The sequence below is a fragment of the Martes martes genome, assembly GCF_963455335.1.
Source record: "Martes martes genome assembly, chromosome: 5".
Classification (NCBI taxonomy): Eukaryota; Metazoa; Chordata; class Mammalia; order Carnivora; family Mustelidae; genus Martes; species Martes martes.
In genome coordinates, this window is record NC_137892.1 from 67,852,948 (window position 1) to 67,925,036 (window position 72,089).

Sequence of the window (72,089 nt, forward strand, 5' to 3'; positions counted from 1 at the left end):
AGGATGTCGGCTGCTTTGAGGATCCTTATCGCTATACTCCTATTTTCAGTGTCTCTGTGAGGGTCTTATAATTTCTTCCATTCTCATCTCCTCTGAAATCCTCATGAGGCCCCAGCATAAAATCAACTTACATCAATGAACATAGAAGTTTCTCATTAATTCAGAGGGTAGGAACTTGTGAAAACAATTGCTCTAAGTGATTTTTTTAATAGGATTTGTGGAGACTAATTTTTAGATGGTGTGTCTATGATGATAGATTAGCAAACACTGAGTTGAACACAGACAGTTGTGATTTCAACCAAGCACTTGATAGTTTCTGGTGAGAAGCAACGATTGAAAACAAACAAACAAACAAAAACTCCAGCTAAGCTTTGACTCCCAGCTCTATTAATAGCTGTATGAACTTGGAAAAGATACCTAAACTTTTTGAGCCTCATTTTCCTTATCTATAAAGTAAGTCATAATCAAGATGAAAAGAGCTAATAAACATGTGAACATAAATACCTTATGTACACATTTTAGCTTTAACGTACTCTACCGATACAAGGGAGTTTGGGACAGTGGAAAGAACTCTGGGTCCAGAACTAAGGGTGCACTTACTAGCTGTGTAATTTTGGCTCAATTAGTTAATATCTCTGAGCCTCAGTTTTCTTATCTGTAAAAAGGGGAAATAATAGTATCGCCTTGCAGGGCTGTTGTGAAAATTACAGGAAGTAATGTATATGAAGACTCTAAGCCAGTAGCTGGTACTCCCAAAATGATAAATATTAGTATTCTTGTGGTTGTTACTGCTATTCCTACAAGAAGGTTCTATCCACTATTGTAAACCAACACTGGCTATACCGAATGTGTTTTTCCAACTCACCTGACCCCTAAGGACTTAGGCTTTTATATCTTGGCCATAGCCACTGTAGTGAAGGACTCTCTGTGGGTCCTTGCATTTCTTTAACCCTAGACGAATGCCTAAGATCTCTGGTCCTTCTTACCTTTCCAGATTTGTAGTTTCCCTAGTGGTTGCTGAAGGGGCCACTAGCTGGGTGTTTAGGGAAATAGCCTCCTCATGGAACAAACTTTGATTAGTGAAAAGTAGAAGGCAGGATGGAGCTAGCAGGTGAATTTCTTCTCCATTTTTCCCCCCTATCATAGACTGTTGCGAGTCATGGTTTTTCCATGTAATCTGTCCAGGCATACCCTGCATGGTCAAATTACAACTCTAATCAGGCAATTGCTCGTTCTAGAAGAGTAGCCAGCACGGTCAGTGCGTTATCGTGCACGCTCTTCCCACCCTCCTCTGACTCACTTGTCTTTCCTTTCACTATTGCTGCCCTGGGACTGCACCAAAAAAGTCTTGCTTTAGAATAGTCCTTCCTAGGGAACTCAGACTAACACACTAACTACGAGCAGTGACTTGAGACAGATGCTGAGTCCCTACCTTTTAGGAGCTTTCGGTTTAGGCCAAGAGACAGACACATAAAGCATGAACCACAGTACAAACCTATGCCCGATGACAACACATAGCCTCATCTTCGAGATCCTCCCAAACTTGGGGTGTTGTCTCTAGTTCTGGTTATTATTATTTTTTTGGTGCCAATTGAAACATCTTGGTTTCTTTGCTTGAATTTTTGCTTGAATTTGCTTATGACATTGCTCTTAGTCCTCTGAGATCTATTCAAGCTCCTCACCTTATGTTGAGGCCAGCATTTTCCCTGCGATTTCAATAACAGATTTTGAATGTGTTCCTGTTGCTGTAGGCATTTTGCTTTGGAAAATATAGCATTCATGTTCAGTTTTTCTTTAATAATAGCATTTTATCATAGTTCTCTTTTCCTAAAATCAAATTACTGTCAGAATTTTATTTTTGCCTTCCCTCTCTGGTCAGATAATTGAATGTAATGATGTTGTTTACCCATAGATACTGTCTAGACTAATTTTTTGCCTGCTTTTTCGAAATTAATTTAGCAGACTCTGCAGCCCAGCTAGCTACCTACACGGTACTATAATGGGTGTTTTGGACTTAGGTTTTAATATTTCTGAACATTATTGTCTTTAAGAGAGGACAAAAATATGAGTGAATTTGAAAAGTGCCAGAAATTTGCTTGAGTTGACTAAAGGTAGACAACGAAACCTGTTATGGGGCAATCTCTTTGTTTTGGGGGCATTACGTTAGGGAGTTGTTTTGTTCTTGTGGCTCTAAATTAAGTGTATGAGTTAAATATTGCCACTTAACAAATTATCCCAAACTTGAAACAATACTGCTGATTTTTATTTCATAATATTTTTGAGGTTCAGGAATTCAGGAGCAGCTTGGTTGAGTGGTTCTGCCTGAGTCTCTTGGAAGTTTTCAGTTAAGATGTTGGCCACGGTTGCCGTCCTCAGAAGGCTTGACTGGAGCTGGAAGATTCACTTCCAAGGCGGCTCGCACAGACGGCTGGCAAGTCAATGCTGGCTGTTGGCAGGAGACCTGAGTTCCTCACCACTTGCCTCTTTCCATGGGGCTGCTTTCACATCATCATGACTGTGTGGCTGGTTTCCACAGGGTGAGTAATCCAAGAGAAAACATGGAAGTAGCACTGTTTTTTTCTTCTTTTTTTTTTAAATTTTTTTTATGGGGGAGCCTTGAAAGTCACACACTGTCACTTGTACTGTATTCTACTGGTGACTCAGACCAACCCTAATATACTGTGGGAGGGGATGACCCAGAGCATGCACACCAGAAGAGAACCAGTAAGGAGCCATTCTGGAGACTGACTGCCACATTAGGTAGTACTGTTTATTTTTCTTGAAAGCCTTTTAACTGTGGAGTAGCCCAAATGAAAATATGTCTGACTCGCTTTAATCATAGTATTCTAAAAGGCTGACTTGATTGGGGATCAGCATGCAACTCTGCAAAGATTAGTTTTTTTTAAGATTTTATGTATTCATTTTGACAGAGAGAGAGAGAGAACAGGAGCACAAGCAGGGGGAGGGGCAAAGGGGGAGGGAAAAGCAGCCTCCCCGCAGAGCAGGGAGCCAACAGTGGGGCTAGATCCCAGAACCCTGAGATCCTGACCTGAGCCAAAGGCAGGTGCTTAACCTACTGAACCACGCCCCCTGCAAAGGCACCCCCTGCAAAGATTAATTTGACGTCAAATGATTTTTCTGCCTTCTCTGCAGAAACCACAAGATGAAGACCAAAAATAAATAAATAAACAAATAAAAGAGCTGTTCATTGGAAGGACTTATAAATGTGGGGTAAAACCTTAAGTTCTCTCCAGTTAAAACCCAGTAATTCCAAGTTTCCGGAACTCACCCTTCTGGCAAAGTTCCCCACGGAAATGTCTGTGATTCTCCCCAGGAGGCCCGGCTTCACACAAGCCCACAAGCCAGCCCGATGGGAATAAACTTCACAGGACCCTGCTTTGTTCTCCGTCCTCCCCACCAGCTTCTCGGAGGCCCTCTCTGCAGCCTCCACTTGGGGATTGCGGTCCCAGGTCCGCCTCTCGCGTCCCACTGAGTTGCCAGGACCCTGTTGCCGCACAGCCTGTCCCACTGACCAGCACGGAGTCTTTCATGAAAATAGGTTCTCTTTGCTTCAGAGTAACTCGCCCCCAAGAACACACAAGGGCACGCAGCAGTTTTCTTTTTCAGCGCTCTGCGTCTTGAATATAACTAACCTTCCACCTGGTATTTATAGGCTGCTACTTCCGCCCGTGATTTACATAGTCTGCTGGGTTCTCCCTATCCTGCCAAATGTCTTCCCCAAAATCAACTGTCAGAGCTAAGCAAATCTGTCAACACATGATGCGCAGCGTAGCACAAGGCAGTGATAAAAACTGATCGCAAGTATTAAAAATTTAAGCTGCCCTCTTCTAGCTCAGCTTTAAACAAGGGCTAACCATCCATCCCAAGGTTGTTTTGACTTTTACCAGATCCTCTGCACTTTGAGCATCCTTGTGATGCCCCACACATGGCACCATTTACAGCAGGCGCTTGCATATTGTCTAGACATTTTATGTGTAAGTGCTGAATTAACGGAGCTTCGTGTCTTGGCTTTGTCACGTATCCTGGGCCGGGGCCCTGGGAATCCCACCTATCTTCTGGGAATTTTGCCTCCTAGGTACCTTCCACTTCTACCTGTTCCTTCTTATTTCCACCACCACTGATTCTTCATGTATTTCATGGATTGCTCAAATCAATATACAAACTTGTCCCCTGTTTTAATTCACCCTCATCTCAGCTGATGGGATAACCTTTCTCCTGCCTCAAGTCCCTTCACGGGCCTCCTCACAGGTTCCGGAATCAAATTCAAGTTATAAGCCAGCCCACAGATGGCTGCCTGCCTCTCTGACCTCGTTTCCACCATCCCTCCTCCTCCTGTGCTTGTTGGCAGCCGTTCAACTTGCCATTATCTTAAATTTATACTGTTTAATGCCCTATGCTTTTGCAAACATTATCCCTCTGGCTTATGTGCATTTCCTACTCATACTTCAAGACCTAGGGCAGGTGTCGTCTCCTGTAAGACACCTTACTGTTCTGGGTTAGATGCCCTTCCCATGTGCCACATGGGTCTTCGACCCGTCTTTCTCCACGTGAGATGTAGCAGGCATTGTGCTTTAAGTTGCAGGTTCTAGAGCCAGAGTAAGTGGGTTTAATCACATTTATTACTAGCTCTGTGACCTCTGGCAAGTTTCTTAGCCCATTTAATGCCTCAGTTTTCCTAACTATAAAATGTTAATGGTGCCTCATGTGGTTATCTTGGGCTTTTTGTATTGAGGAGGCATATATGGAGTACTTAAAATAATGCCTAGCTCAGAGCCTAGACTTAATGCTGTCAGCTGTTCCCAATAATTTATTTCAGTTTCAGTTTGTTGTTCCGTACAATTCCAAGCTTTTAAAGGCTTGGACCTTGTCTCTGTTTTCTCAGCATCTATTGTGAAGAAGGCGTTTCTGCGAACATGTAAGTGAACTCTAAGTGCCATATGCGAGGTATTATACTTAATGGTACTTTTCTATTTGCTGTAATTTCCAACATATTTAGTTCATACAGGAACAAGCTAGCAGTGTGCCCAGCAAGACTTTATATTTATAATTATAGTGACAGCATATGTTTATATGAGATTACATTATTCAATTCCAAGACAAGGTTTCTAAACTCAGAAATAAGTTTAGGTATCTTATCTAATGATAAGGACATCTAAGAATAACCTAGAAAGATAATCTAAGTTTGCTAGAATTTTATTGTTTGGGTGATTTGTATTATAAAACTGGCACTATTCTTTCCTGGTGGTGTAAGTCATCTTTTACGATACTGTATAGATCACTAGCTTCAAATTACCATAGAACTGGTATGTTGGTATGTTGGCCTAGTTGGAAATTCTCTTTCCTGTTTTCTTTCAATCTCTTACTATTTTTGTATTTTAAGTAGTGTTTCAAAATCCATCAGGAGTCCGAGAGACTAGCATGCTAGCAAGCTCTGGCCATCTGCGTTATGCATCTCTGAGAAAGGGTTGCTAAATAGCATGAGATTTCATTTCACAAAAATGTCTTCTGGTAAATACATGAGACATTCATCATCCTCCATTTATAGATTATTATGTTCTTATTTAATAAGTGTAGAATCATTTTGAGACTAACCACATTGTTTAGCCATCAGTAATCTTCTGGATGTCTACATTAGAATTAGATTTGACTATGAATGATAGAAACCCAAAATAATATGGGCTGAAACAAGTTAGAAATTTATTTCTCTCTCATGTAAACACAGGCAGTCCTGGGCTGCACGGCAGCTCGGTCATCACAGGCCCAAGCTCTTTTACTTTGCTGCTCTATCATCCTCAATATACAGGTTTTAACTCCTAGTTGAAGGTAGCTACACCAGCTCCAGCTTTCACAGCCTCAGTCCATTAGCAGAAGAGGAAAAGGGAAAAGAGAACTCTGCTGATATTTAAGGAAACTTTTCAGAAGTTGTAAATACCTTCCCATTCATCTGCACTTGGTCTCATGGGCACAACTAGTCAAAGGAAGGGTTAGAAATGAAGCCTTTTTCCTAGGAGCCATGAGCTCAACTAAAAATTGGGGTCTTATTTCTGAGAAGAAGGATACTGGGGGACTACTAAGAGTGTGTACTACTTTTTGTCTTCCTGTCATTTAAATGTCTCAGGTAACTAGGTCCAAGACAGAGAAAAGGGTGTAATGGTCCTATTAATGTCAAAATTTTGCACTGAGATATTTTTGACCCTTTCTTAATGTGTTAGCTAGTGTGAGACTATTTTCAAATTTTAGAAGCTACGTTGACTTTATGAATTGACTCCAAAATTAAAAAAAAATATGTAAATGTTGCAAATAATTTCTCATAAAGAAGCAATAAAAATATTAAGTGGCATATAACACAAAATGAGAAATGAAAAAGTGGACAAAGCAGATTTCATAAAACTTCTGCGTATCAAAGGATACTATCAACAGACTGAAGAGACAACCCATGGAATGGGAGAAAAATATTTACAAATCCTTTATCTAGGAAAGCATTAATATCCAGAATATAGAAAGAACTCCTTCAACTCAATAACAACAAAAGTCGATTTAAATATGGGCAAAAGACATATTTATATAAAGAAAAAGTACAGGGCACCTGGGTGGCTCAGGTGGTTAAGCCTCTACCTTTGGCTCAGGTCATGATCTCAGGGTCCTGGGATGGAGCCCTATGTTGGACTCCCTGCTAAGTGGGGATCCTGCTTCTCCTTTTCCCTCTGCCCCTCTCCCCACTGCACGTGCATGTGCTCTCTAATAAATAAAATCTTAAAAAAAAAAAAAAGAAAAAGTACAAATGACCAGTGAGCACATGAAGATATGCTCAACATCACTCATCATTAAGGAAATGAAAATCAAAACCACTTTATAACCATTAGGATGACTATAATACACAATACATATATAAAACAGTAAACAGAAAATAACAAATGTTGGTGAGGATATGGAATATTGGAGTTCTTGTGCGTTGCTGGTGAGACTATAAAATGTAGCAGTCATCACCAAATGGTATGGTGGCTTCTCAAAAAAGTTAGAAATAGAATTTCCACATGATCTAGCAATTCCATATCTGAGTTATATACCTGAAACTCTGGGGATATACCTGAAAGAACTGAAAGCAGGGACTTGAAGAGCTATGTGTACACCCATGTTCATAGTGGCATTATTTTCAGTAGCTAACAGGCAGAAGCAACCCAAGTGATTACCAATGGACGAATGGATAAACAAAATGTGATAAACATATACATTGGAATATTATTCAGCTGTAAAAGAAAGGCAATCCTGACTTGTGTTACAATGGATGAACCTTGAAGATATTGTGCTAAGTGAAAGAAGCCAGTCACAAAAGGAGAGATACTGTTGAATTCCACTTAGACTAAGTTCCTAGAGTCATTAAATTCTTGGAGAGAGATAGTGGAATGATACTTGCAAGGGACGGGGGGGGGGGTATGTGGAGTTATTGTTTAATGTTTATGAAGTTTCAGTTTGGGAAGATGAAGAAGTACTAGAGATGCCTGGTGGTGCTGGCCGCCTGATAATGTGAATGGACTTATTGTGACCATGTACTTAAAAGTGGCTAAAATGGCAAGTTTTATATTATATAGATTTGACCATAATAAAAAAATGGTTAAAACTTTTTGAAAATGTGGGTAGTTTTACATATACACATTTATATAATCAGACTCAAAACCGATGCCAGAGAGTTTTTACCAAGAATCTTGATCCTATTTTGAAATTCTATTAAAATATTTCAAAAACAGAAGTAGAGAGAATAACATATAAAGAAACTTCTAGTTCCCTTAATCCATCTGTAACACCTCAATTTATAGTAAGACTGTTTTTGTGAATGGTTAGTCTGCTGCCCCAATTGTTGAGGACCATTTGTAGGTACTACCCTTTCTGCCATGATGCAAAAAGCCAACTATGAACTTTTCACCTTTGTAAGCTTTTTATACAGAACATGTGTGTCCCAAGAAAAGCTTTAGAAAACTTTCATCACAAACTCTGCAAAAGAAGCAGCACTGGATAGACCACAGGTGGAGACTTATTCTGTAAAGAGCCAGACAATAAATATTTAAGGCTTTGTGGGTCACATTAGGCTTGTTGAATATTATTGGTTTTTTCTTTTAAAATATCCCTATAAAAATTTAAAAACCTTCTCAGCTTTTGGAACCATACAAAAAAGAGCTGTTTCCAAATTTGACCCAATGGCTGTAATTCATTGAACCCTAGTAGACCTTTGAGGTCCTTTTTGGGCCAACCCACGGCAGCATGGTGGGCAACTATATAATCATGGTCAGTCGATCTTTAGCATGGCTGGCAACCTCTGTCTGGGCCCAACTTAAATAAGGTAGTTTCAAGTCTGACTATATCAATGCATGTATATAAAATACCCACTTAAAATTTTTTATTTTTTATTGTGGTAAAATCTTAACTGTGGTATTCCTGGAAGTAGAATACAATGGACTCATCGGCAACTCTGAGAAGGAAGCATTTAGAAGGGAACAACCCAGGAGAAACAGGGTGGGTCCTAAGAGTGACACACCTAGAATAGTTTCAGTTCCCATCCTAGTATTTACATACAAGAAATTCCCTTTTCTTGAAGAAATATAAGTTGTATGTTCCTTTTAACCAAATCCAAAATGTGCTCATTGACTGCAAATGTCAGTTGGCACAAACACTTTAGCCCAGTAATATCTACTAAGTCGAGTAATGACCCAGCAATTCCACAGTTAGGTATTTTACCTAGAGAAATGCTTGCACATGTGTACCAGAGGATACATGTCCAACAATGCTCACAAGAGACAATATGTGCCCACAGTGGATGTTGTTAACCTGGTCAGATCTCAGCTCCGCCACTGACACAGGCGTGTGAGGACAGACAAGTAGCTTATTTCTCTGTGCCTCATTTTCCTCATCTGTCGGAGGGGAGAATTATTAAATTATCACAAGGCTGTAGGGATTCAATAAGTTAATTTATGTAAAATGCTGGGCTTACAGCAAATGCTCTATTTGTCTTAGCTGTTGTTGGAACTCATCATTATAGCAGCATTGTAATAATAGGAAAAACTGAAAGCAACATGTCTATCAAGAGAGGATGGAAAAACAAACAGGTATATCCATACTAGGAATATGATACAGCCTATGAGTGAAAAGAATGAACTAGAGCTATGTATATCAATGGGTATAGATCTTAGAAACAATTTTAAGAGAAAAAGGCAGGCACAGAAAAACACAGATAGTATTCCCCCGTGTTACTAAATAAGCAAAATTCAACTTATGTAGAGACACTCACAAACAATACACAGAGAAGCTAGGGATTGGGAAAGAAACGAAACTTAGGGTAGTGGATAGGGAAATGGGACTGGGAAACAACTCCAGTGTTTTATTAAAAAAAAAAAAGGGTAACATTTGTTTAAAAAAAGTTTATAAATTGAGTAGTAGGTTCCTGGGTGTTGGTCCTATTATGTTACAAAAGTAGAATAGTAAATCCCAGAGAACCAAACCTAACTGTGAAGATCAATGATGTGTAAAGATAAAATTTACATGGCTATGGACTGAACTTGCTGAAAATCAGGAAATAAGTAGAACAAAGGAAATCGTTAACATGCTGTATAGAGATTTGTTAAGGAACTAAATTGGTTGAATGGAGTTTGCTCTAGAAAGTACTTTCTTAATAAAAATTTATCGCCGCTGGTATACTCCTGATTAAATGTTTGTCTTCCTAAATTCAAAGTCAGTGTGACTTGGGGGTCGGAATAGCTAGCTTCAAGCATCCCGTACGTAGTTAATGATATCTTACCAATAAAATAAACCTTGAATTTATATAATGAGATTTACATGCTTAAAGGAAAAACAAAAGAGTTCTAGGTGGGATGTTGGCAGGGAGCAGGGTCAGAAAAACCTAACTAGCCAGAGCATTAAAAGGTAAAGTAGCAAGAGAGTAATTCTTCTCTGGAAATAAGACGGGGAGGGGAAAATACCAGGAAATACCACTATGTTATAAAAAAGAAGAGGGAATTCCAGTGTGAAGTGATCGTTTGGGTAGTAAGCTTGATTTACTTTCCCCAAGATTTAATTACGCTGGTATGTGGAGTTTAGGGAGCGGACATATCTTTGGACAGCTTCATTTCCAAAAGCCACTGCATACTTAGCTAGTTTCCCAGGCAAGAGCAGGTACACTGCCTTCTGGATATCTTCAGGGGTGAGGGTGCAGCGATTTCTGAAACACATCAGGCTGCAAGCTTCCATAGAAATGCGCTCAAAGATGTTGTTGATCAGGGTGTTCATGATGTCCAAGGTGCGAGATGATATGCCCCTCTGGGGAACCACTTCTTTTAGGACCCTGTTAATGTAGAGTGAATAATTTCTATGGCCAAAATCAGTGCTGGAATGTGATCTCTTTTTGGAGACTGGGCTTCGATGTCCTCTGGAGCACTTGTTCTTTTTGGTGTTGGATCTGGCCATGGTAGATGTTGTTCTCCTTGGCAGAGTGGAGAGGAGAAGGGCCTAAAGGTGGGGGGGAGGGGAGCGCTCCTATTTATATTGGCATGCGACAATCAGCCTTTTGGGGCTTCTGTTTGATTGGAGGTTACTCTTCCTATGTCACAATCACCTAGCAACAGCACTGATTTGTTGTTAAGGGAAAAAATCTTGTTCTTGGCCAACCTAAAGCTTTCCTAAGAGGATAGAGTGTTGTAGAAGGATTGAGCTTGGCTTCAGGGCAGAAGAAAGTGTTCATTTCTCCTACTTTATTTCTTGGCAGTTTGGAAGCATAACATACAATATTTTCAGAATTGGACAAATCTCATCAAATTGGGGAGTTGGTAGCATTAACACGAAGGGAAAAGTACCCTAAGCCTTCTATGGGGGAATCTCTCTGTTTATAAAAGTTTTCATAATGTCATTTTATAAGCAAATGAACAATAGCCATTAAACATCTTGAAGTGATTGTTGTATAATAAAAGTAAATATGTATAGCTAATCTGCTTTTAAAAATTCATTTAAAAATAAATCTCACTTAAAATGAATCTGAACCCTCGGGGCGCCTGGGTGGCTCAGTGGGCTAGAGCCTCTGCCTTCAGCTCAGGTCATGATCCCGGGGTCCTGGGATCGAGCCCCGCGTTGGGCTCTCTGCCCAGTGGGGAGCCTGCTTCCCATCTCTCTCTCTCTGCCTGCCTCTCCGCCTACTTGTGATTTCTGTCTGTCAAATACATAAATAAAATCTTTAAAAAAAAAAAAAGAATCTGAACCCTCAACTCCTTATGAGCACCTGTGTACAAAAGGAGACTAAAATGAAAACTGCCCAATTTTACTCTTTAAATTATTTTATGTGAACTCTGTGCCTTAAGTTTTTATTATGATATTAAGACCATTCTTGAAAATTTCACGTCTTTCATTACATGGTTGGCTTTTTACCTGATACTGTAGTTCTTCTGTCATTATTAGCCAGGAGGGTAGGGTCACTCTCACTCGTGCATTACACTAATATTCCTGCTGAGAGGGAAAAAAAATCTGCATTACCTTCTTCAGCAAGTTCATCCTTGGATAAAATAAAAAATAAGCAGAAGCAACTATAAAAATCGCAACTCCCAGGCATTTCAATAGTTCACCATTGCCGCAGCTATTAATGCTGCCATGAAAAATCCTTCCCTGCGAGCAGCTTCACAGATAAGAGAGACTGGAATGCTGTGTGTAATTCCTACCCTTGTTCTGTCACTCAAGAAAGTAGAGCTGAACTAAGGTGAGTAGGAAGAATGTCATTACAGGGAAAACTTCTAACAGGTTCTAATTGCTAAAGACCTCAGGCATCATTCATGAATGTCCGTTCTTTATTTATTACTAGCAACACACCTCACGCCGTGTCATGCTGAGTTGGAGGCTGTTGCTTCCATGCATGTTTGGCGGTGACGGATCCTTAGTCAGCTCTCGCTAATTTTGCTTTCAAGATTTCTCTAGATATAATTGCTTAGTTAGCTTAATTACAGCATAGCTTTATTTGTGATCATTTAGGAGAAGCTATCAGGTGGAGAACATCCACTCCCTATTCTTCACAAACCTATGCTGAAGAGCTTTTACTAGGATAGCCCTCCTGGTCTCTTTCTGCCCCTCACTTCCTCCTCCCTGGGACAACCATCCTTGGAATCAGTGAGGTAGGGGGAAAGTGGGTAAGCCTATCTCAGCCCCTTCGGGACACTTTTTGAGATGTGATGGTGGGCAGCTCTGTTCCCTGGGGCTGGATCACTTTCACTAGCTGGCCTTGACTCAATAGGTCGTTTTGCTTCATGCAGAGGTACTAAAAAGAAAGCCTGTTGTTGCCCCACATGTAAGAGCTATCTTCCAGAAGTTCATCAGTAATAAAGCTGACATTTTGATGCTTGTCTTTCTTAACCCTGTGATTCTCAATCGGTTCTATGCCTGTGTGGGGAGAAGGAAGGAGGCAATACATCACAGAAGCTAAAAGAAAAAGGCTTTCAAGACAAAACAGCAAGCTGCATGCTAAAATACTGATAATCAGAAAGTTCAGAAAATCAGCAACACTGATTCTATAAAATTTCTGGCTACTTGAGGGTTAACCCCAATGCCCTTTTAAAATTTAATGAATGATTCTAAAATATGTATGAGCTCACCAGTGATATGCTGGTTTTTCTTTTTCTTCTCTCTTCCTCCTCCTCTAGACAGTCTGGAACAAGGGACAGACACTATTTAGCATAATGACCTTCAGGAGATGCCTGTTGGATTATCAATTTGGACAGTGGAGCAAATATGATTATTTTGCATCTATCTGCCCTGGGAATGAGCACTGTGAAGCCCTCCAACTGTCCCCTTCTCCTCTGCCCTCCCCCTCAAGGTCATTGCGTTAGAACAAAACCCAACATCCTTAGCAGGAGACACAGGAGAGCCAAAGGAGTGATGACCAATGTACCAGAGTTCTGGGGTCTGTGGTCTCTGAGCCGCTCAAGTGTAGCTGGAATCTAAAATCAATGACCATTTTCTGAATTTTTCCAGGCTCTTGTTTTGTGCTTGATCACACTGTCTATCTGGGGCATGGCTTGTACGTCTTCCACAAACAAGTACGACTACTACTGGGGTTACAACTGCTTATTCTTTCCTTTATGGTTGAGAGTCTAGTAATGACTCAAAGTCATGATCAAGACTCTCAGGGATTAATCCACAATTGCTGTGGCAAGGTGATAGTAACTCAAAGCTGAAAACATGCCCCGACAGGTATGAGTGTGCTCTGGAAATAGTTTTACAGCCACTGTATTAGTTTTCTACTGCTGCTATAACAAACCACCACAAATTTAGTGCTTCAAAACAACAACAATCATCTTCTAATTCTAGTGGTGGGATCAGTCTGAATGGGTTTCACTGGGCTAAAATCAAGCGTCAGCAGGGCTGTATTCCTTCTGAAAGCTCTAGGGGAAAATCTGTTTCCTTACCTGTTCCAGCTTCTGGAGCTTATCTGTTTCTCTTGACTTTTCCTTTAACTTCAAAGCCAGCGATGGATAGTCAAGCTATTCTCAGGCTGCATCATTGACACAGACTCCTGCCTCCCCCTTTCATTTACAGGCACTCTGTGATTACATTGGGTCCACCTGGATAATCCAGGATATTCTCCATATCTCAATATCCTTAGTTTCATCTGCACATTCCATTTTGCTAGGTAAGAGACCATATTCACAGGTTGGGGTTTGTGATACACACAGCTTTGAGAGGCATTATTCTGCCCACCATAGAGCCACCATAAACAGAATGACATTGTCAGACAAGTTCTGGGTCACCAACCATCCAGAAGTTAGAGAGAATAATACTTTCCTTAGGAGATGGACCAAAAATATAATTTAAAGATACTTTTTATATTCAGACTAACTTTCTTCTAAGTTCCTTGTTTTCTTTTTCTAAAAGTGGAAAGCTATCTTGCATTTTTGCTTTCCGTGCTTTGCCTTTACTTTATAGGCCCCATATATTAATTTTATCCTCGGAAGCCAGAATCTGTCTTGACGGTAGAAGGGGAGAGATTTGTATTTCTTCCCCTGTCATTCTCAAATCTCCTTCTCAATCTCTTCTCTCCTGCTTGCTTTCTCACAGGATGGAATATTACTCAGATGTAAAAAAAAGAAAAAAAAAAGAGAGATCTTGCCATTTATAACAACATGGATGGCCTAGAGTATATCATGATAAGTGAAATAAGTCAGACAGAGAAAGACAAATATAGGGCTTCACTTACAAGTGGAATTGAAAAACCAAAACCAATAAACAATCAAAAAGCAGAAACAGAGTCATAAGTACAGAGAACTGGGGGTTACCAGAAGGGAGGTGGGTGGGGGATGGGTAAAACAGATGGAGGGGATTCAGAGGTACAAAGCTCCAGTTCCATCCACAGAGACAAATAGTCCAGCACAGGGAATATAGTCAATAATATTGTCCTAATGTTGTATGGACACAGATGATGATGACACTGTGGTGAGCATTTTGTAATGTACAGAATTGTCTACTCACTGTGTTGTACCTCTGAATCAAATAAAACACTGTATATCAACTATAAAAAAAGGCAGAGCAGTTTGGAGGAAGGGGGTAGAGGGATATAGGTGAGTAGAGAGGTGAGTGGGAGAGAAGAGGGTAAGGCGAAGATTGGCTCCTGAGGGTGACCCATGTTCTCTGGTCAGGGGACTCCAGATTCAGAGACAGGAAAAGATGTAGACTTGGGTATAAACTTGTTTTTGTGCATTTAAATTGAGGCAAACTTTAGCCTAAAGCCTTTTCAGTGCTTGTAAGGAACAGACCAGAAAGAGCAGAGGAAGGTAGAACCATGCTGAGGTCCACTTTGTTGTGGTGTCTTGCCTGTTTCATATTCCCATGTTTGGGGCAGGGGGGACTAAAGCAAACTTTCTTTACTGATTTGTTGACAATTTTGCGGCCTAGGTCTTTCTCTTTGACCTGATTCTACGTTTTTTTTGCTAGGTCCCTGAGGCTGACATCCCTAATCTCTCTAGTGCAGAGCCCTTGCCCTCCCACAGTAGGGTCACCTGTGTCCTCCTTTGGCTAATCTGAAATCTGGGTCATTGTTCTCAGGTGACCCGGGAAAGAGTAATTAGATTAGCTTTGTGCAGAGTAAGAACATAAAGGAATTAGCCTTCAAAAGGAAGTAGAAGGTTGTCCAATTCCTGATGAAGTGCGTGGTGAGTCTGATGTTCTTTAGCAAAAAAACAAAACAAAATAAAATAAAAACCACCAGAAAATGTTTTGGGACAACAGAGATAAGAAAAATTTTAATTTCGTTTTGAGTTCCAGTTCACACACTATCGTAAAACATCAGTTAACTAAAAAAGTAATTAAATAGTTCCTGAATCAATAGATTACCGTTGAAAATGGATTTTCCTCAAACAGTAATAAGAGTAAGTGCTCTCGAAGCACATAGAATAGGAATAAAAGCTGCTCAAGGTTATCTGGCCGGGAAGGTGGGGAGCCAGGAGACTAATGGCGGCCAGTTGGACATCCAGACTGGGGCTCTTAACCACTAGACACATGGCCTCTTAGTAACTGGCCAAGGAGGGAGTCTGTTCCACACTGGAGAAAAGGAATGAGCAACAACATGGAGGCAAGGAGTCACAGCTCTGTTCAAGAACAGAGAAAAAGGTTTTGTTCAGGTAGAGGGGTTATGTCTGAGGGCTGAGAGACAGCTGGGTTTAGTTTACAAAATGTCTTAAATTGTAGTGTAAAGTGCAAGTCTTTGAGAGTCATCGAGAATTTGAAGCATGGAATAATTGATTTAAAGTGATGTTTGGAGAGAAGTGATCTCTGGCTGGGTCCAGGCAGGATTAGAATAAGGGAGGTGAGAGAGCCCAGCACTGTCACTGCTCAGGGGCCCATGAGTGGGGACAGTGAAGGTCTGGAAGGGGCTAGTGGGAATGGGAAGAAGGAGCTGTCTTCGAGAGAACTGGTAAGATCTGATGTTTGATTTACTACTCGGGAGAAAGGAGAAGGAAGCCTCAGCTAGAACGCTGACCTTTCCTGAGCACTGACCATGTGTCTAGACACTGTTCTAAGTATTTCCCAGGTATTAACTCGATGAGTTGTCATGACAACCGTGAGACACAGATCCCATCACCAGCAGCAACTCCTTTGCACAGTGGGGCGGGGTGGGGGAACAAAAACATGGAGCCGTGATGTAACTTGCCTCAGATCACACAGTCGGTGAGTAGCAGAGAGGGGATTCAAACCCAAGCATCTGGGCACAGACCCCATGTTTCTCCCTTGCCGGCGTCTGGCTTCTCTTATCATCTCTTCTGGGCACAGGGCCCTCCATGTGCGTGATTGACCACTGTGTCATTCTGCACCTTCAGGAGAGTCGGGGGAAGCAGGCAGAATGGTAGTATTTCCTGCCACACAGCTGTCGACTGGGCTGTTGCCAATAAGCAAGTAAAAGAACCAAGACTGGAACCCGGATGTTCTGACCCCATCTCCAGTGCTCCTGCCAAAGCTTCATCTCTACATTATGACTGGAAGAAAAAAAGTGAGGTTCATTAACCGAAATAGTACAGCTGGAGCAATGGCGAAGATGTAATTTTAGAATTTAGGATGAAAAATGTGATATTAAGCACTCTCAGGAAGTTGCTTTTCTCACTTTACATTCAATCGAATCCCTGAGGTGGTGGTGTTTCTAACGGAGGGATCATTCCTTTCCTCAACGAGGGAGAAGATTCTGACAGCCATCAAATAACTACATTCCAGACAGGTCAGAAAGAAAACACACACCTTCTCCTAGAGGGAAAGCATGATTGATTCTAAATTGGGAAAAGTGGATTTTAGGAAGGAAACCTATACTCAGAGAATCCTAGTAAGCTTCTAAAAGCTTCCTTCTTCAGTTGTCCTAAGACAGCCTTTCGAGCTGGTTTACACGTTAAGAAGCCAGAAAGCGAAATGTCTTCAGCATCACGAAATTAGAGGCTGATAAGCATCCTAAGGGGATCAGGTTCAGCGCGAAACAGCTCAACCAGAAAGCAGGGATTGTGTGGTATCTCGGTTTAAGTACATAAAATTGTTTGCCATCCTACAGGATATAATAAATTCTTGACTTGGTGCTACTCAAAGAAAAAAGACCCAGTGTTCCTGAACTTAATAAAATCTCAACACTCAGTTCAGTGTCTCTCCTGGGTCCTGTGAAAGAACACAAGTCTTTCAGCAACTCAGACTAAAGATGTTCATACCAACATCGGGTTCTGGTGCTTTTGCTGCTGAATTTTAGGACCAGCCTACGGTGTAGTGCTGTCTCTCTGAAATCTCTTCAGGCAAGGCTGTGTCACTACAGATATCTTGGAGGAATGACGGCATTAGTGAGGCTAGCTAGCTCTGGAGTATGCTGGAAGCTGTCATCTGAGGACATGCTCTCTCCATTCTGCTGTGGCCTGAAATTCCAATATGTGATTCATGTCTGCAGAGTACCTTGTACTTTCCAGAATATCAGGAGTTCAGACATTATAAGAATAATATTGTACACTGCACTGGGCCTGCTCAGATTCCCCGATGAGGTCCCATCTCTTCTCTCTCGCAGGAGAATGCATTGTGTTCTCGTTTTCCCACAAGGTGGGTTTAGAGGACATCCTGTCTCAGAACCAGAGACTTTGGTTGCCAAGTATCTTTGGCCAATGGAACACACCTTAGCACACTCACTGTTTCTCAGCAGTCCAATGAGGGACATTGTGATGCAAATGCGGGCCCTCAAATAACACTTTCATTCCTGAGTGGTGCTTCCAACAGAGCTGCACATTCAGGAAATGTTTTGCCTTTATGGCATTTTGTCTTCACTGTTGAGAATCAAATCATCTTGAGGAAGTCGAGGCCACAAAACAGTAAAGACGTCTTCAACACTATGTCCTTCAGTTTCGCTAACAATCATTGACATAAGCAGGGTAACCCACTTGCTTTACAGATGAAATTCTACTTAGAGAAGTTAGGCCCCTGGCTTCAAAGTTGCATACCCAGGGGTACTGTAAAGCTCAGTTTAGAACTTTCCACTGATTTTTGTTGCTGCAACAAAGCATGTGCCCACCCTGTAACCTTAGTGGGTTCAGCGGGGTACCCTCGACAGTCTCTTCCTGGAGTTTAGCAGGTCCTTGTTTCTTGTAAGCATCTGTGATGTACCCCTAGTATATATATTGCCTCATGGGAGTTGCCTGACTCTGTTTTATCACATTCTTTCTAATGGCCACGAGTCTAGGAACAGAACTTGAAGAGGCAGGGGAGATCCCATGGGCCAGGGTGGGCTGGGAGGTGTGATCTACATTTCCTGGAGCTGGTGGGGGCTAGTGTCAGGAAATATGGAATTATTCTCCCCTATCCCCACCCCTTTTAGCCCAAGCCCTTCATATGATGGACTACTTCAACCCAAGAATTATAACCATTAACAAGCAGGACTTAAAAACTCAGCTGCTTTCAGTACAAGTAAAAGACAATTTTTTAGCACCTTGGGATTAGGGAAGGGGTTATAATCAAGATGCAAAGCACAAATCATAAAGGAAAAGGTTGACCTTTTCCCCTGTATTAGACTTAAGGCAATTATATGATAAATGACACTGTAAATAAAATCAAATGACAAGCCACAGACTTGGAGAAGATACTTAAGTATGTAACTAATATTAAATAAGTATTGAGCATGTGTGACAAAAAACCCCCCCAAACTCCTGTAAATCACTATTTTAAATGATAACCTATTATATAAATGGGCAAATAATATGATCAGGCAATTCACAGAAGAGATTCCTAAAAGGTAATGAGCGAAAAAAAGATGAAGCTCAACTTCCACAGCAGTCAGGGCAAGGGAAATTAAAACCACAGAATTTATTTCATACCCAGTGACTCACACAAATGAATTACCCTGATAACAGTAAATGTTGGCAAGAATGTAAGGAAATAGTTGTTATTATTACGCCTTATAGTCTAAGCGGGAATGTAAATTGCTACAATCTCCCTGGGTGGAGACTTTGGCCATATCTGGTATGTGGGAAGATGTCCATGTCCTACAATATGGCACCCACTATGGTAGAGCTCCTCTAGAGAAGCCCATGCTCACAGGGGTCAGGAGGCAAGTATATGGATGTCCTGTGGAGCAAGGCTTGTAAAAAAAAAAAAAAAAAAAAGGCAGGGGGTGGGAGGGAAGCTGTCCCTCAGTAGGGAAATGGCTGAATAAGCTATGGTTTTTCATACGGTGGAAGAATCTGCAGCAATAGTAACAGATAAACTGGGGTATCCATGCACAAAACTCAAATACTGCTGAGAAAAAAGCAAGTTGCGAGAGGATATGTAAAAACTGAAGCATAAAACAATAGCATAGATCATTTATAGATTTAGACATATGGAGCACAAATATGAAAAATACATGAGAATGATTCCTACTGCCCAGGAGTAGTTACCTCCTGTGGGGAGAGAAAAAGGGATGGAGAAGGATCAGAGTGGGGCTTTAGCTGTATCTGTAATGTTTTATTTAATTACTTTTAAGAAGAGAAATCTAATGTAAATGTGGCAAAATGGTATGGGTGTCTGTTACATTTTTTTTCTTTTTAAAAAATTTATTTATTTTAGAGAGACAGAGAGAGAGAGAGTAAGCATGTGGGTGAGGGCAGAGTGGAGGAGAGAGAATTCCCAGCAGATTCCCTACTGAGCCTGGAGCCCGCCGTGGGGCTGGATCTCAGGACACTGAGATCATAACTTGAGCTAAAATCAAAAGTCAGCCACCCAACCAACTGAGCCATGCAGGCGTCCCTGTTTTATTATTATCTTTAATATTCTTTTTCTTTTTAATATTTATTAATTAGAATATCTCAGATAAGATGTGTTGGATTTATGTCTGAAGATGCCTTGTTCCAAGACAAATTTTAATTGGCTCACTATTACTTAACCATGTGCACTATAGAGCAGTCAGGAAAAATTCTAAGGGGGTGCACAAACCCAGGAGCCCAAAGATCTGAGGATGTCTTCATGATGGAATGTTAGAAGCTAAATGTTAAGAATTTTACCTAACATTGCTTAATATGACACAGGTATTGTCTTCCCTACTGAACTTTAAGTGACTTGATAAACAAGAATGTCTCTGTATTCTCTACTGCTCTTATCACAATGCCTTTTAAAGAACATTGGTCTGAAAAGTATGCATTGACTAGAATGAATAAATAAAAGAGCAGATGGATATTCTTTTGGAATACAGTGACTATTTTAGACCTGGTCACAGTTTGCTTGTCTCATAGTGGCGTCATTTACACTAAAAGTTTTGGGGTTTATCTTTCCCTATTTCATATATTACAAGTGTTAATAGAGATGGATGTAACTATTTTCTATTTTATCCCACGTAAATCTCCAACATAAACTTATATTTTTCCTCATGATATGATTATTGATTTCTTTAGAAACCAGTAGTATGTTAGAGCCAGAGTAATTCTACATGGAGAAATAAGAAAGTTCTAGAAGTAAAAGGTACCATAAGGATCCCAATCTTCTCAGCTATAGCATAAACAGAAAAGAAATATGGACTCATAGTGCCCATGAATTAATAGCAAAATAATTTCTTGGAGACTAGCAGAAAGTGCTCTTTGCAGGAGTTGACCAACATCTTCTCGGAGCAGCTCCTACTGGTATGAGTGGTGGCTAGGGTCCTCAGACACAGTAATCATGAGCAATCAGGTCAATTTGAGGAAATTCACAAACTGAGGAAAAATCACCAAAATTGATGACTAATTCACATTAAAAAAAAATAGGAACAAAGTATTGAGTGCCTACTGTGTGCTAAGCACCATGCTAAGTGCTTAGTGTTCTATTGTAGCCTCTCAACAGCTCTGTGAGGAAGGTTATTAGTGATTTCATGGTTATTCTTACAATCGTGTTCATTCACTTGCATTCTGATATACTTCCTTGAATGAGAAAAAAAGAGTGGTGCTCCAAATTTTGTGTTAGAAGTTAGCCAGGAGTTCAGGCACTCATGTGGGAGGATGGTGGCCTTGTAAATAGCACCTATGTGTATCTTAGTGGGGGAAAAAGAATTAACAATGGCTAGGTTATAGCAAGAAACTGAATAGTGGGTAGAATTTCCTACCACTGGGAGAAATATTGGGTAACACATTCATATACATATATATTTTAAAGTTATATGTTTAATTTAGGGTAATTAAAAAAAGTATCCAGCATATAAAGCCCTAATTTCTCATTACATAGGACTAGTATATGCAAAACAAACAAACAAACAAACAAACAAAAAAACCCAAGGTGATTTACTTAAACATAACATAAAGACAAATGTTAAGTAATGAATACGAATACTGAGTAAGGAATAGAACAGGCATGATGAAGATAAGACAAAATCTTGAAGATGATATGTGAGCAACTGGCAATGGGGAGACAGGGTCCCTGCCAGGTCTGAGGTCTGCAGCTAAGGTCAGAGGTATGTGCTGTTCTGGGTCAGTGATTGTTGGATCAGTGCTCACTCACCTTCTTGGACCCTAGCAATCTTCTTACAACTTGAGTTATTCCAGATTGAAGTGTTCAAGAATCAAATAAAGTTAAATCTGAATCAGACAACCAGGATCCTGATAGCTCAGTTCTCTCTCTTTAGGATTGGCAGTCATAAATACTCGGGCAGAATTACAGGGTCTCTGCCCTGTAGCCTTTTTATGGTTTTCTCTGGCGGAGATAGGAATCAATCCATTTCTCTTTCATGTTACTGATGTTTCCACAACCTGTATTTTATTTTATTACAGTGGTTTTCTTTACTTCTCAGACTTGAAAGTTATTTGGGGGTTCTTTATCAAGTACTATATGTGCACAGTGCGGACCAGGGATCCAGAGAGAAATTCTTGCCTTTGGAGATCTATGATAACATTAAAAAAAAAAAAGATTTTATTTATTTATTTGAAAGAGAGAAAGTATGAGAAGAGGGAGGGTCAGAGGGAGAAGGACCCCAAATGTTAGGGTCCGTGATCAAAGGAACGAGACTGATACAAAGCGAAGGTCAAGCAAAGCTTTATTTCGCGCCAGCATCAGAAACCAACCCGGCTGGTAGGAGCCGTCTCTTATGAAGAGGCGACCACGATGACCCCCGCGAGGCCGCTCCCCGGACGAGGCCGCTCCCAACGACGAAGAAGCGACTACGACGACGACGAGGACTACGAGGACGACAGCCCCAATGACGCAGACTCTGCTCCGCATGACGCTGCTCCCAGCAAGGCCGCTCTGGACGAGGCCGCTCTAGACAAGACTGCTCCAGACGAGGCTGCTGCCGTCGAGGCTGCTTCCCAGACAAGGCCACTCCCCGGAAGGAGGCTGCTCTGGCAAGGCCACTCCTGTCGACTCTTACAGCTCTTACGGATAGCTCTTACTGACTGTTCTCACAGCTCTCGAGGAGTCCTACAGCTGTCAACTCTCGCTGACAGCTCTCGACGACTCCTACAGCCAAGCAGGGAGCCCGATGCAGAACTCAATCCCGGGACTCCAGGATCATGACCTGAGCCGAAGGCAGTCGCTTAACCAACTGAGCCACCCAGGCACCCTATGATTACATTTTTAAGGAGAATTCAAGATGCTAGTCAGGGAGGCGGGCTAGATTTAGAAGCTTATTCAGGACAGATAAACTCAGAAAACAGCAAAGTCTTCTAAGAGAATCTCCTTATGAAGAATGAAACTTGACCATTCTCTTATACCATACACAAAGATAAACTCGAAATGGATAAAAGACCTCAATGTGAGGCAGGAATCCATCAGAATCTTAGAAGAGAACATAGGCAGTAACCTCTTCGACACTGGCCACAGCAACTTCTTTTAAGACACATCTCCAAAGGCAAAGGAAACAAAGTGAAAATGAACTTTTGGGACTTCATCAAGATCAAAAGCTTCTGCACAGCAAACAGTCAACAAAACAAAGAGGCAACCCACGGAATGGGAGAAGATATTTGCAAATGACACTACAGACAAAGGGCTGATATCCAAGATCTATAAAGAATTCCTCAAACTCAACACTCAAAAAACAGATAACCACATCAAAAAGTGGACAGAAGACATGAACAGACACTTCCTCAAAGAAGACATACAAATGGCTAGCAGACAGATGAAAAAGTGTTCATCATCATTAGCCATCAGGGAGATTCAAATCAAAACCACAATGAGATACCACCTTACACCAGTTAGAATGGCCAAAATTAACAAGACAGTAAACAAGTAGTGTTGGAGAGGATGTGGAGAAAGGGGAACCCTCTTACACTGTTGCTAGGAAAGCAAGTTGTGCAGCCACTTCGGAAAACAGTGTGGAGATTCCTTAAGAAATTAAAAATAGAGCTACCATGTGACCCTGCAATTGCACTAGTGGGTATTTACCCCAAAGATACAGATGTAGTGAAAAGAAGGGCCACCTGTACCCCAATGTTCATAGCAGCAATGGCCACAATTGCCAAACTGTGGAAAGAGCCAAGATGTCCTTCAACAGACGAATGGATAAGGAAGATGTGGTCCATATATACAATGGAGTATTATGCCTCTGTCAGAAAGGATGAATACCCAAGTTTTGTATCAACATGGACGGAACTGGAGGAGATTATGCTGAGTGAAATAAGTCAAGCAGAAAAAGTCAGTTATCATATGGTTTCACTTATTTGTGGAGCATAAAGAATAACATGGAGAACATTAAGAGAAGGAAAGGAAAAGTCAATTGGGAGAAATTGGAGCGGGAGACAAACCATGAGAGACAGTGGACTCTGAGAACAAACTGAGGATTTTGGAGGGGAGGGGGATGAGGGGTTGGGTGAGCTGTAGTGGGTATTAAGGAGGGCACGTATTGCATGGAGCACTGGGTGTGGTGCCTAAACAATGAATCTTGGAACACTGAAAAAATTAAATTAAATTAAAAAAAAAGAAAAGAAAAGAGAATCTCCTTATATTATACCATGATAAAGAAGGAACTGGATTGGAGAAAACATCACACAGAATCATAGTTGCATATGGATGGAGGTATCTTTGAAAGCTCAGGTATCTGGGTTTGTGCTTAAGCCACTACTGAAAGAGAGTGACTACCCTTATTAATTCCTAACGTCCTCAGAGATGGAGTTTCCACATTTTTCTCAAAATACTTATAAGCAGATATTTTCTAACCTCTATCCTAAATCCCTCCTATTGAAAGTTAAGCCCATCCTCTCCTGGACAACAGCTGTCTACTGTTTCCTTCAGTATCACGAATGATTGGAAAGAATTTCTTCCAAGTCTGCTCTCCCCATCCCTATATCTGTATTCCATTCCAAAATCTGCTATTCTCAGCACCTCTGGCCATGACTTCTATTGTCCTGGTTCTTCCTCGTATTTGCTTTTTAAGCTCCCAAATAGCTACACATCATCTTCAGTGTTTCCTTCTTTTTTTTTTTTTTTTTTAAGATTTTATTTATTTGACAGAGAGAAATCTGAGCTAGGCAGAGAGGCAGACAGAGAGAGGGGGAAGCAGGCTCCCACCGAGCAGAGAGCCCTATGCGGGGCTCGATCCCAGGACCCTGAGATCATGACCTGAGCCGAAGGCAGAGGCTTTAACCACTGAGCCACCCAGGCACCCCTCAGTGTTTCCTTCTAACCATGTAAACATACATCCCTTTGGTTTATTTTTCCTTCTCTCATATTTCAAATTTCTAAGGCCTTACATTCTCCCTTCTTATTCGTTTTTACTTCTTCACATCTTCTTTCTTCTTCAAATTCTAAATTTAAATTTTATTTCAAATCTGAGCCTTTTTTTTTAACCTTTTATTTGGATTTACTTTTCTTCTCAGGGAATCAGTATTTATGCCTTTTGCACGTATGCACCTGGGCAAGAAAAGTGAGCCCAGTGATTTAAAGTAGGTTTTCCTGGGTCCTGAGGATTGGAGTCATACCATGCAGTGTGTGAGAACAAAAGGAAGAAAATGATCCCTTTACTATTTTGAGTTCTTTTTTAGGTTGTAATTTCCAGGACGTGGATCTTTAGAGGTGCCGTAATGCTGTTGCTAGCAGGGAAGAAGCAGATGGAAAATAAATATACTCAAGGGTTTGAAAGCTATTACTGATGCTGGAGGCAAGTAGTCAGGCAACAGGAAGTAAATACAGCAGAACAGTAGGAAAAAGATTATTTACCTTCGGTCCCTTGAGCAACATGAGTCAGGAGCTAAGAGAAGATTATCCCAGAGCCTCTGCCTGCAGCAGCCTTAACAGGTGGCTTGTAGAATCTTCTAGCCATATAGTGATGGGCTCTGAGCAGCTGCATCTTACAGACCTGCAAATAGCCCCAAAATGAGTTTTCTCTGTCCCAAGAGCTGCATAAAGCAGAGCTGATGAGAAAGATGACAGCTGGACATTAGCGATATTTGAACAGCTCTTTACAAAATGCTTTCCATGCCCATTGTCGGAAGGGCACCTCACACCAACCCCATAAGGGACAAGGGGCAGATATCACCAATACTCTGTTACACAGAAAGTGAGCTCAAGGGGCTTAAATACATTGCCCAAACCATGTACTTATTTGTAATGTTAGCCCATGCTTTCCAAGGCACAAGAGCTTGAGGGGACAACTGGATCGTAATAATAATTTTTAGGCAGTATTAATTTAATCTTTACTCACCACCTTTTGGGGATTCTAGGTTTCCTAAAATTTAATATTAATAATAGCAATTATGATAAAAAAACATAGCTACCATTGTTTAACTACTAAAGACACGACTTTCACATATTTTATTTTATTTCTTAAGATATTTAAAATTTTAAAGTAATTTCTCCACCCAACATGGGGCTCAAACTTAACAACCCTGAGATGAAGAATCACATACTCTACTGACTGAGTCAGCCAGTCACCCCAACCACATGCTTTGTAAACCTCATAGCAATCCTAACACCTAACAGGGAGAATATTATCCCTATTTAACAATGAAAAAATGAGGTCCAGAGACATTTAGTAATTTGCTCAAGATAATATATAAGCTAATAATTGGCTATTTTAAGATTACAACCAAAGTATAATTCCAGAGTCACACATTTGCATCAGGAAAAATTCAGGGGCTAATTTAAGGAGTCCCCAGGAGTGTCCTCCTGTGCTCCTAAGCACAGCCCTACTGACTATGAAAGATTTTCCTCTCCCAGATGGTGGCCCCATGGGGCTGCTCTGACTCTTGGCCTTGGCTGGTGTGGGTCTCTGTCCATGGTGGTTCTGGCCGCTTCATTCCTGTCCCTGTTTCTCCAGCAGCCACTCCAGTAAAGAGGGCCCAGTATGAACTCTATTCCTCAAGCAGCATGGCTTGGTGCTCTGGTTTCTTACAGAGATTTCAGCAATAAAGCCCTTTATCTCTCTTCTAAATACCTAGGCATGGATCCAGAGAGGCAGGGCCAAAGGGCTCTGATTAGCATGTGCTCTGATCAACATAAGTCTTCCCTATGAACAGCTGCTTCTCATCTTTACACAGATCATGTTCCCCCAATCTCTCATTCCTTAGCACACACCTTTGCCTTTCATGAAAATAGGGCCTGGTGGGACAATCACACATGGCCAAGTAGACAGACCTCTTATAATTAGTACCCCCTTTAGATTGTTAAACTTAAAGTCCCACTACACCCATTATTATGACCATTCTTGTTATTTATTTACCAGAACTCTCCCATTAAGTTTTGTTTGTGATTATTTTTAAGCAGCTCAACCTTGCATTCACACATACAGCAGAGCACCTGATATGTAGTTTATATGTATAAATGGATTAATGGATGTAGGTCAACAAAACCAAGTGGTTCCTCACTAGTGTTAATTTCAGATTAGATTCCTACCAGAATCCGTACATCAGCCCACCTCATTTGCACTCATTCCCTTTCACCAGAATATTCTTCTCTAGAGTTTGCATGGTGTCCCCTCTCACTTCATTCGAATCCACTGTAACCTTCTTAGAGAAGTCTTCCCTGACAACTCAATCTAAAATTGAAATTCTCTAGCCCCTTACTCTGATTTTGTTTTTCTCAGTAGAACTTCTTTATGTTGGTCTATTGTCTGATTTACATACTGAGCTCCACGAAGGTTGAGACCTTTGTTTTGTTCCCTGCTGTATCTTCATGGCCTTGAAAAGTCACTGGCAGATAGCAGGAACTCAGTAAGCATGTGTTGAATAGGTGAATTCAGCAGAGAAAGTCTCCCCACAAGGGGTGTACAGCCACATGCAGAGGCTTCCTTCCTGTTTGTTAGGCACCACTCTAGTGAAGGCATTCAAAGCTCAATGGCCTGGTAACATCTAAAAGGTTGACTTCTGAAATAAGTTAATTGTTTATTGATCTCTTCTTGTTGCTCCTTGAAAATGTGCATCAAGATCTATAAAGCTCTTAGTGCAGAGTCCATTATTTCCTGGTGTTTACAGCTGGACAATTTCATGATGAATGATAAGATGAAATCTTGTTTATCTGCCATCATTGAGGAAAAAGTAGATGTTCATGTGATGTAAGTTTATTTTTGAATACCTTAACCAAAAAAAGCTATTTTGCTGATATTACAATATTTAACTTCTTTTTGGGCCTTTGTTTCTGGCCCTCCTGGAGGAAGATTGAATAGATTTACCTTCTTGCCTGAAGTAAGTGAAAAGCAGGGGAAAATACAAGAAATAATGGTTATCAAGATATTAGACATTAGATAATGATCTATGAGAGATAATACACCAGTGACAGGAGTCCTATAATTGGCCCAGACTTACTGTCCTGAGACAGTTTCTAGGTTATGGTGCAGGGAGAAGAACCCAGGCCAGAACTCAGCAGTCTCCTTCAGTATAAGGGGCTGAAGCCAGAAGTCCAGGCAGGCCAGATAGTTAAGAATCCCTGGGACAAGAGTACCAGAAAGGAGAGAGATGCACACAGAAATTCAGAGGTCTGCTCAGGGTCCTCTTGAGGATTCAGCTGAGTACTGACCCATCATGCAGATATACAAATCAAATGCAATGGAGGGAAGAATCCCTCAAAACAGGTAGTGTCAACAACCTCTCTGGTTCACCCACCACAGGGAATAGAGCCTTTTCCCGTCAGATGGGGTAGAAAATGTCATTCCTGGGTCATCATGTGAGGTGGTCAGAAGCTTTTTTCTCAGTAACAGAATAAAATTAGTTTTATTCTAAATGCTGGTCTGGTCCTACTGAAAAAATCTTCAAAGTAAAACCGGGAATGTACAAGCAACTTGACTACACTCCAGAATAAATCTAAACAACACAGTAAATATTTGGCACCTGGCAAGAAGACCAGCAAAGTAATAGGGAAATACAACTCATAATAAAGATAAAAAATGTATCAATAGAAATGAACCAAAAAATGACACAAATGATAGATTTAGTAGAAAAGGACATTAAAATAGCAATAGCTATATGCTGTATATCAAAAGGCTAAATGAAAGAGTCAACATATTAGGTAGAGACATGAAGTATATTTAAAAAGACCCAAATTGAAATTCTAGAGATGAAATCAACAATAAAACAAAAAACACACTAAGTCCTATTCATGGCAGATTAGATATTACAGAAGAGTAGTGAATTTGAAGGCATAACAATAACAACTGTCCAAACTTAGAAAAAAAAAAAAAGAGAGACAAATCTGCAGTATAATTGGAGGTTGCAAGAGCTGCCTCTCAAAAATTGCTAGAATAAGTAGACAAAAAGTCAGTAAAAATATAGAAGACTTCAATAACACTATCAATCAACTTGGCCTCATAGATACTTATCGAACACTCCAGTTAATAACAACAAAATACACATTCTTTTTAAGAGCACAGAAAACATTTATCAAGACAGATCATATAATGAATCCCAATATATTTAAAATAATTTGAATCACATAAAATATGTTCTGAAAACAAGGGATTTAAATTAGAAATCAACAGAATTATATTGCTAAAATTCCCAAACTTTTAGAAAATGAAGAAACATAATTCTAATTAACCTAGGGGTTCAAGAAGAAATCACAAAGTATTTTGAACTGAAGAAAAGGAAAACACAACATATCAAAATTTGTGGGATGTAGTCTAAGCAGGATTTAGAAGGAAATTTATAGCACTAATTAACTACGTCAGAATAGAAGTGAGGTCTCAACTCAACAACCTTAGTTTCTACCTTAAGAAACTTGTAAAAGAAGAGTAAATGAAACCCAAATAGGTAGAATAAAGAAATAATAATGAATAGATTACAAATCAGTGACACAGAAAAGAGAAAAACAATAGAGAACAAATTAATGAGGTAAAAAACTGAGATCAATAAAATTGATAACCATCTAGCCAGAATGATCAGGACTGAGAGAGGTGACATCACTACAGATTGTAGAAACAGTAAAAGGATATGGGAGAAGAAGGAACAGCTTTTTGACAATAAAATTAACAACTTATATTAAATGGACACATTTCTTGAAGGATACAAATTACCAAAGTTCCTTCAAGAGTATAATAGGTAACCGAAATATCCCTATAAGCTACTAAATTCAGGTCTATAGTACATACATCTCACAAAGAAAAACCCAGCCCAGATAACTTCACTGGTAAATTCTACCAAACGTTTAAGAAAGAAACAATCCAATCCCATACAAACTCTTCCAGAAAATTGAAAAGGAGAGAACATTTCTGCTCATTCCATGGGGTCAGCACTACTCTGACACCAAAACCTAACAAAAATATTAGAAGGAAAAAAAAAAATCACAAACGTAAGTTCTGGCTCCTGGCCAGAATTCTGTGTGTGATCTTCCAGGTCTGACCATAGCTAATTACAAAGGCTTAACCTAATAGCTGTCACAGGAACGAGCTGCTACCTCCACAGTGGACTTGCATGGTAGTCCCTGGAGGCTCCTCTGGTTGGCCCTGCTCTTATGCAGAGATGCATTCCTAGCCCAGGTGCCTCCACTTAGGGCCTCTTTAGTGGAAGCCTTTGGCCAAGGCCTTCTTCAGGCACCTCTGCCAATATCTCTCTTTTTACTGGAAAGAGGAAGGGGGAGGACTTAAAGACATTTTTCTCCACTCTGACTTACTGCTCAGTACTTTTCCATTCCTGGCCTTTTCCTCTTCCCTAAGTCCCACTCTCTGAGTCCACAAAATGGCAGGAGTCTTTTGAATGGGGTTCCCTCAACAGTGAGATATTTCCCCCACTCTGTGCTGATATATCTGACCCTCGCTGGCTTTGTTCCTGGGAAAAAAGGTGTAACATAGAAGGTGCTGGCATTTTCTCCTGTTTAGTCTTTCACGTATACTGTCAGAGTAATTGATTACAGGCTTGACTATTACTTTCATTCTGGCTTTTCTTACTTGACACCTGGCAGCTAAGCTCCTTCCAGCTCAGCTCAGCTATTAAACTAATATCCTTCTTGAGCATAGTTGCAAATTCTTAACAGATTTTTAGCAAATCGAATGATATAAAAAAAGATTATATATTATATCAAATGAGGTTTATCCCAGGAACGCAAAGCAAGCTTAATATTTGAACATTAATATAATCAATATATTTCACTATATTAACAAACTTAAAAAAAAAACCCTATGATCATTTCAAAAGGTGCAGAAAAATCTTTGACAAAATTCAATGTCCATTCTTAATTCAACAACAATAACAACAACAAAACTGTTAGCAAACTAGGAATAAAAGGGGAACTTCCTCAACCTAATTAAGGGCATTTATTAGCAACATAGAGATAACATCATACTCAAAGACAAAATTCTTTCTTTCTAAGATCAGGAACATAACAAAGTTTTTGTTTTTTGCTCTTCTTTTTAAAGTCACGCTTAAACTGGATATTCAAGTTAGTGCGATAAGGCAAGAAAAAGAAAGAAAAAGCATCTAGATTAGAAAAGAAGAAGTAAAACTGTCTTTATTCATAGATCATCTATGTTTTATGGAAAATCCTACGGACTGTACCAAAAAGCTGTTAAGACTAGTAAGTGAGTTTGTAAGATTGCAGGTTACAGGATCAACATACAAACAGAACTGTATTTCTATATACCAGCAACAAACAATCTGAAATTGAATTTAAAACAATATCATTTACAATAGCATCGAAAGGGGGTGCCTGGGTGGCTCAGTTGTTAAGCATCTGCCTTCAGTGTGGGTCATGATCCCAGGGTCCTGGGATTGAGCCCCTCATTGGGCTCTCTGGTCAGTGGGAGGCCTCCTTCTCCAGCTCCCACTCCCCCTACTTGTGTTCCCTCTTTCACTGTGTCTCTCTCTGTCAAATAAATAAATAAAATCTTTAAACAAACAAAGAAACAAACAACAACAAAAATAGCATCAGAAGTATTAAGTATTTAGGGATAAATCTGACAGAAGATAAGTGAAGCCTCTACATTATAAACTACAAGATACCAATAAGAAAAATTAAAGATTACCTGAGGGGGAGTCAAGATGGCGGAGAAGTAGTAGGCTGAGACGACATCAGGTAGCAGGAGATCAGCTAGATAGCTTATCAAACCATTGCAAACACCTACAAATCCAACAGGAGATAGAAGAGAAGAAGAACAGCAATTCTAGAAACAGAAAATCGACCACTTTCTGAAAGGTAGGACCGGTGGAGAAGTGAATCCAAAGCGACGGGAAGATAGACCGTGGGAGGAGGCGCCGGCTCCCGACAAGCAGCGGAGCAACGGAGCACTAAATCGGGACTTTTAAAAGTCTGCTCCACTGAGGGACATCGCTCCAGAGGCTAAACCGGGGTGAAGCCCACGCGGGGTCAGCATGGTGCCCGGTCCCGCAGGGTCACAGAAGGATCGGGGGTGTCTGAGTGTCACAGAGCTCACAGGTATTAGACCAGGGAAGCCGGCTACAGAGACAGAGCCAAGGAGTGAGCTCTCAGCTCGGGGTTACCTTGAACCAGTTGCAGGCTGGGTGAGCTCGGAGCGCGGCCAGAGGACAGGGAGATGGGAGTGAGTGGGCTCTTTTCTCTGAGGGTGCACTGAGGAGTGGGGCCCAGAGCTCTTGGCTCCTCCTGGCCGGGGACTGGGAGGCCGCCATTTTCATTCCCATCCTCCAGAATTCTATGGAAAGCATTCAGGGGACAAAAGCTCCCGAAAGCAAACCCGAGCGGATTACTTAGCCCGGCCCCTGGCAAGGGCGGTGCAATTCCACCTCGGGCAAAGACACTTGAGAATCACTACAACAGGCCCCTCCCTCAGAAGATCAACAAGAAATCCAGCCAAGACCAAGTTCACCTACCAAGGACAGCAGCAGAATTCCAGAGGAGGAGAAAGCAAAGCACCGAACTCATGGCTTTCTCCCCATGATTCTATAGTCTTGCGGTTAATCTAATTTTTTTAATTTAATTTTTTTTTCTTCTGCTAAATTTTTTTTAACTTTTACCCTTTTCTTTTTTAACGCTTTTTAACTAGTTTATCATATATATATATATATACACACACATATATATGTATATATATATTTCTTTTTTGTATTTTTTCTTTATTTGTTTTCTTTTTTTAATTTTTTTTTCTTTTTTCTGAACTTCTTCTTATCCCCTTTCTCCCCTCCACAATTTGGGATCTCTTCTGATTTGGTTAAAGCACATTTTCCTGGGGTCTTTGCCCACCCTCTTAGTGTTTTATTTGCTCCTTCATATACGCTTATCTGGACAAAATGACAAGGCGGAAAAACTCACCACAAATAAAAGAACAAGAGGCAGTACTGAAGGCTAGGGACATAATCAATACAGACATTGGTAATATGTAGGATCTAGAGTTCAGAATGACGATTCTCAAGGTTCTAGCTGGGCTCGAAAAAGGCATGGAAGATATTAGAGAAACCCTCTCTGGAGAGATAAAAGCCCTTTCTGGAGAAATAAAAGAACTAAAATCTAACCAAGTTGAAATAAAAAAAGCTATTAATGAGGTGCAATAAAAAATGGAGGCTCTTACTGCTAGGATAAATGAAGCAGAAGAAAGAATTAGTGATATAGAAGACCAAATGACAGAGAATAAAGAAGCTGAGCAAAAGAGGGACAAACAGCGACTGGACCACGAGGGGAGAATTCGAGAGATAAGTGACGCCATAAGACAAAACAACATTAGAATAATTGGGATTCCAGAAGAAGAAGAAAGAGAGAGGGGAGTAGAAGGTATATTGGAGAGAATTATTGGAGAGAAGTTCCCTAATATGGCAAAGGGAACAACCATCAAAATCCAGGAGACGCAAAGAACGCGCCCCAAAATCAATAAAAATAGGTCCACACCCCATCACCTGATAGTAAAATTTACAAGTGTTAGTGACAAAGAGAAAATCCCAAAAGCAGCCTGGGAAAAGAAGTCTGTAACATACAATGGTAAAAATATTAGATTGGCAGCAGACTTATCCACAGAGACCTGGCAGGCCAGAAAGAACTGGCATGATATATTCAGAGCACTAAACGAGAAAAACATGCAGCCAAGAATACTATATCCAGCTAGGCTATCATTGAAAATAGAAGGAGAGATAAAAAGCTTCCAGGACAAACAAAAACTGAAAGAATTTGCAAACACTGAACCAGCCCTACAGGAAATATTGAAAGGGGTCCTCTAAGCAAAGAGAGAGCCTAAAAGTAGTAGATCAGAAAGGAACAGAAACAATATACAGTAACAGTCACCTTACAGACAATACAGTGGCACTAAATTCATATCTCTCAATAGTTACCCTGAATGTTAATGGGCTAAATGCCCTAATCAAAAGACACAGGGTATCAGAATGGATAAAAAAACAAAACCCATCGATATGTTGCCTACAAGAAACTCATTTTAGACCCGAAGACACCTCCAGATTTCAAGTGAGGGGGTGGAAAACAATGTACCATGCTAATGGACATCAGAAGAAAGCTGAGGTGGCAATCCTTATATCAGATCAATTAGATTTTAAGCCAAAGACTATAATAAGAGATGAGGAAGGACACTATATCATACTCAAAGGGTCTATCCAACAAGAAGATCTAACAATTTTAAATATCTATGCCCCTAACGTGGGAGCAGCCAACTATATAAACCAATTAATAACAAAATCAAAGAAACACATCAACAGTAATACAATAATAGTAGGGGACTTTAACACTCCCCTCACTGAAATGGACAGATCATCCAAGCAAAAGATCAACAAGGAAATAAAGGCCTTAAATGACACACTGGACCAGATGGACATCACAGATATATTCAGAACATTTCATCCCAAAGCAACAGAATACACATTCTTCTCTAGTGCACATGGAACATTCTCCAGAATAGATCACATCCTGGGTCATAAATCAGGTCTCAACCAGTATCAAAAGATTGGGATCATTCCCTGCATATTTTCAGACCACAATGCTCTGAAGCTAGAACTCAATCACAAGAGGAAATTTGGAAAGAACACAAATACATGGAGACTAAACAGCATCCTTCTAAAGAATGAATGGGTCAACCAGGAGATTAAAGAAGAATTGAAAAAATTCATGGAAACAAATGATAATGAAAACACAACGGTTCAAAATCTGTGGGACACAGCAAAGGCAGTCTTGAGAGGAACATATACAGCAGTACAAGCCTTTCTCAAGAAACAAGAAAGGTCTCAAATACACAACCTAACTCTACAACTAAAGGAGCTGGAGAAAGAACAACAAAGAAAGCCTAAATCCAGCAGGAGAAGAGAAATAATAAAGATCAGAGCAGAAATCAATGAAATAGAAACCAAAAAAACAATAGAACAAATCAACCAAACTAGGAGCTGGTTCTTTGAAAGAATGAATAAGATTGATAAGCCCCTGGCCAGACTTATCAAAAAGAAAAGAGAAAGGACCCAAATAAATAAAATCATGAATGAAAGAGGAGAGATCACAACTAACACCAAAGAAATACAAACAATTATAAGAACATACTATGAGCAACTCTATGCCAACAAATTTGACAATCTGGAAGAAATGGATGCATTCCTAGAGACATATAAACTACCACAACTGAACCAGGAAGAAATAGAAAACCTGAACAGACCCATAACCAGTAAGGAGATTGAAACAGTCATCAAAAATCTCCAAACAAACAAAAGTCCAGGGCCAGACAGCTTCCCAGGGGAATTCTACCAAACATTTAAAGAAGAACTAATTCTTATTCTCCTGAAACTGTTCCAAAAAATAGAAATGGAAGGAAAACTTCCAAACTCATTTTATGAGGCCAGCATCACCTTGATCCCAAAACCAGACAAGGATCCCATCAAAAAAGAGAATTACAGACCAATATCCTTGATGAACACAGATGTGAAAATTCTCACCAAAATACTAGCCAATAGGATTCAACAGTACATTAAAAGGATTATTCACCACGACCAAGTGGGATTTATTCCAGGGCTGCAAGGTTGGTTCAACATCCGCAAATCAATCAATGTGATACAACACATTAATAAAAGAAAGAACAAGAACCATATGATACTCTCAATAGATGCTGAAAAAGCATTTGACAAAGTGCAGCATCCCTTCCTGATCAAAACTCTTCAAAGTGTAGGGATAGAGGGCACATACCTCAATATTATCAAAGCCATCTATGAAAAACCCACCGCAAATATTCTCAATGGAGAAAAACTGAAAGCTTTTCCGCTAAGGTCAGGAACACGGCAGGGATGTCCATTATCACCACTGCTGTTCAACATAGTACTAGAAGTCCTAGCCTCAGCAATCAGACAACAAAAAGAAATTAAAGGCATCCAAATCGGCAAAGAAGAAGTCAAACTATCACTCTTTGCAGATGATATGATACTATATGTGGAAAACCCAAAAGACTCCACTCCAAAACTGCTAGAACTTGCACAGGAATTTAGTAAAGTGTCAGGATATAAAATCAATGCACAGAACTCAGTTGCATTTCTCTATACCAACAACAAGACAGAAGAAAGAGAAATTAAGGAGTCAATCCCATTTACAATTGCACCCAAAACTATAAGATACCTAGGAATAAACCTAACCAAAGAGGCTAAGAATCTATACTCAGAAAACTATAAAGTACTCATGAAAGAAATTGAGGAAAGACACAAAGAAATGGAAAAATGTTCCATGCTCTTGGATTGGAAGAATAAATATTGTGAAAATGTCTATGCTACCTAAAGCAATCTACACATTTAATGCAATCCCTATCAAAATCCCACCCATTTTTTTCAAAGAAATGGAACAAATAATCCTAAAATTCATATGGAACCAGAAAAGACCTTGAATAGTGAAAGGAATATTGAAAAAGAAAGCCAAAGTTGGTGGCATCATAATTCCGGACTTCAAGCTCTATTACAAAGCTGTCATCACCAAGACAGCATGGTACTGGCACAAAAACAGACACATAGATCAATGGAACAGAATAGAGAGCCCAGAAGTAGACCCTCAACTCTATGGTCAACTAATCTTCGACAAAGCAGGAAAGAATGTCCAGTGGAAAAAAGACAGCCTCTTCAATAAATGGTGTTGGGAAAATTGGACAGCCACATGCAGAAGAATGAAACTGGACCATTTCCTTACACCACACACAAAAATAGACTCAAAATGGATGAAGGACCTCCATGTGAGAAAGGAATCCATCAAAATGCTTGAGGAGAACACAGGCAGTAACCTCTTCGACCTTAGCAGCAGCAACTTCTTCCTAGGAACATCGCCAAAGGCAATGGAAGCAAGGGCAAAAATGAACTACTGGGATTTCGTCAAGATCAAAAGCTTTTGCACAGCAAAGGAAACAGTTAACAAAACCAAAAGATAACCGACAGAATGGGAGAAGATATTTGCAAACGACGTATCAGATAAAGGACTAGTGTCCAGAATCTATAAAGAACTTAGCAAACTCAACACCCAAAGAACAAATAATCCAATCAAGAGATGGGCAGAAGACATGAACAGACATTTCTGCAAAGAAGACATCCAGATCACCAACAGACACATGAAAAAGTGCTCCACATCACTCGGCATCAGGGAAATACAAATCAAAACCACAATGAGATATCACCTCACACCAGTCAGAATGGCTAAAATTAACAAGTCAGGAAACGACAGATGCTGGTGAGGATGCGGAGAAAGGGGAACCCTCCTACACTGTTGGTGGGAGTGCAAGCTGGTGCAACCACTGTGGAAAGCAGTATGGAGGTTCCTCAAGAAGTTGAAAATAGAACTACCCTATGACCCAGCAATTGCCCTACTGGGTATTTACCCTAAAGATACAAACGTAGTGATCCGAAGGGGCACGTGCACCCGAATGTTTATAGCAGCAATGTCTACAATAGTCAAACTATGGAAAGAACCTAGATGTCCATCAACAGATGAATGGATAAAGAAGATGTGGTATATATACACAATGGAATACTATGCCGCCATCAAAAGAAATGAAATCTTGCCATTTGCGACGACATGGATGGAACTAGAGGGTATCATGCTTAGTGAAATAAGTCAATTGGAGAAAGACAACTATCATATGATCTCCCTGATATGAGGAAGTGGAGATGCAACATGGGGGGTTAGGGAGGTAGGAGAAGAATAAATGAAACAAGATGGGATCAGGAGGGAGACAAACTATAAGTGACTCTTAATCTCACAAAACAAACTGAGGGTTGCTGGGGGGAGGGGAGTCGGGAGAGGGGGGTGGGGTTATGGACATTGGGGATGGTATGTGCTATAGTGAGTGCTGTGAAGTGTGTAAACCTGGTGATTCACAGACCTGTACCCCTGGGGATAAAAATACATTATATGTTTATAAAAAAATTAAAATTAAAATAAAGATTACCTTAACAATGGAGAGTTTTAATGTCTTCATGGATTGGAAGACTCAAAATTTTAAAAACTTCAATAATCCCCAACTTGACTCTTAGATTCAGTGCAATCCAAATCCAGATTTCTGTGGGCTTTAAATAGAAATTGATGAATAGAAATTGATGTTTGAAATTCATATGAAAATGCAGAGGGACTAGAATAATCAAGTTTCAAAAGAACAAAGCTGGAGGCTAATGCTACCTCATTTTAAGACTTACTACACAACTACACTAATCAGGTCAATGTGGTATTGGCATAAAAATGGACAAATCAATCAATGGAACAGAATAGACACCTATACATAGGGAGTCAACTGATTTTTGACAATGTAGCTAAGACATTCAATGGAGAAAGCAACTGCTTTTAACAAGTGATGCTGTTACAATAGGATATTTTTAAAAACCCCTCACATCATATACAAAAATTAATTCAATTACTTGGATTGAAGTGGACAACAAACATTAATGTAAAACCCAAAACTAAAAAAAACAACAACAACAAAACAAAACAAAAAACTTCTAGAAGAAAACACGGGAGAAAAATCTTTCTGGCCTTAAATTAGGTAGGCAAAGACTTCTCAGATATAACATCAAAAACATGATGTTTTTGATAAGAGATAAAACATGATAAAAGAGCAAATTAAAATGGACTCCATCACCAGTAAGAACTTCTGTTCATCAAAAGATAGTGTAAATGGAATGAAAAGACAAACCATAGCTTGGGAGACAATATTTGCAAATTATATATCTGATAGAAGATAGAGATATATCTGTCAGATTATATATCTACCAGATGATCCCAGACTTAGGACGGTTTGAATTTCAATTTTTCGACTTTACGATGGTATGAAAGAGATATGCAGTTAGTAGAGATTGTACTTCAGATTTCGAGTTTTTATCTTTTCCTGGCTCACTTATGGTGCTGGGCAGTGCAGTGTGCTGCAGCTGTCAGTCACGGGATCTCGAGGGTCAACAATTGATAAGCTTACAACCATTCTGTACTCACACAACCATCCCATTCTTCACTTTCAATACAGTACTTAATAAATTCCAGGTGATTAAACACTTTATTATAAAATAGTCTTTGTGTTTGATGATTTTGCTCAACTGAAGGCTAATAGGAGTGTTCTGAGACTGTTTAAGGTAGCTAGGCTAAGCTATGGTCTGTATTAAACGTATTTTGACTTTAACAGTATTTTCAACTTAGGATGGATTCATCAGAACGTAACCCCATTATAAGTTGAGGAAGATCTGTATAAAGAACTCTCCTAATTTAATTATAAGAAAAACTTAATAATAAGAAAATAAACAACCCAATTAAAAAATGAGTAAAAGATATGGACGCATGTTTCACCAACAAATAAGCACCTGACAATATGCTCAACACCATTAGTTACTAGGAAAATACAAATTAAAATTACATTGAAATACCATTACACACGTTGTTCAAGTGTCTAAATTTAAAATGACTGATTCTACCATGTGTTGGTCTGAATGTGGAATAACCATAACTCTCATGCTCTGCTCGTAGAAATGTTAAAATGGTACAACCACTTAAAAAAAACGATTTGGTACTTTCTTAAAATGTTGATCATATACCTACTGTATAGCAATCTTAGGTACTAACACAAGAGATGTAAAATTGTATATTCATACAAAGACTTATACATAAGCGTAGTTTTACTTTTAATAGTCTCCACTGGGAACAACTTAAATATTCATCAACAAGTAAAAAAACAAAACAAAAAACCCTGTGGTATATTCATATAATGGAATTCTATTCAGCAATTTTATCTTATTTATTATTTATCATTATTATTTTTAATTTAATTTGGCAATTTTAAAAGAATGAACTGTTGGTACACACAATATATATGAATTTCTAGAATAATTATGCTGAGTGAAAGAAGCCAGACAAAAAAAGGTATATAATGTATGGTTTCATTTATATAAAACTATAGGAAATGCAAACTAATCTACAGTAATAGAAAGCAGATCTGTAGTTGCCTAGGGATTGGTAGTGGGGACAGAGATGCAGGAGGGCAGCATTCTAAAGGGCATGTTTAATCTTTCAGAGTTAATGTGTGTTTTCATCACCTTCATTGTAATACTTATATCAAACAAAGTGTACATTTTAAGTAAGTGTATTTTATTATATATAAATTAAACCTCAATAAAGTTGTTAAAAAATATGTTAAAGTTTTTTTTTCATGATCTTTCAAAAAAGAATTTCCTTTATCTTGCATTTCTTTGAAGAGCTAAATGAATATGATTAATACCTTCTGAGTGACTCTGGGGTCATCATCATGAATGTAGATTATTATTAGGCAACCTCAAAAATGAGCTCAAACATAAATGGTTGAACCTGTACCTGGAATTTTGTCTGTTCTTCGAGTTTTTCCGGCCATCCTTTCTGAGCTTCCACGGCCTCCCATCAACAGCACATCCTCCTCTGCTCTGAAACCTTCCTGGATACACCATTGGCCTCAGGTGTGTTGCCGATCTCTTCACCAGCAAAGAGCCCACAGACCATCTTGGGGAGGCTCTCCTTCACTTCCCGGTACCAGTAAGCTTTCACTCACTCAACTTCTTTGGGTGACACCTCCTCTCCTTCATTTTCCAGGTGAATCCCAGCTGGTGGGCCATGTATTATAACCTTTCAAAGGCTTGACCAGTAAGCATTCTCTGTTTAGTAAATGAATGAATGAAAAAAATGATTAAATAGTTCTATAACCTGAGATACACTATCTTCCTTTTTATCCCTATATTTGAGTTGCTGTTCTTTTGATGCTATTTTTTTAGAGTGCTGCTGTGTGGGCTCTCACTGTTGCTCCTGGTGATGGGGACATTAAAGACCAGGGGTCTAAGGTGTTAGTCACATTACATTGCAAGCACCTAAGTCACAGAGATGAAAGGAAGAGCCTCCTGACTGCTGTGGAAAACGACATGAACTTTGTTTTGTTGTCGGCTCTAGGCCTATGAAAATTGGAATCATTTTTGTTTGCCAAACAGAGAGCTAGAAATTTTCAGATTACTTTTTCTTCTGTTCATTATCCTAAAAGTTCTCAGTTATTTCTGGCTCCTCTTTTATCATTTATTTTGAATGCAGTAAGACTTTCTCTGCAGGTTTGTTGACAGCTTCTCATTGAACTTTTCTGAGAGCAGGCATGTTAATGGCATATTTAATGTCAGTATAAGCCATTGATTTGGGTTTGTGATATTTGCTGGAACATTGTGTTCTGAATAAAACATAAAAACACACTAAAAAATGTAACCTCAGAAACAGAATATTTAAATAGTCATGAATGAGAAAGCATAATTCAATTATTTTTCCCCCTGGAGTATACTGAATGTAGAAATTTAAATCTATTGGACCAGGACTTGATTTTAAGAAGTGTTAGGTTTCAGGAAAATTTCTTTTAAGAACAAATAGAGGATATAAATGAAGACTTCTGAAAAGTTTCTTGTTAAAACAGCTATAAAAAGTATAACATATATGGTAGTAAAAGTCATTTACTGACATTTGTCATTGAAACATTGGTCTTTAGAAATGAATTGCTTTAATATAGGTAAATTTGGTATTACTGCTTGTCTAATAAAAATACATTGAAATAATAAATCCTCTGAGGTTGATGGCTTATCTAATCTTTTTCTGCATCATTGAAAAGTATGATACTGTTATTGTAGTCATTCATTTAACTTGAAGATCTGTGCTCAGAAATCTTAATTTGTTGGGGTGCTTGGGAAGATGGAAGATTAGGAGGACCTTGAGTTCTCCTCAACTCATGTTTACAACTACGTTTCACCCACATCCAAGTCAATAAACCTAAGAGCAATCCAAAGACTGGCAGAACAAACTATACAACTAAATATAGAGGAGAGGCTGCATCTGAAAGATTGGGAAGGTCAGAAAGGTGGAGGTAGGCTGCCTGTAGGAGGGAGGGACCTGTACACATGGAGGGGGCAGAGAAAGAGGCCTTTGCACCAGGGAGCTCACACGGGGAAGACTAATCTTCATAACTTTTGGCTTTATTTTATTATTTCTTGAAAAAATTTATTTATTTATTTGTGTGAGAGAGAGCAAAGAATGTGGTGAGGGGCAGAGGGAGAAGCAGGCTCTCCTTTGAGCAGGAGCCTGATGTGGCTCAATTCGGGAACCCTGGGATCATGACCTGAGCCAAAGGCAGACGGTTAACCAACCACCCAGGAACTCCAACATTTGGCTTTAAGAATCAGAGGGGCAGAGCCCAGTGCAGAGCTTGAACTCCTGACCCCAAGATCAAGATCTGAGTTGAGATCAGGAGTTGGATGCTTAACTGACTGAGCCACCCAGGCACCCCTGAATTCTGTAAGTTTGTAAAATTAGTGGGACTTGGAACCTAGAGCTTTGAAATTCAGCTGACTCGGCACTGGGTGGGCCAGGAGGGCAAGTGAAAGCTTTGTCACTGCCTTCAGAGACAACAGCTTGTGCAGAGAGTGACATGAAAATGACAGTTTACACAATGTTGGGGGAAGCGGGAGATAGATCTTTTCGTGATGATTTTGGAGCACATTGGCAGACTTCTTCATGAGGGGGCAGGCTGTTGTCATTTTTCTCCCCTGCCCACAGCATCAACACAGAGCCACCTGTGGGATGTGGTGCTGCACAGACACTTGTTCCCTAACCGTGAGCACTGTGCCAGTCCCATGAGTTTTCCTGTGGACTTACCCACTCCAAGTCTGCTAGCCTTGGTCCTGGGCTCAGGGAAAATTTTGTCACCTTGTGTGCCATGCCCAGCCTTGCACCTCCAGTCATGCCAGCCCACAGGCCCCAGTTCCTGCATAGCTTCATGGAATCTGCCGTAGGACTAGTAGCCTAGCACAAATTTTGTTAACAGTCCCACCCTGCTCCCAACTTCCCTGGTGGGCATGTGCCCTCAGAGCTGGCCTGTCTGGGTCCCACTAACACCACAAAGAGCAAGCACAGTCTACAATAGGCAGTGAGTCAGTACAGACAACTGCACTGAAAAGAAAAGTGACTCAGTGACAACAGCAGGGCATAAGCAGCACACATCAGATATTTTCCTTAAACACTGGGTTCTGGTGAAGAGGGAACACTGCACTGCAAGGCACTCTAGGACCTCTTTTTCATAGTCATTACTTTCAAGAACTGAAGACAGCTGATTTCCTTTCTTTCTTTCTGTCTGTCTGTCTTTCTTTCTTTTTATTATATGATTTTATTTATTTATTTGTCAGAGAGAGTGAAACCACAAGCAGGGGGACCTGCAGGCAGAGGGAAAGGGAGAAGCAGGCTCCCCACTGAACAGGGAACCTGATTTGGGACTTGATACCAGGACACTGGGGTCATGACCTGAGCTGAAGGCAGACGCTTAACTGGCTAAGCCACCTTGGCATCCCCATAGCTGACTTTCTTAATACATAGAAACAGACACAGAGAGGTAGACAAAATGAGGAGACAGAGAAATTTATCCCAAATGAAAGAACAGGACAAGGCAAAACAGATGTAAGTTAAATGCCTGATAGAGAATTTCAAGCAATGATTGTAAGGATAATCACTGGACTTGAGAAAAGAATGGAAGTCATGAATGAGAGCCTTAACACAGAGATAAGGAAAAACATAGCAGAGACAAAGGGCTCAATAAATGAAATGAGAAGAGTGCTTGATGGAATGAACAGCAGGATGAAAGAATTAGTGACACAGAAGACAGAGTAATGGAAAGTGAACAAAGGGAACAAAGAGAGAACAAAGAATTATGCAAAACAAGAATAGATTTAGGGAACTCACTGACACCATAAAATGTAATAACATTTGTATTACAGGAGTCCCAGAAGGAGTAGAGAGAGAGAAGTGGGCAGAATATTTATTTGAAGAAATAACAGCTGAAAACTTCCCTAATCTGAGAAAGGTAACAGGTATCCAGATCCAGGAGGTGCAGAGAACTCCTAATCAAAATCAACAAAAGCTGACCCAGACCAAGACACATTGTAATTACATTTGTAAAATATAGCAATAAAGAAAAAAATTTTAAAGGAGCAAGACCAAAGAAGTGAGTAACTTACAGGGGGAAAACCCTTAAGGCTAGAAGGAGATTTTTCAACAGACACTTTGCAAGCGAGAAGAGAGTGGCAGGATATATTCAAAGTGTTAAATGGGGAAAATCTGTAGCCAAGAATACTCCATCTAGCAAGCCTATGATTCAGAATAGGAGGAGAGATAAAGAGTTTCCCAAACAAAACAAAAACGAAAGGAGTTCGTGCTAAGCCAGCACTATGATAAATATTAAAGGAGACTCTTTGAGTGGAAAGGAGAGACCAAAAATATCATTATAAGGGGAGGAAACACACACACAAAAAAATGAGTATTTCTCTTAAAAAAACCAGTCAAGGAACTCACACAGATAGAAAGGATATAAAATATAATAACATATACCTAAAATGTGAGGAGGAGAGAAAAGAATAGGTTCAAACAACCATCAACTTAATATAGGCTGCTATATGCAGAAGAGGTTACATACAAACCTAATGGTAATCATATGTCAAAAACCATTAATAAATATGCAAAGAATAAAGAAAAAGACATCCAAATACATCACTAAAGAAAATCAGCAAAACAGGAGAGAAAGACAATAAAGGATCAGAGGAAATCTTCAGAAAGAACCATAAAACAAGTAATAAAATGACAATAAATTTATCTATCAATCATTACTTTGAATGGAAATGGGCTAAATGCTCTGATCAAAAGACACAGGATGACAGAGTGGATTAAAAAAAACAAGAAGACCCATCTATATGCTGCCTACAACAGACTCATTTTAGACCTAAAGATGCCTACAGATTGAAAGTGAGGGGTTAGAGAAACATCTATATGCAAATGGATGACAAAAGAAAGCCAGAGTAGCAATACTTATATCAGACAAAATAGACTTTATAACAAAGACTGTAACAAGAGACAAAGATGGATATTATATGATATTAAAGGGGACAATCCAACAAGAAGATGTAATGATTGTAAATATTTCTGCACCAAACATGGGAACAGCCAAATACATAAAACAGTTGATAACAAACATAAAGGAACTAATCTATAATAATATGATAATAGTAGAGGACTCTAACACCTCACTTACATCAATAGACAGATCATCTAAACCGAAAATCAACGAGGAAACAATGGTTTTGAATGACACACTGGAACAGAAGGATTTAACAGATACATTTGAATGTTCCATTTTAAAATAGCAGAATGCACATTCTTTTCAAGTGCACGTGGAACAGTCTGCAGAATGATCACGTGTTAGCCCATAAAATATTTTTCAACAAATTCAAGATCAAAATCATACCACGCATCTTTTCTGACCATAACACTATGAAACTTGAATTCAACCACAAGAAAAAATTTGGAAAAACAACAAATACATGAAAGTTAAATAACATGCTACTAAACAACAAATGGATTAACCAGGAAATAAAAGAAGAAATAAAAGTACATGGAAACAATTGAACGTGAAAACACAATGGTCCCAAACCTGCGGGATGCAGCAAAAGTGATTTTAAGAGGAAAGTTTATAGCAATACAGGCCTACCTCAAGGAGCATGAAAAATCTCAAATAAACCACCTACCCTCACACCTAAAGGACCTGGAAAAAGAAAAATCCAAAACCAGCAGAAGAAGGGGAATAATAAATATTAGAGCAGAAATAAACGATACAGAAATGAAAACAAACAATAGAAGAGATCAATAAAACCAGGGGCTGGTTCTTTGAAAAAAATGAATAAAATTGATAAAACTCTGGCCAGACTTACCAAGAAAAAAAGAGAAAGGCCTCAAATAAATAAAATCACAAATGAGAGAGGAGAAATAACAACCAACACCATAGAAATACAATCAATTATAAGAGAATATTATGAAAACCATGCCAAAAATTGGACAACATAGAAGAAACAGATACATTCCTAGGAACATATAAACTGCCAAAACTGAAACATGAAGAGATAGAGAATTTGAACAGACCCATAACCAGCAAAGAAATTGAATCAGAAATTTTTAAAAAACTCCCAACAGACAAAAGTCCAGGACCTACCAAATGTTTAAACTATTCTCAAATGATCCCAAAAAATAGAAAAGGAAGGAAAACTTCCAAAATCATTCTAAGACACCAGTGTTATCCTGATATGAAAACCAGATAAAGATAGCACTAAAAAAGAGAACTACAAGCCAATATCCCTGACAAAGATAGTTGCAAAAATCCTCACTAAAATACTAGCAAACTGAATTCAATAATACATTAAAAAAATTATTCACCACAATCAAGTGGGATTTATCCCTGAGTTGCAAAGTGGGTTCAATATTCACAAATCAATCAGTGTGATACATCAGTTTGATAAGAGAAAGGATAAGAACCATCTGATCATTTCAGGGGCGCCTGGGTGGTTCAGTCAGTTAAGTATCTGCCTTTGGCTCAGGTCGTGATCCTGGGGTTCTGGGATCGAGCCCCACCATGGAGAGTCTTGATCTCTTTCTGCCTCTACTGCTCCCCCTGCTTGTGCTCTCTCTTTGACAAATAAATAAAATCTTTAGAACCATATGATCATTTCAACAGATGCAGAAAAACATTTGACAAAGTACAACATTCATCCATGATTAAAAAAAAAAAAAACAACCAACTCTCAACAAAGTAGGTTTAGAGGGAACAGACCTCAACATAATAAAGGCCTTGTATGAAAAACCCACAGCTAGTATCATCCTTAAGTGGGAAAGACAGCTTTTCCCCTAAGGTCAGGAATAAGACAAGGATGTCCATTCTCACCACTGTTGTTCAACATAGTACTGGAAGTCCTAGCCACAGCAATCAGACAACAAAAAGGAATGAAAGGCATCCTAACTGGCAAGAAAGAAGTAAAACTTTCACTATTTGCAGATGACATGATACTATATATAGAAAATCTGAAAGACTCCACCAAAAAACTGCTAGAACTGATACATGAATTTCAGTAAAGTCGCAGAATACAAAATCAGTGTACAGAAATCTGTTGCATTGCTATATACCAATAATGAAGCATCAGAGAAATTAAGAAAATAATTCCATTTACAGATGAAACAAAAATAATAAAATACCTGGGAATTAACTTAACCAAAGTGGTGAAAGAACTGTACTCCAAAAACTATACAACACTGATGAAAGAAACTGAAGATGACACAAAGAAATGGAAAGACATTCCATGCTCATGTGTTGGAAGAACAAATCTCGTTAAAATGTTAATATGGTCCAAAGCAATCTACACATTTTAGGCAATCCCTATCAAAATACCAACAGCATTTTTCACAGAACTAGAACAAACAATTGTAAAATTTATATAGAACCACAAAAGACCCTGAAGAGCCAAAGCAATCTTAAAAAAGAAAAGCAAAGCTGGAGGCATCACAGTTCCATACTTCAAGTTACAGTACAAAGCTGTAATAGTCAAGACAGTATGGTACTGGCACAAAAATAGACACATAGATCAACAGAACAGAATAGAAAACCCAGAAATAAACCCACAACTATATGGTCAATTAATCTTTGACAAAACAGGAAATAATATCTAATGGGAAAAGGACAGTCTTTTCAACAAATTGTGTTGGGAAAACTGGATAGTAACATGCAAAAGAAAGAAACTGGACCATTTTATTAAACCAGACACAAAAGTAAATGGTTAAATACCTAAATGTGAGATCTGAAACCACACAAAACCTAGGAGAGAACGCAGGCAGTAGCCTCTCTGACATTGGCCATAGCAGCTTTTTTTCTAGATATGTCTCCTGAGGCAAGAGACACTAAAGCAAACAAACAAACAAACAAACAAACAAAAAAACCCACTGGGACCACATCAAAATAGAAAGCTTCTGCCCATGGAAGGAAACAGTCAACAAAATTAAAAGACAACTACTGAATAAGGGGATAAGATATTTGCAAGTGACACATCTGATAAAGGGTTAGTATCCAAAATATATAAAGAACTGATAAAACTCAACACCTTAAAACCAAATAATCCAATTAAATATGAGTAGAAGACACGAACAGCTATTTCTCCAAAGAAGGCATCCAGACAGCCGACAGACACATGAAAAGATGCTCATCATCACTCATCATCAGGGAAATGCAAATCAAAACTATAATGAGATACCACCTCACATTGATCAGAATGGCTAAAATCAACAACACAAGGAAAAAAAGGTGTTGGCAAAGATATGGAGAAAAAGGAACCCTGGATGGGAGTGCAAACTGGGGCAGCCACTGTGGAAAACAGGATGGAATTTCCCCCAAAAGTTAAAAATAGAACTACCCTATGACCCTGCAATTGCACTAGTAGGTATTTACTCTAAAAATACAAGAACGCTAATTCAAAGGGATGCACGTGCTCCTGTGTTTATAGCAGCATTATTTACAAGAGCCAAGACATGGAAACAGCTCCAGTGTCCATCAACAGGTGAAAGTGGATTAACAAGATGTGGCATATATACATATAAATGGATGAATAATTATTCAGCCATAAAAAAGAACGAAATCCCGCCATTTGCAACGATACGGATGGAGCTAGAGAGTATTATGCTAAGCAAAATAAGTCCAAGAAAGACAAATACCATATGATTCCACTCATATGTGGAATTTAAGAAACAGAACAAACAAGCAAAAGGAAAAAGAGAGAGAGAGAGACAAACCAAGAAACAGACTCTTAGTTACAGAGAACGGATGGTTCCCAGAGAGGAGGTAGGAGGGGGAAGAAGGGAGGGTGCAACAGGTGACGGGGATTAAGGAGTGCCCAGGTGAGGAGTACTGGATGATTGTGTGGAAGTGTTGAAGCCCTGTGTTGTACACCTGAAACTAATATAACACTGTATGTGAACTAACTGGAATTAAAATAAAAACTTAAAAGCAAGGAAATCTTAACTTGGATATAATAAAACAAGACTTTTTTTTCTCTACTGTGGTAAAGTGCAGCCTAGGCCCTAATTGTTCAACTGTTCCTGTGTCCACGTCCTTCGCTGTGTGAATGTGTAGTTCTCCTCACTTCCCTGTGATGTGAAAATGTGAAGTACATTTTCTCTGCCCTCGATCTTGCGTTCAACTGAAGAGAATGGAGCGGAAGTGACAGCATGTCAGTTCTGAGCCTAGGGCTTAACGTGATTTCACTTTCTTGAGCCTCTGCCACGGCCATGAGAGGAGCGCGTGTAGCCTCATCTGCTTACAGAAGAAAGAAGACGAGAAATGGAAGAAACAGAGCTGTAACGAAGTTAATCAAACCATGATACTATTAAAAGAAATAATATGGAAAGCATAAAATTTGGATTGTGACCGCATCGTACTTATTCATCTTTTACACAAAGCAGATTGCTTAATGGGCATTCAGTAGGAATCTGTTGAATGAATGAATGAATGAGGAAGTAGAGCTGCTTTTCCTTCCTTTAATTTTCTTTATTTTTTCCTCTTAGTTTACTACAAAAAGGGAAGAATTTAAAGGTGAGTCTTCAAACAGCAAACAAACCAATCAGCAATGCAACAAATCACTGTTTTAGGTCAGCGGACATTTGGCAATGTCTGGAGACATTTTTGGTCGTCATAACGGGTGGTAGGGGAGTTGGTATGCTAATCACATCTAGAAGGTAGAGGGTACTGCCAAATATCCTGCAACGTACAGAGTAGATCCCACTATACTTTCAGTAGGAAAAAAAGTATTTGGCCCAAAGAGTGTCTGTGTGTCCTTTGATTTTTTTTTTTTTCAATTTTCTTTTGTCTTGACGGATCCCGAATCTTTCAATCTCTCTCTTATGTTTCTTTTTGGCTCCTCTATGAAGTATCCAAAGATTGCCTCTACTTTTCCATCCTTTCCTTCCCTGGCCTTTCCAGAACTGTTTTTGGTTTTTTTTGAATCTCATGTCACCCTGCAGTTTTTTTCTTGTAGTCAGTGCTCTTAGCTACTGGAACCCTTCTGACATTTTCACACTTACAGCGGCCTTTCTCTTTCTGAGAGCTGTCTTAACTCCCTTCCCTCTCCTCTCTTCCATGCAGATTTTCTGGAGATGCACTCCTAGGTCTCTGCAAAGGCTTGATATAGAGTTGCTGTAACTTGATGTGTTTTTTCTTAAAGATGCTATGATTAATATCGGAAACAGACTGAGGGTTGCTGGAAGGGAGGCGGATGGGGGGGATGGGGTAACCGGTGATGGGCATTAAGGAGGGCACGTGACACAATGAGCACTGGGTGTTATATGCAACTGATAAATTATTGAACACTACATCTGAAACTAATGATGTGCTATATGTTGGCTACTTGAATTTAAATGATAAAAAAATAAAGATAACGTGAAGTTTGTAGTGTTATTTGGTTTTCTAGCTAAGATGAAAATATGGGATTTGTGTAGGTGTTTTTTTTTTCTTTTTGTTGACCTGTACAGTTTTTCAGAGGATGTGTAGGGAGATTTAAATTTAGGTGACCACCATTATCTCTGCTATTTGGAAACATCATTTATCTCTTAGTTTTGCTTATAGCACCATTGCAGTACAGAATGTTTGCAATTTTGTATAATGAATTCTGTTTTTATACTTTACAGACTTCGGTCATGCTTGAGAAAGGTTTCTTCTCCCCATGACTGTAAAACTAAAATCTCATATTTTCCCCAGTATGATTTTTTAAAATGATAAAAAATTTAAAAACCTGGATGCATTTATATAGTGGATAAGAATCTAATTTTATAGGCTATAATGATGACTGGTGGTTAGAAGCGGGGTGGAGGTCTTGTGAACGCAGCACGTTGGCTATCCCCACAAGCACTTTTTTGGTGATCATCGTCACCTGTCATGGTGTCTGGCACACGACAGAGCTTGGACACAGAAGCTAGGCTGTCTGGGTTTTAATTCTGGCTTGACCAGCTAGGCTGTCTGGGCCACTATAACAAAATTTCAGACTGGGTGGGTTTTAAGCAACAGAAATTAATTGCTCACAGTTCTGGAGTCTGGGAAGTCCAAGATCAAAGAGCCAGCATGGTCAAATTCTAGAGAGGGCCCTTCTACTGGTGCTTCTTAGAAACATGGGGTCTCTTTTATAAAACACTAATCCCATTCATGAGGTCTATCCTCATGACCTAAGCACCTTCCAAGGGCCCCACATCCTAATACCATCATATTTGGGGGTTAGGATTTCAACACATGAATTTTGGGAGGGAGCAAACATTCAGACCATAGCAGGTACTTACTAGCTTTATAACCTCGGGTAAAGTTTTAGTCTTTCAGTGTTTCACTTTCTTTATCTGTGGAATGGGGATAATATTAGTATCTATCATGTAAGATGTTGTAAAGAATACTGATCTATATATGAAGCCCTTAGAATAGTCCCTAGATTATTCTAAGCATTTATTATTATTATCATCATTAGTATTGGTATTATAGATGCTAAATAAATATCTGGGGAGTGAGTATATTTAGCTGTTTTATTATAATGTTCTTTTTGTGCATAGGAGGTTATGCTAGTGTCCATGAATCCATTAACTATGCTTTTGGAAAACTGAGTTATGCTCAAAAAATCACCTCCAAGGTATTACTATGTTCTACTTAGTATCTACTTACTCAAATTATACAAAAATTAAAGTCTTTAGGAATTAGCCTTGCAAATCCAGATCTATAAAAAGAACACACTTCTTTACCAAGCTCAGAAAAGGTTAGTGGGAGGATGAATATGAGGTATTATGAGCTCCTCAGAAGAAAGTAGTTATTAAGTACAGGGCTGTAATATTATTAAAGGTGAAGTAGAATATTCTGATCTTTGACATTTATCTCCACAGCTGAATCTGTATTAGGCTAATCAATTTCAGAGGGAATTAGTTTATGTAACCGAACTCTTATTTAAGTATGTCTTATTTAAATAAATGTTGCACAGCAGATGTTGTAGGTGAGCAAATGAACTTGAATCCTATTCTAGGGAAGAGATTTTTAAAAATAAGGAAAGCATATTTTTGATTTGTTTATGTACATTTACTGCAAAGAAAAAGTCAAGCAGTCATCAATAGAGCAGCTGGGGAAAGTATTGGATTCAAGCTTTGCTTTAAATGAATCAGTTTGAGTTTTGTTTTGGATCACTTCCTGAAGTCAATATTCATCGACCTTAAAGGACCTCTTTGAGCTCTCAAAAGATCTTTATCCATGGAGATAACATTTAGGGAGATGACAACTGTGTTTTAAAATTCATGTCCAATATTGACTTCTCTTTAAACATAATCAGTCTTATCTTTCAGGAAACAAATTACATGAAATTATGTAACTGTGTTTATATTTCCTGTTGGACATTTTAGAGAACATTATTAAGGTGATCTATGCCCAGCGTGTGAATCTCAGACCTGCGGCATCAGTATCACCCGAGAGCGGGTTAGAAATACGGACTCTCATGGTCCCAGCAGCCCTCAGGGGTCAGAATCTGCGTTTTACCAGACACCCAGGTGATTTGTAAATGCATTTAAGTTTGAGAAGTGCCATTCTATGAAGCGGACAATCAAATGAACCAAGACTTCTGCCCAGCGTCTGGTAGGTGGGGTAGTCCATGACACAATTTCTCCTGGTAGTCATTTCAATAAATACAAGCTGGATATGGGGGGAGTAAAATGTTGTTCAAAGGCCATGTTGGTTTCATTAAAAGAAAGTCACCTGAGGGTATTAAAATGAAGAAAGGAAGTCTGCTCGTGGTTCTTCCATGCCCCGTCACTTACATAATTAGAAACGTATTGTATCTGTTGCTGCTTTTATAGTCAGATGAACACAGAACAGCCCAATACATCTGTTTAGTGCTTCAGGAGTTGGATTTCCATGGGAGAAAGTTATCTAATTACAGTGCCACCGAAATCATGGTAATTTCACAACATTCATTTTGCAGTCCTCTATGGAGGTTGACATTAGAAAACATTCAGGAAGGGCAAGTCAGGTCCGTTATATGAAGTTTACAATCATTGGCTAATTTAAAACAAAACAGTCATACAGCCCAACCCACATGTAATCATCCGATAGCCTTCTGCAAACTCTCTTGCTGTTAGAGCTGATATCCAAGGACATCTATCCTCTCTTTCCTGGGTTTAGAGCACCCTCAGCTTTAAAGCTCTTTCGTATGGTTTGTCACGCAGTAACGTAACTGATAGATGATCTCCATCCTCCCACAGACAGAGCATGGTAATGAGATTTGGCGACTGCCTCTGGTTAAAGAAGCTGGACTGAGGAACACACCAGTGACTCCACTGACCCGGGAAACCGAGTTTTATTGACAGCCTGTTGACATAACAAACTAAGAGTCTGTGATTTAAGGTGTCTCTAAACCCTTAAATAAAGTCTTTTCTGATAGTACTTATTTGTAATTGGTCTCTATTAAACACACCTATCACCTTCCGGGACTTTCTCCCATTGTCATTTAGTTATTTACAAAATGTACTTTTGTCTAGAGAGGAAGGTATTGTGTTTATTTCTATGGGTATATATGTGTTTGCATGTATACACACACACACACACACACACACACACACATTTTTTAACTACACTCTCCCACCCAGCAAAACTCAGCAACATATAAAACCTGGGTGCTGTGTGATTGATTTTTCAGTTACAGTGTTGTCAGGAGATGGGAGTAAAAGGGTTACATCAGAACCCATCTGGAAGCATTCTGCTCTAAATCAAACTACACTGGTGAGGAACAGTTGTTGCCTTGGTGAGCTTTACTGCCATTTGCTGATGTAGCTAGCTCTAGCCAACCAACCACAAGGGACATATAATGGGAGCCCCGTATTCAAGCCCCTCTTGGAAGAAATCCATAAAAGAGCAGAGATGTGAACCCAGCAATAAATCCTAGAGGCATTTGTGCTGGAGCCATGAAATGATACCAATAACTCCTTAGTAACACATTAAAGGGACAATAAAGGGAATTCACTATGGGTTTTTTTCTTTTTTTTGAAGTATTCGGGCTATTTTTAATTGAAACTCATCAAAGACACAACAGAGCACGTGACAGCAGCTGTTTATCAATTGCTTTTCATTTATTTCAGATTTTATTTTTTTATTTTTTATAGATTTTATTTATTTATTTGACAGACAGAGATCATAAGTAGGCAGAGAGGCAGGCAGAGAGAGAGAGAGAGACAGAGAGGAAAGCAGGCTCCCTGCTGAGCAGAGAGCCCGATGCGGGGCTCAGTCCCAGGACCCTGAGATCATGACCCGAGCTGAAGGCAGAGGCCTTAACCCACTGAGCCACCCAGGCACCCCTCAGATTTTATTTTGAACTCTACTTTTATGCAGTCACATATAGCTCATTATTTAAAACACCTTTAAAGACTGGGTCAGCCACACTCGAGGGCCCCTGTGTGGGCTCATCGAACTACAAGAGGCCCTCCGTTCGTGCTCACTGTTCATCTCCTCTCATCTTCCTTAGTAAGTCATTGGAATAATCAGGCCGCCAGTACAGGCTGAGTTGAGTGCCTACTATGTGTCTGGTACTATGCTAAGTGTCACGAAGAATAAGAGGCAGGAAAATCACTCCTTCTGTTCTGATGGAGCTCAGAGCACATTTAACAATGCCTAGAATAAAAGAGGGGCTAGGTCAGGAAAAATGCAGGGTAGAACTAAATGCAAGTTAGAGGGGAGAACTCCAGGTGGCTGGAGTAGGGAGTTTTTTGGGAGAAGAAAACCTGAGCTGGGCTCTGAACAGCAGGCAGAGGGGGAGGCCAAGTGGGCCAAGTGTTGAAGATCCTAATGGTGTCCAGGACCGCTGGGCTGTTGGTAGCAGAGCGCTCTGTGGGACACTGGTGGGAAAACTCGGCTGAGCTGGGGTGGGGTACAGGGTGGAGAGGAGGGTATAGGAGGACTTCAGCTGGAGAAAACCAAACTGGCATCAGAGAGGCGAAATTCTGTGCAGCCTCCCATGTGGGAGAGGGTAAGGCTAGGCAGCAGGGATGCGGGAAGAGACAGCTGAGAAGATGCTGTCAAGGGTTTGGGGTCTCTTCCCCCATTCCAGATTCTTGAGTGAGCGCCCTTCTGACTCACTGTCTCTCAGATACGCTCTGTGGACCATTTACACTAGAGTTGTTAAAAAGGTCAATGCCTCAGTTCTACCCAAGAATCATCGGCAATATAGATTTGTAGTAAGTCCGCACATATTTCACCTATGAGGAAACAGGCTCAGGAAGGCTCAGAATCTTGCCCTGATTATCACACAGCTCAGCAGGGGACGGGCCTGGGGGTTGTACCCAGTTCTGAAGTCCATTCTGTTTCCACTCCACCAGGTGATCATCTTCTTAGTCTCTTGGTTGTACGGAGAGGCTAGGCCGGCAAGGTTCGCACTGTTGTGGCGTTGATGTTTTTATCCTTTAAGAAAAATCTTCACTCTAGTTTGTGTTTTTGTGTGTATGAGGAAAACATCCTAATAATAAAGGGAATAAAAAGGAAAACCACCCATGATATTTCATTTCGTCAAATCAACAGCTTCCATTTGTAAGGTTTCTAACTGGCTAGTTGATCTTCCCTTTATATTGTAGAAATATTCTTTTGTGTAACTTTCAGAGAGATATAAAGAGAGATAAAACCAATGGCAGAATGTCCACAATTGGTAAATCTAGCTAAAACGTTCTTGGTTCCATTAAAAAAAAAAAAAAAAGTCTTTCTATTTTGTTCTGTAGGTTTGACATTTTTCAAAATGAAAAGTTGCTAGGAGAGAGGGAAGCTATTTGCTTTCCTCTTCCTCTTCCCACCTTCCCTGCCTGGGAAGGGGCAATGAGCTGAGTGACAGTCTTGCATAGAGAGATAAAAGCCACAGGTTGAGGAAAGAACATTCTTCCCTAAAGTCCTGGATCATGTACCCCTGTGCTATAATGCACAATATGGAAATAAACATCTATTTGATTTAAACAAAGTGTAAACAAAAAGAGAACTTCCCAAAACTACATGTAGTTATAAACGTGCTTTCTGGAGCCAGATTGCCTGGGTCCAGTTCCAGCTCTACTGCTTGCTAATTAGGCAAGGTTTTTAAAGCTCTGTCTCAGTTTACACATTTAAAATGGACGTACTATCATCTTTCTTAGGGTTGTTGCGATCACAACATGTGAAGTGTCTCAGATAGTGCCTGGCAGATAGTAAGCACTCGATAAATGTCATTACCACTACCTGTATTTAAATATATTTATTAAATGCCAAAAGAAGGAGAGTGATGATTAAACCCAGACCTGGCTCTGAGGGATGCTAGGTGAGTTTATGTGATAGAGAAGCTAGGGAGAAAGTGAGTTTCATATTGGTTTGGGATTTGATGTCGCTCTACAATAAAAGGAATGTTGATGTCAAACTAGATAGGAATCTGTATTCTATGTAATAAACAACTTATAAAAAAGGACATTGAGAAAGGAAGTCTATTCATTTACTCTCAGACTCCTTGGGCTAGTAGATGCCAAGAAGCAGCTCTGGGGCTGTCTGTGAAGGCCTGGGTGATACTGCTGTCACACTGGGGTCTGCGAGGGACAGGGTCTCGAGAGCTTACTGGCCTAGCAGGAGTGACTTAGGGCTCCTGGCCTGGTGAGAGATCTCTGGTTTCAGTTTCCCCGTCTGCAGAAGAGAGTTTGACTTTGAAGTTCTGTTTTAGCTCTAGAATTTTCCAGTAAGCGTTGCCCTGAGGAGTCCTTTGAGTTGAAAGAGAAGTCACTCATGACCACTTCAGGTTTCATTTCTAGTATAGCAGACAAATATTTATTGATATGCCTGTCCTCCCATGCCTGTTGACTTAATCCCCCGCCCTTGCCTTCAGAGTCTGATGTACCTGGATCTATTTGGGTGAAGACACCTGCCTTCCTACATGGGCCCTGGTTTGTTTGTTCGTTCATTCACTCATTCATTCATTCACTCATTCACTCATTCAGTACATATTTATGCACCAAGCTCTATGCTAGGCGCTGTGTATACAGTGATAAAGAAAACACCATAGTCTCTGTCTCCTGGCACTTTGAGTCTCACAGGCAAAGGAGACCAACAATAAACAAGGAAACAAACAAAAGAATATATTATTATAAAATTATGTCAGGCACTATGAACAAAGTCAGTGAGCTTCACCTGAGGAGATTTCTGAGGAGATGCATTTAGACACTTGGGTGAAGGTGAGACAGAATGGATTATGGAGCTGGGAGAGCAGTGCAAGGGGAGGGACCAGCCTGTGTGAAGCTAAAATTACCAGGAGGTCTTGTTAGCTTTATGATGGAGTACGAAGTTAGTGCTTCACGGTCTTACCACGGTCTTTTTTTCCTAACATCTTTTTGAAAAACAAAATAAAAAATGAAAAAAAAATACACATTTAAAAAATTAGAGAAGTAAAGTGTTCATTATAAAGGAGTTGGAACAGAGAGATATGTCACAAAGAAGGGGAAAAAGACCCTTGTCTTATTACAGCCAGATATAATCACTGTGTCTTATTAGAGATTATACCCACATTCACCTCTGTATCTATGCCTCTGTGGTCTCTCTATGTATCTGTAGTCATATCTGTTTTTATATTTATGTCTACCTCCAAGGAAGCATATAGTTTATATTGTTTTACAACTTGCTTTTTTGTTTGCGAAGCAAACCCGAGGCATCGCATCATTTCATCTGTAAATATTTCAGAATACACCCATCTTTTTCCTAGGTTGTTCCCACTGCACTGAGGTGGTGAGGGCAGGGACAGTAATGTCAGTGTCAGTCACTGCATTTGGGCCACCAAGAATAATTGGGCCAACAGCTCTTGTCCTCAGAGCTTGCCAATAACAGTAACAATAATCACTAACATTTCTGTAATGATGACAACCTTCTCACCCCCATTTTCTCATTTCCTTCCTTTAGGAAGAATTTTTTCTCATATTTGCTAGATGAAAAAAAATGGAGACTCCAGAAATGACACAGACTTCCTTGAGTTGACATAACACACAATCAGTCCAGGTCTGAATTCTGTGCTCCGCCAGCATATTGTGATGACTTCTGACTGGTAGGACATGCCCAGTGCCCTCAAGTTCCAGTTAACAAAACGCTTTGGGATTTTAATTGGATATTAATTAATAATTTGTATTGAAAGTGTTCCCTCATTAAGAAAGAGCAGACAAGACCAAAGTAAATATTTGATGATGCATTTAGGAAGACACTACTTTTATGAACTTACTATCATAAATGCATATAAAATGAGTATTCCCTTCTAAAAATGTCAATATGTCCTTAAATTCTAGAAAAGACTGCAGACCAACTGAGTTGGTGGTTTCATTTCTGCCTGTGAGTTTTTGGAGTTCTTTGTAAAGTAACTAACATGGTATTCCCTAGCATAGAAATTTGAACACAACTTTTAAGCCTCAAGCCATATTGTTAAGTAAGAACAAAGAGCTGGCTATGTGATCTGTGGAAAGGTAGACAACAATGGATATGCCTCGTCTTCAGCAGGGGAAATCAAGCCCTCCTCCTTGTTATTCCTGTCTATCAGAGCAAACTGATTACTTGGATGCGTTTTGAATAGCTCATCTAAAATGGCTCGAGGCAAGCAGACACTTGAGATTTTATAATCAACCTTCGGGCTTCTATAGATCATTCTTACACACAGAAGGCACCTTTGACAGGCTGACGGCCAGGCATGGGTTTTGCTAGGGATTAAATTGGCCATTTTTGTACGCTGTTAAAAGACTTTCTATCTGGGTTGCCAGATTCCTGAGGAGAGAAAGGAACAAGTATTTCTTAACTTGAAAAATTACATGATACCACTAGCAATAATAATTGACATTTCCATAGCACTTTGGGGTTTATCGAGAGCTTTTTAATTATCTTATTGACAAAAACTCATTGAATTTGGTGTTATTTCCATTCCTTTTTTAGGTGAGGAAATGGAGACTGAGAGACAGTGACTGGAAACCGCACATTTCAAGCCCAGGTTCCAGTGTTTTCTATAACAAAATCACAATGAACAATATGATTTCAGTTCAAGAGATGACCCTTTCGTGGAATCAAGGGTAATGTCTCTTTTTGATGGTGAAGATTATCCAAGGAGGAAGCTATTCAGCTTGTCACCTTTTCATGCTTCTGGCTCTAGGAGGGCAATGCCTCTTGGATCCAGGGTGGATTACTCACCTCAAAGGCAGTCCCCACGGATGCCCAGAGGCTACACAGGTGTCTAACCGCCGCCTGACACTCCAACCCAGAGAAGCCTTCCCAGAGGCTACAAGCACACTGTACCTTCTGGCTCAGTGTCAAACTGCAGACAGATGCTGAAAGAAAAGATCTTTCTCCTTCACTTTCCTGGTGAAGCCTTGAGAAGACATCCTCTTTGTTAGTGGTTCCCAAATTGCCCTCTGAGTGGTTCTTAAGTCAGGGGCCTTGGAGTAGTCTAGAGGGGTCTGTGAGGAAAAGGGGCAAGGCCTGTGAGTGAGATAAAGGAAGTGTATTCCGTGTAAGTGTTACTATTTTTCAAGTGAATGAGGTTGCTATTGGGTTTAATTAAAATAAAAATGAATTTAAGAGCACTGCCAAACGCTTAGTAGCTCTTGTCATGATGTATGTTTGGAACCAATGGTTATGAAAAGTATCACGTGGGCAATGGCATTGTTTAACGTGAGAGTCTCCTCTAACACAGAAGACTGGCAATTCACCTCCCGAAGCACCAGACATCAGTGTGCAGTTTATTACGTTCTCTTTTTTATACTGCTTAAAGCCATAATACCTCCCGTTATTGATGTGATGCAGATTCTCTTCCTATAAGGTTTGAACCACAACGATCCTTCGAGTTCAGCTAGTCAGAGCTCTCATGTTGAAGATGCAAAACTGAAGGTGGGAGAGGTAGAACGACTTGCCCACGGTCACATGGCTGAGAAGGCTGGACCCTGTCTGAAATCCTTTGGCTCTCTGCGTCCAAAGTAACCCTTTGCGGCTACCACTTAGAGTAACCCTTAGTTATAATGACTCATTATCGGACTTACTCTTCAAAGCAGTCCTGTGAGGTAGATAGTGTCATTCCCGCTGTACAGATGGAGAAGCTGAGAAGTTAAGCAAATTAGGAACTTGCCCAAAGTCGTACACGAATGCTGCAGGCTTCAACAATGGCAGTTTATTTTTTCACAACTTCTCTCGTTAGCTATTCTTTAACATCCTTGTCATTGATTGCCACATATGTCTTGACTCCCCCATTCTTTATGATGACCTAATTTTTTTTATTTTTTAAACATTTTATTTACTTATTTGACAGAAAGATAGAGATCACAAGCAGGCAGAGAGGCAGGCAGAGGGAGAGGGAGAAGCAGGCTTTCCGCTGAGCATGGAGCTCGATGTGGGGCTTGATCCAAGGACCCTGGGATCATGACCTGAGCTGAAGGCAGAGGATTAACCCACTGATCCACTCAGGCACCCCATATGATGACCTTATTTTTATATGCATAAATAGCTCTTGATCCTACATATAATATCTATTAACTACGTATCATTGAGAAACTCATTTCACATTTCTCAGCCTTCTCAGCTTAACTGGTAAAGATCAAGGTGGTGGCAGGTGGTGGATTTCTGGTGAGGTGTCCCTTCCTAACTTGCAGAAGGCTGCCATCTTGCTTTGTCCTCACATAGCCCTTCCTCTGTGCACCCAGAGATAGAGTAAGTTCAGTTCTTTCTTCTTCTTATGAGGAAACTAATCCCATTATGTCCTCATTTAACCTTAATTACCTGCTTGGAGACTCTATCTCCAAATATAGTCTTATGGCGGGTTGAGGGCTTCAAAATATTAATTTTTTTTTTGCCAGGGTTTGGGGGAGGGAGTGGAAACACACAACTTAGTCCATAGCACTATATATTCTAAATTGTTCTCCAGGATATAAAGTTTACATGCCTACCATCAATGCATGAGAATTTTTCTCCTTTACCCTTGACAAACTGGGTATTGTCATTTAAACATATTTGTCAGTTTGATGGATTAAAATAGTCTTTTGTGGTTCTAATTGTAATAATTTTTTCAGATATATACATACTTTTAAGGTGGATTTCCTATTTATTCCATTTGTCCATTTTTCTATTTAATATTCATTATTCAATACACATTTGGGCATATTATGAAAATTCCTTAAAGGTCATTTTTAATTTTAAATTTTAATGAGTACCATCTTTTGTTGTGATTTATTAGATGATATTATACTTTAATGTTAAAGGATTTATCTCCCCTTCTTCATTTTACACAGGAAATAAAAGTCTATTTTAGCAAATCTAAAAAACAGATAAGCAAAAAAGAAAAAAAATCACTTAGATGTAACCTCTATAAATGCGTTTGTGCATATTCCTCCAGACTTTCCTATGCAAATGTATACATATAAATATCTATATTTTACAGACTTTAAATATTTTTGCAAAAATGAGATCGTACTTATATCAAAAAACCTAGTTCATGCACCACCTGAATCTTTTTGGCTCTGGTTGCCTCGCTTCCCTGATGGAATTGCCTGGCAAGTCTCATCCCCACCATTGTTCCTGCCACCCAGAAGGAGGGATGCTGTTCCTGGCCTCCGGGTGGACTGTATCTGCAGGGGCCATTGTGCTCCCAGGGGCTGTCTGGAAAGGTCAGGTAACACAGTCTAGAAAGGGGTGAAGGCTAATGCCCCATGGGGTGGACTGTGACCAGTAAGAGGAAGATAGGAAGGGACGCGCAGAGTTGCTTATCCTTCCTCCACTTAATGGACTGCTCTGAGGAGCAGTGTTACATGTCCCTTCTCTGGAGAGGTTTTGTTTGGGCAAGCAGCTGTATTGCCTGATAACACACCACAATGTATTTGCTGTCCCTCCTTCCCTGACTCACTTCCCTTTTACCTTCATTAATGCTTTACTAAGATTGCGTCTCCAACAAAGCATTAGCCCGAAAGATTTACCTTTGAGCTCTACTAGAGAATTTTGGCTCAGACAATATTATCTTTGTATTTCTATTCCAGGATGGCAAATAGTTTTGTTTAATCTTACATATTAATTCTGATCAAGTGGTTATGACTATCCTGAGGGTTGTATTGAGCAAGATCCTGAAGCTCTAGTTCAAGCTCACTGGGAAGAGTCATGGATTATAAGCAATATTTGCACATTTGGAATGGGCTTGGCAGAGTGGGAGAGTGCATAAAGCCAGACTGGCCTCCTGGGAAGTTTGGCAAGCTCATGCGGTGGGGAGAGTCCCACGCCTGACTTTGAATTGCGATCTTTTTTTTCTTTTTAACCTTTACGGGTCAAAATAAACTGTATCTTATTTTAATTTCTATTTCTTTGATTTTTTGTATCACCATTTCTTATATAAATTGCCCCAACTTGTTTTTCTTTCTTTTCTTTTGTTTCCTTTCCTTTTCCTTCGTTCTCTCTCTTCCTTCTTCCCTCCCTTCCTTTCTTTCTTTCTTTCTTTCTTTCTTTCTTTCTTTCTTTCTTTCTTTCTTTCTCTCCTTTCTTCCTTCATTCCTTCCTTCTCTCTTTCTTCCTTTCTCTTTCCTTCTTTCATTTCCTAAATATTAAATCTAATTTTCAAACAAAGTAGTTTTGACATATATCAAATAATACCAAGCGGCTAATAACAAAGAACACCAGTTCTTTTGCAACTTTTCTGCCCCTGATTTCTCTCCCATAAGCAACTATTTCCATTCTGTTTAGTTGCTATTTCTTTTGGTGGGAGGAGGAAGTAATTTGCCTCAATATTTCTAAATGACATATTTACACTGCTATTTCTTGATTTTTTTCAATTGTAGACATTATTCATGAACTACCTACTATGGAAGACAAGAACTTACTTGTCTTATGAATTCCCCCTGCTATCCCCTCACGCTCCCTGGAGAGTGTCCCTCCTCCCATGTAATAATTGGGGCATAAGTCAGTGTTCAGAGTATGCATTGCTATGACTACACAAACACTGTAACAGCTAAATGTCAAAGTGTATCATGATTATATTTCCTTTTTTGTTCAGCTTTTTTTTTTTTCCTTTTCTTCCTTTTTCTTTTTTTTTAAAAAGAGAAAGAGTGTGTGGGACCAGGGTGGGGTGGTGGGGGTGGAGGGACCGAGGGAGAGGGAGATAGAGAAAAAATCCCAAGCAGGCCCCACACCCAGAGAGGAGCCCAACTACAGGTTCAATACTGGCCCTGAGATCATTACCTGAGCCGAAATCAAGAGTTGGGTGCTTAAATGACTGAGCCACACAGGTGGCTTCAGTTTTTGTGTTTTATCACTTTTTTGTGTTTTATCGCTAACTCCAGACTCTCTGGTAGAACTGTACGAAACCTACCACTATAAAACAAAGACTGCAAATAACCTATTAGTTCCATTTTATCTGAGGGTCCCTTCAGATGCCCTTGTCTTTCTGCTCTCATCTTTTTCGGTTGCTCTCTTAGTCTGCTGCCCCGTCATCCTACCAAGAATTTTCACCACCACCCTGAGAATTTTCTTCATTTGACTCACATATTAGCTTGCTAGCTGTGTGGAGTTTTCAACTCCTTTGTTTTACTGCCTTATCTTGACAGACTGTATCCTCTACCTGCTTTTCTAAGAAAGGATTTCAGAAGAGGTAAGTTCTTGAAATTTATTTGCCTTTTCCTCCTTCTTATTTGCCCACTTAATTGATGGTTGATATGCATACAGAATTCCAAAGGACTGTGTTAGTTAGGATAGGCTAACTCTTGTACCAAACAACCCTCAAATCTCAGTCAACTAACACAAACAAAGATTTGGTCTATTCATTGGTAAGTGCAGTTATTTATGGGGGAGGGTTTTTGTTTTGTTTTGTTTTGTTTTTTTGTACATGATTTGGAGACCCAGGTTTCTTTCATTTAGAGACTGCACTGGGGTTTGGAATCCTTCCCTGGGACTTCTGCATCCATCTAGGTGACAAGGGAGAGAACATGGAGGATCTTCTGAAAGGTTTTAGAGGTCTGGCCTGGAAGTAGATTACTTTCACCCACATATCACCGGTCAAAACACAGTCACATGGACTAAGTGAAAGAAGGCTGGGAAATGTAGTCCACTTGCATGTTCAGGAAGAAGAGGAGAAACAAGAATATTATGAGCTCTAGCATTTTAGCCACAGTTGGAAGTCATTTTCCCTTATAGTTTTAAAAGGCATTCTTCTTTTGTATTCTGGCTTTCCATGTCACTGATTCCTCATTTTCTGCATCTGGAACGTCTCATTTGGTAACTGACAAAAGTCTACTGGAAAGACATGACTAAAGGAGAAAAGTCCATAGGAAATGTAGCCATTGTCACATTGTATGCTAAACCTGTAGAGGGTGATTTTGCTCTGCACGCGATGTTTGGCAAAGTCTGTAGACACTTACAGTGGTCCCAAGTGGGGCATGTGTGTAGATGCTGAGAATCTAGTGACCAGAGGCCAGGGATGCTGTTAAACATCCTCCCATGCACAGAACAGCCCCCTACAACAAAGAATTATCTGGTCCAAAATGTCAATTGTGCCAGGTTTGAGAAATCCTATACTAAATGTCATGCCTGGGCATTAGGTTAGAAAGAATGTTCACCACTGCCATAATAGAAACATGCAGAATGATTGTACACAGAGAGAGGTGATGGACTTGGCCTAGAGGATAGGAAGGTTGTAGATGCCATCCTTGCCTTCCGTGCAATGAGCTGGTTTCAATTACTTTGCTGTACCTAGGGCTTAGGTAATTAAAACAGGGATTCTGGTTGGTAACCAATTAGATCAACCAAAGGATAACTGACATCTTTATGAAATTGAGTCTCCATATACATGAACATGACTTTCTGTTTTATTTTGGTATTCCTTAATGACTTTCAAAGTTGCATTTTGTGATTTCCTTCAATAAGGTTATTTTCTACTTTTGTTAGATTTAGTCCTAGGTATCTTCTTGTTTCTGTGGTCACCGTTAGTGTTACATCTGTGTTTTGATTACCTTCTCAATAGTTCCCCTTTATTTTCAAAAGTTTAAAATACAAAGAAAAATAGCATCAACAGTGAAATGAACAAGGACAACTTTAAACAATTTCCATTTTCTAAGTGCTTATTACTAATGCATGAAAGTGCAATTATTATTCTGTGTTGGCCTTTTTATATAACTTCCTTGCAGAACTCTCTAGTACTTCTAAAAATTAGTGTAGTTTTTCTCACGTAGGAGATCATAACATTGGCAAATAACGACAGTTTTGTTTCTTCCTGTCCAATTCTTTTACTTTATATTTCTTATCTCATCTTCCTATATAAGTCAGCACAGTATAGAAGAGAAGGGGAGAAATAGCAGACATCTATTTCTTATTCCTGATTACAAAGGAACCAGAAATATTTAGGAGCATTATTTTGTCTTGTTCATGATTATTAGAAAGATGCCTTTACAAGGGAACTGTTCATTGCAGAATATAATGTTTGCTGCAGACTTTTTAGTAGTTATCATTTATTAAAGAATTTATTTTCCATGCCAAGAGTTTTAGTGAGAATAAATGTAGTATTTTTTATCAAATACTTTTTGTATCTGTGGTGATGCTTGTATAGTTTTTCTACTTTAATCTGATGTGCTAAGTTTTCTCCTGTTAAAATACTCTCGCATTTCTAGGAAAAAGCAATTTGGTAAATGCAGGTTATTTTTATTATCCACTCTGGATTTGGTTTGCTAATATTTTGCTCAGGATTTTTGCATCTTTATTTGTAAATGCTACTGATCTATAGTTGTGCTGCCTTTAACCAGCCTTATCTAGATTTTGTATTAAGATTGTACTAGCTTTTGAGAAAAACATGATGACTATTTCCATTCCCCACCCCCCACACTATGGAAAGTTCTGTGTAAAATTGGAAAGAGCCGGTTCTGGAATATTTGAAAATATTGTTATGTCTTTTCTTTTCTTTGGGGTAAGATTTTAATTACTGATTTGATTTCTTTAGCGTTAGAGGATGGGACTATCAAGGTTTTCTATCTTGGCAACATATTTTTCTACAGTTTTTCCTTTTGTTTGCTTTCAAATTTATTTTAATAAAAGTGTTATTAATTGTACTGTCTTTTAACTTTTTCTTTATCTGGAATTATCTCTGGCTTCATTCCTAATACTGTTTTTATTTTTACTTTTTGATAATTTCTTGCTCAAGGCTTTTCAAGAACAACTCTGGCTTTGGTGAGCCTCTATAATTTTATATTTACACTTGAAATTTTAATAAAGTAAGCTGTATGTTATGGAACATGCTTTTCTTCTTTCAAAAATACAAGACCTTTAAACTTTTGAAAGCCACAATTCTTACTTTCTGAATTCAAGCCATTTTGGCGTCTCCTGATATTTTATCTTCATCGTCTTTAGACAAAATTACACAGTATTACAGACATTGTTTTAATTTGTCAATGTTTGCTCAGAGTTGTCTTTATCATTGTCATATGATTTATTTTTAATTAGCATTTCTTCTTTTATCTCAGATTGCCTTCTGGAAAATTTTCCGTTTTCTTTAAGTATATACTTGAGAAGTTGTTTACGGAGAATTTGAGGTTTTGTTCTTCTGAAAATATTTTTATTTCACCTTTATTCCTCATTGGCAGTTTTTCGGAGCCTAACGTTCTAGGTTCACTTTTCCTTATTTTCTCTCAGCACATTGAAGAAATTAGTCCACTGCTGGTACTGAAAAGTCAGCTATGGTCCACTTGACTCTCCTTTGTAGATAATTTCTTTTTTTCCTACTTGCTCTAAAGATAGTCTCTCTAGCCCAGGTATTTTTCCCCCATTTTACTCTGAGGTGTTTAGGTGTGTCTTTACATTTATTTATCCTGTCTGGGATTCATGGTGCTTCCTGATTTGAGAATGCATGGAATATTCTTCCCACAGTCTCTTCAAATGTTGCCTCTTCTTTATTCTTTCTATAATCTCTGTTTCTCTATAATCTCTTTCTATAATCTCTGTTTCTTGTGGAACTCTAACTAAACGTATGTTGGTCTTTCTCATCATATTCTCTGTAAATCTAAACTTTATTTCTAGGGGCGCCTGGGTGGCTCAGTGGGTTAAAGCCTCTGCCTTCAGCTCAGTCATGATCTCAGGGTCCTGGAATCAAGCCCCACATTGGGCTCTCTGCTCAGCGGGGAGCCTGCTTTCCCCCTCTCTCTCTGCCTGCCTCTCTGCCTACTTGTGATCTCTGTCTGTCAAATAAATAAATAAAATCTTAAAAACAAAAACAAAAACAATAAACTTTATTTCTAAATGTGAATTACGTGTGTGTATTTTTGTCCCCATACTATATTGTATGTAATTTCTTTTTGGTTAATTCTCTCTTCATCTATGTTTAATCTGCTGTTTAAATAATCTACTGAGCTTTTCTTTTTTTTCATGGCTTCTCTTTAAAAAAAAAAAAATAGTGGACTTTGTTTTTTAGAAAAGCTGGAGGTTCCCCGCACAATCAAGTGGGAAATATGCAGAGTTTCCATATATCCTCTCACCGCAGTCAGCCAGAGTCTTCCCCACCAGCAGCACCCCACAGACTGCACGCCTTGGCTAACAAGCTCACTTACCTCCCTAGACTCTCGTTCCAGACTTCAGCAGGATATGCTCTGAGCTTCTGGTAGCCTGAGATACTCCAAGTATCTGTCTCTCCATCATACATCTATGATTTCCCTATATTTTACTGAGCATTAGATGTTATTACGAAGCAGGGATTTCAGGCCCCCCCTCTGCCACACGCCCTTCCATCAGTTTTTACATTCCATTGTATTTGCTGCCCTGGAGGGTTGGAACTTCTATCTCCCAACCCTTTCCTTTCTGCCATTCTCCTGAAGAAACCCATCCCAAGACCTTCATATAGTGAGAAGAGCACAAACTAGTTCGAAGGAATGAGATTATCTGTTAAACGTCACCAGTTATCATCCAGGCTGCTCCAGTAGAGGCTCATCAGCCTCCCTGCACTTCAGTTCTTCTCATCTGCAAGGGACAGTGCTGCTCTAGGAGGCGCTGCAGCCGCCTCCTAGCCTGGACATTTGACACGGAGCATGGATTCCTTCAGGAGCCGGGCATCTGTGGCTGTCGGCCCTTGATTTATGGTTCAGCACACTCTCTGTCCTTCTGAGTATTTTTAAACATAGAAATGTATTTTAGCTTGAGAAGACAGGACTATTGTGTGGTGACTCCATTCTGGTGTCTTGTCTAGTCTTAGAGATGTCACTGGGCCTGTGACATATTGGAGGAAGACTGCATGGAGCCCTGAAGTTGAAATCCTCAGAGTGGACAATGAGGTGCACTAGAGGGGGAGGACTTGGCTATGGCAGCTCTGTTTTAACACTATTCAACCCACTCTCTCCCCCACCTTTCTCTTCATCTACTTCCTTCCCTGTCCCCATCTTTCCATAAATATTTACTAAGCATACATAATGTGGTGTGGAATACTACATTATGTAGTGTGGTGAAAAAAACAGAATTCGTCCTAGCCTTTAAGAAGTTTACAGTCTAGTGAGGGAGATAGACATTAAACCAATGTAATAGATGTGAATTTGGGTCCCAACACTTGAACACAAGAAACGTCACATCACTTTAAAAAAAAATCAAACTAATTTTAGCTTGGACACATAATTCATTGGGTCAAGGAACACAAATGTAATTTCTGAGTAGCCTGCCCCCCTTCCCTGGGGCTTTTGAAATCTAGGCAATATTAAAATTAGGGATTTAAGAAATCCAAGAAATTTGGGGGGAAAGGCCTCGGTCATCAGTCCATTGATGATCCCTGTCCAAACCTGTGGTGTCTACTTGAAGATAAGAAATGTGTCTGAGATTGGCACCCACTCTCTTGAAGCCACAATGTTCTATTGGATTTATGGCACTTTACTTGGAAATATTTAGGTGTGAGGAGTGTGGTGTCAGTGTAAGTTAATCCGAATCAACATCTTGAAACTTCCATGGTAACAAAAGAGATACTAGAAATCATTTTTAGTGAGCAATATTAGTTGTATTTAAGGTACCTTACTGGTTAGGAAAGATATGACAAGAGCCATAGTGCTGGCATCAGTAAAGTATAAAAACTCAAGCTTCATAATCCAAGCCAGTGGACCTACTTTTCCCACTTTGCAGAGAACCCTGTTGAAATCCTCTCATACTGGAAGGTTCCTAAAAGTCCCCGTAAAGTCCCTGACAGCTGCCATCTGACCAAGTCTTGGTTGAGGACAACAAGACCAGAGAGCATAGTGTTCAGCATGTGGCTCCACCTAAGCCCCTCACTGGAGGTCTCGCCATCTTGGAAATGCTGTGTGGAAGAGGCATCTGTCCCTAACTAAACTTTCCAAACTAACTGCCTCTCTACCCTTCCTCACCTGCTCCTTTAATCCCTCTCCCCTCTCAGGTGATCTAGTTCTGCATCTTTGGAGATGTAGAATTTCATACATGGTAGACTAAATCCAAAGGCTTTGCAATTCTATTCTGGAGAAAGGGAAGTCCTTACTGTCTTTAGAAGGGGAGGGCCTAATGCCACTTTCTTTCTTCTCAAGCCTATTGCTGAGCACAGAGAGCCCAGTGTGACTTCTCAGTGAAGTTCTTTTGCCATACAAGTCACTAAACAAGTAAGGATCTTACCTTCAATTCTTATTCTTCTGAATTGTCCATCCAAGTTGAGTAAGCAATTTTTTAGGATCTGATGAAACTATATACTAGTTTGGACTTCTCCTGAAAGATATGAGAGAAAGGACAAATAAAGCCCTAGATGTAAACATTTTATTTGTTTGGACACACATACCCTGAAGTATCCAGGGTAAGCATATTTTAAAGAAATCACCGATGTCCCCATGATAGTAATGATTGCTCTGCCAAGACGAGTATAGAAAGTTGAATCTTAGATGCATTTGCATTATTCTCTAAGCAGTTGGCCTATTTTGGTCCTGGTGGGGTAGTTTGCTTTCCAAAACCATGGTCATCATGCATAAGTATATTGCAAAACTAACAAAGCTCTTTAAAAGAAAAGAAAGCATATTCCTCTGGGTTTTTCCACACCCAGTGTGTTTTTAATACATAGAGACACTTTTTTTTCCCTTTCGGTTAGGCAAACAAAAGGGGTCTAGCACTTTGATAAAAATATAAGATTTCAGGGATGCCTGGGTGGCTCTGTCATTAAGCGTCTGCCTTTGGCTCAGGTCATGATCTCAGGGTCCTGGGATCGATCCCCGCATTGGGCTCTCTGCTCAGCGGCGAGCCTGCTTCCCCCCTCTCTCTCTGCCTGCCTCTCTGCCTACTTGTGATATCTCTCTCTCTGCTAAATAAATAAATAAAACCTTTAAATATATATATACATACACACATATATATATATGATTTCAGCTCTGCTTAAGCATATGTGTCTTCCCTGCAGATGTTTACTCAACTGGCACTATGAAAACATTAAGCCAGGAAAAGAAACATCAATGTATGCTTCCATTTAAAAAAAAATGGTGATTGACATGAATACAGCACTCATGCAACAAATAGAACCAAATGTATAATAAACGGGACTGAACTCACCCTATTAGTATGTAAAACATTACTATGGTCTCCCCATTTGCAACATTTACATATCTCATTATGAGTAGGATGCTCAAAGTGCCATAGAATAGTCATTTCACTCCTTTAGTGTAATACTTACTTACCAAGAAATATTAATGAGACAATCTCATAAATCTCTATTTACTGAATCTAGTGTCTCCCCTCAATTTGCATTTGCAAGCTATGATTGCATTATGTTCCTGGAAGACTGGGGTATGAATTTATTATTGCATATGCAGACAGCTTCCTTAAAACCTCCTTTATTAAAGAATGTTGGAGGAGGAGAAATAGCCACTGATAAAGACGTATTTGAAATCCATCTGAACACATGTGTTCTTTTATATGGGCTTAACAGAACTTAAACCTGCAAAAAAAGTTACACTTGCACTTTTTTTTCTATTTCAAGAAAACCTCCTTGGAATATTTTGAATTTACATAGTTCAGGATATTATATATATATTTTGTTAACTCTAAAGCCCTTCCAAAAGGCTGAATGTTTAAAATAAATAAATAAAGAGCAGAACACTGATGGTAATTCTCATAGCCTCTGGGGAGGTTACATTAACATTTAATTTGTGGCCGATTTGCATCGTACAGTGGCAATCATGTTTGTGCATGATACGGTGATCAAACTGTTCAGGACCCTCAACTCTGATGATCTATGCCCTATTTAGAAGGTGGGCAAGAGGTTACTCTTGACTCCAGAAAACAGATGTTTCTCTAAAAACTTTCTCTGTCCTAGAGGAAGGAGTGTCACAAAGAATTGCCAAGGGCATGAACATAATCTCTGACCTCGAGAAGCTCGCACAGTGAAAGGCTGTTTTCCTAAGGATGATGTTGTGATCGCTGGTAGTTCTGTAGAGAATTTAATAGCACGCAGACGATTTTTTAAATGTCAATAATTACGTATTTTTTATAATGTACATTTGCAAAAAACTATCTAACTTGGATACTATGAGTCTAAAGGAGGGGACAATAGTACATGCGTTGATATCAAGAAAGATATTAGTTAAATAATAATACAGGTGATTTTCTGATACGGCGAGATTTCTGAGCCTTTTCAAAAGGTTTCCAGATGTTCTTTGTCAAATTCTTTCTTCCCATTTCTCTTGTACATGCACTCTACTCTTCCTTTGCCCAGCCCCTAGCACTATCACCCCCTTTCTACAGCCTTGGGTGACACTCTGGCCACAAGAAAGCCACACTAAAGGGTAGAGTTAAATATAACTCACAGTCTTTAGATAATCTTCAGCGTGGTGTTGCCAAAGTGGGTGTAGGAGTGGCCTACATCAGAATCACCTGGGCTACTCGTTAGACTTGTACAGTTTCCATTCTTCCATTCTGGGGCGGGACCAAGGAAGTTAGATTTTTTTTTTTTAAGATTTTATTTATGGGGTGCCTGGGTCGCTGTGGGTTTAAGCCTCTGCCTTTGGCTCACGTCATGATCTCAGGGTCCTGGGATGGAGCCCTGCATCAGGCTCTCTGCTTAGTAGGGAGACTGCTTCCTGCCCCCACCCCCAACCCCCGCTCTCTCTGCTTGCCTCTCTGCCCACTTGTGATCTCTGTCAAATAAATAAAATATTTTAAAAAAAGATTTTATTTATTTGAGAGAGAGAGAGAGAAAGCACAAGGGGTGGGGGGGTCAGAGGGAGAGGGAGAAGTAAACTCCCCGCTGAGCAAGGGGCCTGACATGGGGCTCGATCCTAGGACCCTAAGATCATGACCTGAGCCGAAGGCAGAAGCTTAACCGACTGAGCCACCCAGGCTCCTCAGGAAGACAGATTTTTAATAAGCACCCCAGGTGAGTAAAGATCCTGAGTAAAGTTGAAAAGTAAGGCATCAGTGATGGAGATAACTGGAGATAGCTCCAAACGCTTAGCCAGGGCAAGCAAAGGGC

General features: G+C 39.6%; 1 protein-coding gene across 1 annotated transcript; it reads right to left on the reverse strand.

Annotated features, from left to right (window-relative positions):
* Window positions 1–10,080: 10,080 nt before the first annotated feature.
* Window positions 10,081–10,473, reverse strand: LOC308343310 (histone H2B subacrosomal variant-like; the record flags this gene model as incomplete). Its single annotated transcript, XM_080804334.1, has 1 exon — window positions 10,081–10,473. One exon carries the CDS (start codon window positions 10,471–10,473, stop codon window positions 10,081–10,083), a length of 393 nt encoding a protein of 130 aa, XP_080660460.1.
* Between the last annotated feature and the right edge of the window lie 61,616 nt (window positions 10,474–72,089).